The following is a 71,329-nucleotide window of genomic DNA, read 5'->3' on the forward strand; positions in this document are numbered from 1 at the left end:
AGACAAAAGGTTACAGGGAAACAAACAGTTCCAGGTGCAGGGGCTCTAAATCTATCATAAGGCGTTAGGTATGGGAGTTCTGCCAGACGCAAACTCAAGGCTTTATGGTGTTATCTCTTGAGTGAAATCCTGGGAACTTCGTACATTGTTTGCTTCAGTACCTTATCAGTTAATTGGACTCTGATATGTTGAGAGTCAGCTTACACAAGTTAACTGCTTGAGGAAGGGGGTGGGTAAGGAGTACTTGATGTTTTGTAAATGAAGGAGCCAAATGGAGTTCGTCCAGCTTTCTCAGCTAAGGGAGAGCCTATTCATGTGGAAATAAGGCTAGGTGATTAACGGAGAGTCTAAAAACAACGTTAGGTATTACATTCCCCACTTGTGTTTTTGGGGAATCAAATCGTTGATTCCTCAGTTATAATAAGGGGGTCATATTGAGTTCAAAGATACATAAATTTGACAGAAGCTATGCGTTGTTTTACAAAGTTAAGAAACTAATTTAATATACACGGCCTGAAAATTAAGCTTAATAGTAGGATGAGGAGGGGTCCAACTAACCTAGTGACTAGAGTAGTTAGCCATGGATTCCAGTTAAACATGCTTTGATACCAGGGGATGTTATTTTCTCTTTCTTGTTGGCGTCTATCTAGATTTTCTCAAACCTTTTGGAGAGTATCTTTTATGACTCCAGACTGGCATAGAAGCAACAACTTTCTCCTAGAGCTGCGCATAAACCTCCTTGAGAGAGGAATAGTAGATCTAAGCCTCAGCGGTTTTGAAGAACTACTTCAGCTAGAGACTCTACCTGGGAATGTAACAAATCTACGACAGACTGGAGGTTACTTAAATCAGCATCTACCCGTTGAGATAGGGCCATTAGTCCAGTTTCTCCTTGAACTAGGGCCGCTGATTTGGCTATGCTAAGGCTGGCCAAGAAGGGAACTAGGAGCAGGGCAGCTCAGCGAAACCTGGGATCTAACTCAGGGGGGAGAAATGAGAAGTTGTCCTTCTGGTCCACTGTACATGTATACCCGGGGAAGTACATGAACTTACACGCACAGGAGAGGTCCTGGTTCAGTTCCATTAATGCAGCGAGTGAGACTTGAAGTGCAGGCCAACCAGGTATTGTTAGGCGCTTGGTAAGAGACTGAGGTGCTTATGGAAGTAAGCAGGGACTGATTACAAGTAGCCTGAAAGGGAGAAGCAGATAAGTTATACCCGGTACTAATTAGACAAGAAGCGTTTCCAGACACATCCCTTAGTGTGAGGGCACAGGGTCGTGCACGACAAGATAGAGGGCCACTTTTAAGTGTGGCCTCTACTCCTAAGCCTACGTAATAAGGGGGTTTTGCTTTTAGACATAGCCAACAATCTTGGGCTAGTTTAGGCTGGGTGAGGTTAAGAAGGTGATGTACCCTGCCTAGTATGGACATCAGGCTGGGTTGAAGATATTGTCGCTGCAGCTGGGGTTTAGGAACTAGGAATGGTGGCGGAACAGTTAAATCGACCTTGTCAGGGTGTTTTTGGAACATAGGGTTGCCTAGATCAGTTAAAGGCCTGATTGGCTTGGGTGGGCTCCATGAGACCAGGATTTTCTTCTGGATGGTGAACATAGTCCTAACATCAAATCCTGGGATATAAAGCCTTAATCCTTATGACATGCCATAATACCATTGAGCTGAATTAGGGTCATGGACAGTTATAGTAAGAGGATTACAATTTTTTCTAGTACACAATCTAGGATGGGAAGCACGACTTATGGAAAGAGTTGAAGATTGGGTTGATCTCCCAGAGTAAGTGTCTAAAGTTACACACGTCCAATCAGGGCAGAAAAACTGGTAAATATCTCAACAGCTAGAGTCAGGGTGATTTCCAGGACAGAGGTAAAAGTCAACATTCTGGAGTCCTTTTTCCGCACCTTTGGAGCTCCCACATCCAGTCTGGCTCCCGGAGTGTCCAAATCCTGCCAAAAGGTCAACACTTCCTGCCCCCTTGACTGGCAGATTGTGTTGCTCTTTGTGGGTACAGGCTGGTTCTGGGAACAGTGCACATAAATCAACTGCAAAGGAGACTTCCTTGGAGGTTCCTGCCCTCCAAGTACTGTTTGCGAATATACGTCCTGTCATGAAATAGGTGAGAAGAAGGGAATAGGAAGGTGCAGAGGACATGACAGGCAAAAACCAAAAGGAGAAGTAAATAAAAAGAATTAATCTAATGGCTTCACCCGACTTAGGCGCAGTTTTAAGGGGCCTGACCCAGGCTTGGGGACCTATGTTTCTTGCTGGGCTTTGTTGGCCTTTTTGATGCGGGAGTGACGAATCCAAGCAGGAATGCCATCCACCTTCAGAGCTGTTGGCATGGTGAGGATGACAGTATGAGGTCCTATGCAAGCAGGAGTGAGTCCTTCTCTCTGGAACTTTTTAACAAATACCAGGTCACCTGGCTGGAACGAGTGGCAGGGCCCCGTCTGGTCAGGAACTGGATTGGGATGGGCTCCTCAGAAAAGTGGCTGGATGATATCTTGTACCTGTTGGAGAGACTTTAGGTACTGTAATAAATTAGCTTGTGATATTTCTGCCAAATTGGTATCCCTTAGCTTAGGCAAGATAGGTGGAGCCTTCCTATACATGATTTCAAAATGTGAAAACCTAGCCCAGTAAGGAGTGCACCTTACTCTAAGAAAGGCTAAAGGAAGGAGTCTTACTCAGTTCTCACCGGTCTCTAAGATTAACTTTGTAAGAGTGCTTTTTAGGGTGCGGTTGATGCGTTCTACCTGCCCAGAGCTCTGGGGTCGATAGGCACAATGGAGCTTCCATTGAATGTGTAATGCCTTACTGACTGACTGAGCTATGGACGAGGTGAAGGCCGGTCCGTTATCAGACCCTATGGCAGCAGGCAGCCCATGTCGAGGGATGATTTCATTGAGTAAAAACCTAACTACCAAGGTGGCAGTCTCATTCTTGGTGGCAAATGCCTCAGTCCATACGGAGAAGATGTCTACTAGTACTAGAAGGTATTTGTACCTAGCCTGGTAAGGTTTTATTTCTGTAAATTCAACTTGCCACCTTTCTCCTGGCGAGTTTCCTCAAAGACGGTGGCCTGGGTTGGGTTTAGGACCTTGCTTGGCGTTTACCTGGGCACAAGTTGTACACCGGAGAGCTGCTTGATCTGCTAAGCTTTGAAGATAGGGAATCTTAAAATGTCTCTAGAGGAGATGGGCCAGTTTTGCTCCTCCTAAATGGGTGGTAGAATGATTAAAGTTTCCCCGAGAGCTCGGGGTATGAAGATTCTGGAGTCAGGAAGAATCCACCAACCTTCCTGATTTTTATTGGCCCTGAGATCTGAAGCTAGTTTTTTTTCTTCCGTTGAGTACGCGGGATTGTCGGGCAGATCTGGCTGTGGAAAGGAGACTGTGGGTAATAAGTTTAGAGGCATGACTGGAAGTCTGGCTGCATCCCGGGCCGCTGAGTCAGCTTTCTGGTTACCACGGGCAATGGCCGTGTCTTCTCCTGGATGTCCTTTGCAGTGGATTACAGCCACCTGCTGAGGGAGCCATACGGCTTCAAGCAGGGCTAGAATTTCTTCTTTGTTTTTGATAGTCTTTCCTGCTAAGGTGCCCACGCTCCTGATAGATGGCTCCATGTACATGTACAGTAGCAAAAGCATACCTGCTGTCAGTGTAAATGTTAATAAGTTTATCCTTACCCCATCGGAGAGCCTGAGTGAGGGCGATCAATTCAGCTTTTTGTGCCGAGGTATTTGCCGGTAAAGCCTGGGCCCATAGCACATCTGTCTCTGTAGTAATGGCTGCACCAGCCTTTCGTACTCCCTGTTTTGAGAAAGCTGCTACCGCCTGTAAACATGGCGGCGTCCACCTTCTTTAGGGGCACATCTTGGAGATCAGGTGGGCCAGTTTCTGTAGTTTCTAACAGTTCCTGGCAGTCATGGACAGATGTAGTGAAGTCTGGATCAGGGAGTAAAGTAGCTGGATTTAATCACCTTCTGGGAGAGAAAGTCAAACGAGGCTGATCTAACAGTAAACTCTGATACTGCAGGATGCAAGCATTTGACATCCATTTACCAGAAGCACTTCATAATAAAGTCTCTAAGGCATGAGGAGCCATAAAGGTTAAATTTTGGCCTAGAGTTAACTTATCAGCCTCTTGGACTAGGCTTGCTGTTGCCATTATGACTCGCAGACAAGTTGGCCATCCAGAGGCCACAGGATCCAGCCTCTTAGACAAATAGGCCACTGGGCATCTCCAGGGTCCTAAAGTCTGAGTAAGCACCCCCTTAGCAACTCCCTGGCTTTCGTGGACAAACAGGTGAAACGGCTTTGGGATATTTGGGAGGGCTGGAGCAGGGGCTTCAGTTAATGCCTTTTTCAGATTTTGAAAAGCCTGTTCTTCTGTGTCCATCTAAACTAGCGGGCTATTCCCTCCTGTAGCAGTGTACAGGGGCTTGGCAATCTCCGCGAACCCCGACATCCATAGGCGACAGTATCCTACGGCCCCCAGGAATTCACGAACCTGTCTCTTGGTGGTGGGAGTGGGGATTCGTAGGATGGCTTCTTTCCGGGCACTGGTGAGTGCCCTTTTTCCTTGGCTTATGTCGTATCCTAGGTAGGACACTCTGGGAAGACAAAGCTGGATCTTCTTGGCTGAGACTCGATACCCGAGCTCCTGAAGGAGGTAAAGTAGGTCCCTAGTATGTTGTAGGCAACTGTCTTTAGTTTCAGTAGCTAATAAAAGGTTGTCCACCTACTGAAGAAGAGTACAGTTAAGGTGACTAGCTTGGAATGGTATAGGATCCTGCTGGAGAGCCTCTCCAAAAAGGGTGGGGGAATTTTTAAAACCTTGAGGTAACTGAGTCCAAGTCAATTGGGTAGTGTCTCCTGAGCTAGGATCTGTCCATTCAAAAGCAAAGATCAGTTGGCTCTTGGGGGCCAGAGGAATAGCAAGGAAGGCATCCTTTAGGTCAAGGACAGTGTATATACTGTATGTTCTGGCGGGAGCAGGTTGAGTAGAGTATAAGGATTGGGGACAGTTGGATGGACAGTAACGTTCTGTTTGTTAACTTCCCTTAAGTCCTGTACCGGCTGGTAATCATTCGTTCCGGGTTTCTGGACCGGCAATAATGGAGTATTCCAGGCGGACTGAAACGGTGTGAGTATGCCACCTTGTAACAGTCGTTGAATATGGGGATTAATCTCCTGTCTAGCCTGCTGACTCATAGGATATTGCTTTACCTGGACAGGCAAGGCAGTGGCCAGGAGTTCTACAACCACTGGTGGATGGTGTTTAGCCAGTCCTGGGGGGTTTGACTGGCCCAAACTCGGGGAAAGAGTGTCTGTAAGTCCAACAGGAGAGGATTAGTATTATTTTCCAGTGGTTGTGATGGTGAAACTAAAAGATTTTCCTCCGACAGAGGGGTAGTTAGCAGGAGTTGGGCAGTGGGGGGCACTGTATTTCCTAGCAAGACGTTAGCCTGCTGGGCTGAGAAGGAGATAGAGGCCTGTAACTTATAGAGCAGGTCTCCTCCGAGGAGAGGAAAAGGACACTCTGGAACCACAAGAAATGACTGTCTCACTCTTTTCTGTCCCAAGCTCACTTCTCGTGAGTGTGTGACAGGATATTCCTGAATAGCTCCAGTAGACCTTTGTACAGCCACTCTTTTATTAGAGACACTGCCCAAGGGGGTCTGCAGTACCGAGTGCTCCGCCCCGGTGGCTACTAGGAAGCGTACAGGCTGGCCCCTCACTGTAGAGGTCACCGTGGGCTCCTGGGGGCCAAGAGAGAGGGAGTCCTGGCTCCATCAGTCATCAGACTCTTCCGTCGCGGGGAGGGTGAGGACCTTTTTCTTTTCTGATTTCTCCTCTGGCCGTAGTGGGCATTCCTTTTTCCAGTGCCCAGTCTGCTTGCAATAAGCACATTTGTCCTTTTCTAGGGGAGCCTGTTCACCTCTTTTGCCCTTCTGGTGGGGACCTGAGGTTCCCTGGCTATTCCTCTGTGATGGGGGCCTTCCCTTCTTGACCTCTCGGATGGCCGCAGCTAAGATTTTTGCTTGTCTTTTGTATGCTTTATCAGCTGCTGCCTGTGCTGTTTGTTTTCGTTTTTCAAACTCTGGATTGTCAAAAACTTTTTGGGCTATCTCTAAAAGCTGAGTGATATTCATCCCAGCAAATCCCTCCAGTTTTTGGAGTTTTCTTTTAATATCAGGGGCTGCCTGAGCCACAAATGCCAAATTAAGAGCACGGCTATTTTCGGGAGCCGCCGGGTCAAAAGAGGTGTAAGTCCGATAGGCCTCCTGGAGGCGTTCTAAAAACGCTCCCGGTGACTCATCAGGCCCTGTACGACTTCAGTCATCTTAGACAAGTTTATGGGTTTCTGAGCAGCTCCTTTGGTACCTGGAAGGAGATACCGGTGAAAATCGTCCAAAGCTCTCTTCCTACCCGAGGAATTCGGGTGCCAGTTAGGCCGGGTAGAGGGAAAGACCTCCTCAAGAAAGTCTCTAGCTTCCTCCTCTGGCCTATTGGCTGATGTGAGGAAATACTTTCTGGCCTCTCTTCGGATATGTTCCCTCTCTTCAGAGGTAAAAAGGGTCAAAAGGAGCTGCTGACAGTCATCCCAGGTGGGCCGATGGGTCCGGAGCACAGACTCCATCAGTGAGATCAAGACCTGGGGCTTTTCAGAGAAGGGAGGATTATGAGCCTTCCAGTTACAGAGGTCAGAAGGAGAAAAAGGGACATAAACCAAGAATGGGGCTGAGCGCTTATCACCCGGAGGGACTTGTGCTTCTTTCAGCGGTAGAAGGGGAGCTACTTCCTCCTGCCGCGGCCGCAATCGAGAGGCAATAGGCGGCGAGCCTACAGGGGATGTAGTCGAGGAGACAAGGGAAGATTCTAAGGGAGCAGGACGGTTATAAGGCGGCGGAACTGGGTGGGGGAGACTCTCCTCTTCTTCAGAGGGAGGCAGTAGAGGGGGAGCCGAACCGACTGAGGGTCCAGGCGAAAGTGCGGTCTGGCTCAAAACGACCTTGGAGGCAGAATTATGAATGGCGCATGAGCGGAGCCATGGTGGGGGGCTTCTGACCAAACTCAGCCATTGATCAATGTGGGGAAACTGATCGGGGTGGCAGGGAGTTCCAGCAACAACCTGCCACACAGCTTGAACAATTGCTAGGTTCAGTGACCCTACTGGGGGCCAGCCGACTCCAAACTTTGGCCATTCTACTTCGCAGAGTGTCCGGAGTTTGCCTTTTTAAAGGCGGACCCCATAATCCTCTGAGAAGCCTGGAGAAAAATTCTGCAGCATACATTGGAGGGGGCTCCAATCCTTACAGGGCCGGGAAGAGGAGTTTCCCATTTTTGGAGGCAGTTTGACAAGGTTTGAGCAGGGATATCAAACCCAGCACGGACAGAAAAACTCATTCCCTAGGGCGCTGGAGTATCGGAAGAACAGAATTAACATAACCAGAAGGAGCCGAAAGACAACAATAGCTCACACTACTTGCCACATGACGGTTAACTAGCTTTAAGATTGAGGGAGGGCCGGGCCCAGTGGCTCACACCTGTAATCCCAGCACTTTGGGAGGCTGAGGCGGGCGGATCACGAGGTCAGGAGATCGAGACCATCCTGGCTAACACGGTGAAACCCAGTCTCTACTAAAAATACAAAAAATTAGCCGGGTGTGGCGACGGGTGCCTGTAGTCCCAGCTATTTGGGAAGCTGAGGCAGAAGAATGGCCTGAACCTGGGAGGCGGAGCTTGCAGTGAGCTGAGATCGCGCCACTGCACTCCAGCCTGGGCGACAGAGAAGACTGTCTCAAAAAAAAAAAAAAAAAAAAAAAAGAAAAGAATAATTATCCAAGATTGAGGGAGGAGGATTGGAGGCCAAGCTGAGGTCTCCTTGGCCGGATGGACCTAGGCGTCCTCCCTCTTTCCCTGGACCTGTAGCCTAAATACTTTTGGTGTCTCCACGACTCAAAGGCAAATAGCTCAAATTCGGCCTTTTCTTTTAAGAGTTTGAGGAGTGAGAGCAGAGCCAAGTCCTGGAGACGCTGAACTTGCTGTGACACTGGAAAACGAGATGTACGGGGTAAGGGGTAGGGATGAGGAGGAAAAAGGGCCACTCGGATCTTTCCTAGGGTAGGAGAGTAGCCACAGAGGAATAGAATAAGAGTTTAAACGAAGTAAAGTGGTACTGGCGTAGGTTTCTCTGCACAGTGCCGTATTTAAGGGCACGGGAAAAGTTACGGGATGACAAAAGAGGTGAGCAAGGTTGTCTGCAGGGTGGCTATTTTGAACCTACCACCGGTTTAGTCTGGAGGTGGCCCAGTCACTTGGACATGGGGTATGACAATCTAAATGCCAGCAATCTTCATGGTGCCAGAAATCCCAAACAGGCGAATGTTCCTCACGCTCGTTCCCGTAACAACACCTGATTTGTTTCTGACAGAAAAGGCAGGACTGGGATGGCCAGCCTAAGCGATTGATGAGAAATTTAACCTCCTGTGATAAAAAATCAACACTAACGACCTTGAAGAAGTTCTTGCCCAGACGTCTTGGGCAGTATCGATGACCTGACATACGAAACTTTGACAACCACTAAACAGGACAATAGACACCGAGCAGGACAACAAACACAAAACAAACAATAGACCCTTGGGTATATAAACAATTATGGTAGGTTTTTATTAGACAGACAAGGGGAGGGGGTCCCATGATGGGATCAGTCAGATGCCTGCCTGGCCGCTCCCCCGAGGGGACTTGGGCTTCTCTTAGCATTGGCAGGCAGGTATAAACCCCCGGCTCGGATGGAGCTATGCCCGATGCTGCCTTAAGCCTTATGAGGTCGCCACGGAACGGCAGGTGAGGGCCCACTCGAACTCCGTAGCTTTCCCCGTGGAGCTACAAACTGGGGATCCAGAGGCAGGCCCCTGGACTCCTCAGTCGTGCACACATTCACAAAGAGTTTATAACAATTTTTCTTATTTCCCGTTCTAAACAAAGGTCCCAGAAGACCTGAACGAGAGGAGGAGAAGAGATAGAGCAAGGGGGAGAGAAAGAAAGAGAGGAGGAGAGAGTGAGAGACTACTCTTAATGGAGAGGCCGGCCTGCCAGAAACCAGGGCTCTATCCTCCAGCGTCCTGGAGTATGGATAGAGTCAAAGAGAGGGACACCGTCGTCAGGGCTGCCTCCCTCTCACCAAACCAGAACCAAAAGACGCCTAACAGAAAAACCAGGGCTCTGTCCTCCAGCGTCCTGGAAAAGCGGGCAGTGTCAAAGATAGGGATTCCCTCGTCAGGGCTGCCTCCCTCTCACCAAACAGAAGTCAAATCTAACTTACCTGACCCCGGAGTCAGAAGCTGAGGACTCAGAGGTTGAATTTTGTGGGCACACACACACGGTAGTCGATCCGCTGTCCTCCGCAAGACGGTCGCCTTTCGGGGACCTGGAAAAAATTTTTTCAGGTGGCTCCTCGCCTATAAGCCGGCCGTCCCTCCGGGGGAGCCCGGAGCGAGCCCGGCTCTCGCCCAGTGGCGAATATATCTCGCTGGGGCTTCCAAATGTTGTACCCGAGCGAGTTAGAGAAACGCCACACTTCAAGACGAATTTAAGAGTCCTTCATTAGCCGGCGACCGAGAGACGACTAACGCTCGAAATTCTCTCGGCTCCGAGGAAGGGGCTTGATTTTCCTTCATACTTTGGTTTAGAAAGGGGAGGGGGAGCTTAGTTGCAGCAATTCTACAGAAGTAAAAGCATGCAAAAAAATTAAAAAGACAAATGGTTACAGGGAAACAAACAGTTCCAGGTGCAGGGGCTCTAAATCTATCATAAGGCGTTAGGTATGGGGGCTCTGCCGGACACAAACTCAAGGCTTTATGGTGTTATCTCTTGAGCGAAATCCTGGTAACTTCGTAAATTGCTTGCTTCAGTACCTTATCAGTTAATTGGACTCTTTGATATGTTGAGAGTCAGCTTACACAAGTTAACTGCTTGAGGAAGGGGGTGGGTAAGGAGTCCTTGACGTTTTGTAAATGAAGGAGCCAGAAGGAGTACTTCTGGCTTTCTCAGCTAAGGAAGAGCCTATTCATGTGGAAACAAGGCTAGGCGATTAAGGGAGAGTCTAAAAACAAGGTTAGTTACTACAAAGTCGCGGTACAATCGGTGTTAACTACGTGTGCAGCCACCTTTTCCTTAGTGCTATTCCTGAAGGAAATAATGTATACAGTGGTCTATTTCCAAGACAAAGTGCCTTAATTGGCTTAGGTCAGCAAAGTACAGAAGAAACAGGGTATACTAGGTCCCTGCTTGGATAGCGGATGCCTGCTTGTCGCCCCCCTCTTTCCTCCCCCTTCCCATCCCCCATCCTTAGTTGCCTTCACCCAAACAAAAACAGTTTAGTCTAAGATATAAGTTTACTAGTCTGCAAAATAGCTCACTTTGTCTGTTCTTATCAGCCTGCCTAGCTACTTAGGTCATAAGTCAAACACTTAAAGAGCCCTTGAGCTAACCAGGATTGCAATGCATTGTGGGCTGCAACAAAATGCAGCAAGACAACCCTAAAAAATAGACACCTAAAGCCTTTGCCTAACAATCAGTAGGCAAACGCCGAGAAAATTGTAACCTCATAGCACTCAGCCTATGAGGAACCTGGGGAGGGACTTGCGCACTAGGGGACAAATTGCTTGTTGAAACTGTTCTGGGTGTGCCTGCACGCCAGACACCCGATCTTGATCTCTCAGGACCGTCATTAAAAGTCTCACTTTCGCTGTTCTCCGGGTCTCTTGAGTCCATTCTTTGGGTTTAGATGGATGAGTTTATTTCTCACATTACAGCTGCAGAGGTGGTACAGGTGAATCCCTCTCAAGTCAGGTGGGTTAACCTCAAAATTGACTTAAGGGGTGGTTTGTGATCGCCTGGTAGATGGTGGACGGTTACAGGCTTTAGAAAGTGAGTAAAAGAGATGATGCATACAGAAGCCCCACTGGGTTGTTTGGCTTCTGCACATGGAGAAAGAGGCTGTTTTCTGCCTTCTAGGTGTTTAGTAACTTAATTTTTAATCCTTTGATGAAATAGAGCGGAAAATAAAAGGAGATTTTCTTTTAACAAAATAGTGTGAAGATGCTTGCCAAGTATCCCTCTGTGAATTTCTGCTTAGCACTGTGATATCAGAATTAGAAATTGTGCAGAGTTCTAATCTGGAGATATGGGATGTTCAGTAGCTAAGAAGGAAGTTATTCCTTGAAAGTAAGTACAGTGAGGTAGAAAAGGATCCATTGGGATTGGGAGAATAAAAGTTCATTATTTTTACTTATTAAAAAAACAAAACAAAACAAAGAAATGAGGTTTTGGCTGGGCGCAGTGGCTCACGTCTGTAATCCCGGCACTTTGGGAGGCCAAGGTGGGCAGATCCCGAGGTCAGGAGATTGAGACCAGCCTGGCAAACATAGTGAAACCCCATCTCTACTAAAAATACAAAAAATTAGCCAGACGTGGTGGCAAGTGCCTGTATTTCCAGCTATTCGGGAGGCTGAGGCAGGAGAATTGCTTGAACCCAGAAGGCGGAGCTTGCAGTGAGCCAAGATCGCTCCACTGCAGTCCAGCCTGGGCAACAGAGTGAGGCTTCATCTCAAGAAAGAAAAAAAAGAAAAAAAATGAAGAAAGGAGCTTTTACCCTAGATGGATCTTGGACTCTGGAGTTCAGAGAGCTTGGCATTTCAGACCAGAAACTTCCTTAAAGAACCAAGAGAAGTAATTTTCTCCCTGCTAAATTTCAGCCGAGGTGATTGAGATATTTTCCTCATTTGTCATTATATTTGTCATTTGTCGTTATGTTTGTAGTTAAATAGCTTGGATTCAGTTTCAGAATTTGTGGGTCTCTAACGGAAAAAGTGATCACCAGCACATCACCAGCAATCATCAGCCACTTGTAGTGGAATCTTTTAGTGAAAGCTGGCAGGACTTTTGCAACCTAGGTGAGGAAGCAGTTAGAAGAAAGTAAGAAACACAAAAGAACTTGAGCCTTAACCTTCTGATCTGAAATCAGACTTAGGTCACAGAATTCAATGGTTTCTGACTATTTTATTTAAACTGGAAATTGGCGGGTTGGCAAGGAATACTACTTGCTTCTATCGTGTGTGATCCACATTAGTGATTTGTGGAACTAATTAGGACAGGGGGATAATTCTAAGCAACAAAGAACTGTAAGTGAATGAACACGAATTAGCTCCCTGTATGAGAGAAATGCAGAGGCCAACACAATCCCCTTGAATAGGTGGGGAATATCATGGAGAACTTCCTAAGGTGGCTCATAGGAAAAAAAAAGAGTGGAAATACTGGAAGTTGAACGCAGGACCTCATGCATGCTAACCACGTGCTCTATCCCTGAGCTATACCCCCTCAGGAGATCAGGAGCTTGGGAAAATGCTTTGGTGATCTCCGTTGCCTGAGTCTGTGCTCTATGTCACCAAGACAATCAATGTATGTTTCCAATTCCACTGTTTATGAATTCCCGACACTAAGCGCCCTCTCTCTCTCTCTCTCTCTCTCTCTCTCTCTCTCTCTCTCTCTCTCTCTCTCTCGGGCATGGGTACACCAGGAGAAAGATATCTTGTGGTAAAAAGAAAGGCATTGTTCCTGATGTTCCTGATTTGTGGTCAGTCCAAGATCAACTCACCCCAAAGTGGTCTCCCCATCATATTAGACTTTCTGGAGCATAATTCCACTCTATCCCTTGAGTGACCCGTGGCATACAACATTCTCTTGCAAATTTTCTGATTATAACTTTTTTCTGCTCTCCCTCTCCCTCTCCCTCTCCCTCTCCCTCTCCTTCTCCCTCTCCCTCTCCCCACGGTCTCCCTCTCCCGCTCTTTCCACGGTCTCCCTCTGATGCCGAACCGAAGCTGGACGGTACTGCTGCCATCTCAGCTCACTACAACCTCCCTGCCTGATTCTCCTGCCTCAGCCTGCCGAGTGCCTGCGATTGCAGGCGCGCGCCGCCACGCCTGACTGGTTTTCGTATTTTTTTGGTGGAGACGGGGTTTCGCTGTGTTGGCCGGGCTGGTCTCCAGCTCCTAACCGCGAGTGATCTGCCAGCCTCGGCCTCCCGAGGTGCCGGGATTGCAGACGGAGTCTCGTTCACTCGGTGCTCAATGGTGCCCAGGCTGGAGTGCAGTGGCGTGATCTCGGCCCGCTACAACCACCTCCCAGCCGCCTGCCTTGGCCTCCCAAAGTGCCGAGATTGCAGCCTCTGCCCGGCTGCCGCCCCGTCTGGGAAGTGAGGAGCGTCTCCGCTTGGCCGCCCATCGTCCGAGATGTGAGGAGCCCCTCTGCCTGGCTGCCCAGTCTGGAAAGTGAGGAGCGTCTCTGCCCGGCCGCCATCCCATCTAGGAAACGAGGAGCGCCTCTTCCCAGCCGCCATCACATCTGGGAAGTGAGGAGCGTCTCTGCCCGGCTGCCCATCGTCTGAGATATGGGGAGCACCTCTGCCCTGCCGCCCCGTCCAGGATGTGAGGAGCGTCTCTGCCCGGCCGCCCCGTCTGAGAAGTGAGGAGACCCTCTGCCTGGCAACCGCCCCATCTGAGAAGTGAGGAGCCCCTCCGCCCGGCAGCCGCCCCGCCCGAGAAGTGAGGAGCCCCTCCGCCCAGCAGCCACCCCGTCTGGGAAGTCATGAGCGTCTCCGCCCGGCAGCCACCTCGTCCGGGATGGAGGTGGGGGGTCAGCCCCCCGCCTGGCCAGCCGCCCCGTCCGGGAGGGAGGTGGGGGGGTTAGCCCCCCGCCTGGCCGGCCACCCGGTCCGAGAGGTGAGGGGCGCCTCTGCCCAGCCGCCCCTACTGGGAAGTGAGGAGCCCCTCTGCCCGGCCAGCCGCTCCGTCCGGGAGGGAGGTGGGGGGGTCAACCCCCCCGCCCGGCCAGCCGCCCCGTCCGGGAGGGAGGTGGGGGGGTCAGCCCCCCGCCCGGCCAGCCGCCCCATCCGGGAGGGAGGTGGGGGGGTTAGCCCCCCGCCTGGCCAGCCGCCCCGTCCGGGAGGTGAGGGGCGCCTCTGCCCGGCCGCCCCTACTGGGAAGTGAGGAGCCCCTCTGCCCGGCCAGCCGCTCCCTCCGGGAGGGAGGTGGGGGGGTCAGCCCACCGCCCAGCCTGCCGCCCTGTCCGGGAGGGAGGTGGGGGTTCAGCCCCCCGCCTGGCCAGCCGCCCCGTCCGGGAGGGAGGTGGGGGTTCAGCCCCCCACCTGGCCAGCCACCCCATCCCGGAGGTGAGGGGCGCCTCTGCCCGGCCGCCCCTACTGGGAAGTGAGGAGCCCCTCTGCCCGGCCACCACCCCGTCTGGGAGGTGTACCCAACAGCTCATTGAGAACGGGCCATGATGACAATGGCGGTTTTGTGGAATGGAAAGGGGGGAAAGGTGGGGAAAAGATTGAGAAATCGGATGGTTGCCGTGTCTGTGTAGAAAGAGGTAGACATGGGAGACTTTTCACTTTGTTCTGTACTAAGAAAAAATTCTTCTGCCTTGGGATCCTGTTGATCTGTGACCCTACCCCCAACCCTGTGCTCTCTGAAACATGTGCTGTATCCACTCAGGGTTGAATGGATTAAGGGCGGTGCAAGATGTGCTTTGTTAAACAGATGCTTGAAGGCAGCATGCTCCTTAAGAGCCATCACCACTCCCTAATCTCAAGTACCCAGGGACACAAACACTGCGGAAGGCCGCAGGGTCCTCTGCCTAGGAAAACCAGAGACCTTTGTTCACTTGTTTATCACTGACCTTCCCTCCACTATTGTCCTGTAACCCTGCCAAATCCCCCTCTGCGAGAAACACCCAAGAATGATCAATAAAAAATAAAAAAAATAAAAATAAAAAGTAAAAAAAAAAAAAAACAAAAAACACTTTTTTCTTTTGACTCTTGGAGGCATCTTAGAGTTTCCCATAGTCAAAAAATAAAACTCAGGTATGTGTGAAAATACCCTAAAATTCAGTACAAATAGAGGCAAATTAACTGCATTTCAAAAGAATAACATAACCACATTGAAGGGGAAATAACTGATATAAGAAAATGGTTTACACAGATTGTTGTTCTAATTGTGAGATCAAAAAGAACATCGAACAAATCTTAAACTCTATGTATCAGGATTATTTTTTGTAGAATGAGGGCTGTAGCAATTCTGATATTTTGTGTGAATTTTAGGATTGGGAAATCGAGTGTCTGTTGTTGGAACCAGACTCTCACTGTGGGAGAAGAAGGAAGGTAAAGAATAGTCCTGTTGATACTGATGGGAATTAGAGGCATCAGTATGAAATTGTACATATGAAATTGTAAAATTTCCCCACAGATCTATCTGCTAACTGGGCCTAGAAGAAATGATACCTCAGAAGCAATGAGCAAAGATAACTCTGTATCCTGATTTTCAAATATGATTCCCCACTAAAAGGAACCGGAGATACTAATAGAAAGTAGCTATTAGTGTCAACTACACAGACTCCAGGACTGTGCCAGGGAAACTGCAAGATGAACCTAAGATATCTTGCCGTGCCAGAATGTAAGTGCTCAGAAATGACGGGGGTGATTTAAAAGGACACAGAAGCCAGCTTGAAGGGAATCTCACTGGCCAAATCTGACACACTTTTAGCATCAGTGATGACAATAACTGATTATCATTCTTGGGAACTTAAACAAATAAATATGGAGGACGGGACGATTTTCCTTACAGTGGTTTGCCAAATGATAAATGTGAAAGTGAGGGCCCGGCGCAGTGGCTCACACCTTTAATCCCAGCACTTTGGGAGGCCGAGGCGGGTGGATCACGAGGTCAGGAGATCGACACTATCCTGGCTAACACGGTGAAGCCCCCTCTCCACTAAAAATACAAAAAATTGGCCGGGCGTGGTGGCGGGTGCCTGTAGTCCCAGCTACTCCGGAGGATGAGGCAGGAGAATGGCGTGAACCCGGGAGGCGGAGCTTGCAGTGAGCCAAGATTGCGCCACTGCACTCCAGCCTGGGTGACAGAGCGAGACTCCGTCTCAAAAAAACAAACAAACAAACAAACAAAGTGAGGATAAAATTTAAAAATCCCCATTTAAACAATACCATCAGAATGATGATAGATGCAGGCAAAATTTGTAAGTCAATGTTAAAGTATAGGTAAAAATTTGATGAGGATCAGGATATTTACGTAGTCTCAGAGTATTTCCCTGTAGATTATTTATTAATTACAATGAGGAAAATGATAATTTTTCAGGGAAGAAACAGTAATTACAAACTTAAAATCAAGTGATCAAGCTAACTTCAGTCAGCTCATGCTTCTTGGTGTGAGAGAGGGTAATAACGTGATTTCTGTGACATTTCTCCCAAATTCCATAACCCGATGTAATCTTATCATGGCTAACACAGATTAAGAAACGTTGCACAAAACCACTGGAAAAACTCTTCAAAAACATGTCGGTGTTGTGAAAGACAAGAAGATTAAGAAACTGTTCCAAATTAAAGGGCAATAAAGAGTCAAGACAACTAGATTCATATGTGATTCTGAAATGGATCCTAGCTTGGGAGAGAAATTTCTATAAAAGTTTTTATTGGTACAATTACACAATTTTTAATAGACTTTATATTAGACTATATTCACATTTATCAATGTTAAATTTACTGAACTTGATAATTGTGCTGTGTTAAGGAATTGACCTTGTTCGTAAGAAATACACATTGAAGTATTTAAGAATAAAAAGATATGATGTCTGAAAATCATTATCAAATAGTTTAGAGAAATAATCTTTGTCTGATATATATATATAATACATAATACATATATATGATATGTATTCCAGTATTGTTGATTCGTCATTGAGGAAAAGATGTTTTGAAATTATCCCAAGATTTGAACAATATATGCTTCTCAGATGGTCCCATTTCATTTTAAATGTTGCAAGGCAGAGACAAAGATACAATTTTCTCAATTTGTATTAGAATTTAGAAGGTGTTTTATTCTATTTTCCTTGTCACACTCCTTGCTTGTGAGTCAATCAACTAAGGACATCTGAAAGAGACAGAATTTCTTTCTCGGAGTCAGGAGGTAATGAGGGGCTGCTCTGGTAGGTAAAGAAATAGTGAAGTTGTTCTTTTTTGGAGAAAAGCAGCAAAAAAAAGAGAGTGACAGGAGAAAAAGAAAGAATGGAAGGAAGGGAAGGAGGAAAAGAAACAGTAAAGTTGACAAACAGAACTCCCTTCCCTCTTTATTAGTCTTCAGGAAGTATAGGGTTTGAAACTATCATAGCCCTGCAAACCCTTTAAATAGGGCCATCAGTAGGCCAGAAATTTTGATTAGTGCCTTGAAAATAAAAGCATAGCCGGGCGCGGTGGCTCATGCCTGTAGTCCCAGCACTTTGGGAGGCCGAGGCGGGCGGATCACGAGGTCAGGAGATCGAGACCATCCTGGCTAACACAGTGAAACCCCGTCTCTGCTAGAAATGCAAAAAATTAGCCTGGTGTGGTGGCGGGCGCCTGTGGTCCCAGCTGCTCGAGGAGGCTGAGGCAGAGAATGGCGTGAACCCGAGAGGCGGAGCTTGCAGTGAGCTGAGATCGCGCCACTGCGCTCCAGCCTGGGAGACAGAGCGAGACTCCGTCTTAAAAAAAAAAAAAAAAAAAGAAAAGAAAAAAGAAAGAAAGAAAATAAAAGCAGAAGTGATTAGACGCACAGGAAACAGCAGAGGAAATGGCTGCTGTTTCACTACAGTTAAAATGTCTTAGACATCTGTGAACTATTTGTCCTCTTCTCAGAGGAGGGACACTTTTTTAGGTACTAAAAAAGAATTGTCTGGCACTTCATGGCAGCAACATGTTTCATGTTAACTGACATTTCCAGACATCCAGGTATGATTTTTATTTAGCGACTTTAAAAGAAGGATGAGAAAAAAAACAAAAAACCCCAAAACAAACCATGAGCCAGACGTGCTGGCCTGCATCTATAGTCCCAGCTACACCTACTCAGGAGGCTGAAGAGGAGGCAGGAAAACAGCTTGAGGTCAGGAGTTGGAAGCCCCAGTGCTCTACGATTGCCCTGGTGAATAGCCACTGCACTCCAGTCTGGTCAACAAAACAAGATCCCGTCTATTAAAAATAGAAAGAAAATAAAGGAAGAAAGAAAAGAAAGGAAGGAAGAAAGAAGGAAGGAGCGAGAGAGAAAGAAAGGAAGGAAAGAGAGAGGGCAAAAGGAAGAAAGGAATGGAGGGAGGGAGAGATTGACAGAACAGATTAGAAAACATAATCCAACTATACACTGTCTAAAAGAAACTCATTTCAAATATAATTATATAAGCAGGCTGAAATTAAGGGGATAAAATATATTACATGGAAAAGTTAATCAAAAGAAAGCCAAAGTGACTGTATTAATATAAACTTAAGAGCAAAGAAAATCCACCAAGAAGACATAACAATCCTAAATATGTATACACCAAACAGCAGAGCTGCAACATGTAAAGAAAAAAAAAAAAACAGGACCGGGTGCGCTGGCTCACGACTGTAATCCCACCACTTTGGGAGGCCGAGGCGGGCGGATCACAAGGTCAGGAGATTGAGACCATCCTCACCAACATGGTGAAACCCCGTCTCTACTAAAAATAAAAAAATAATAAAAAAATAAAAAGCTGGGCGTGGTGGTGCGCCCTGTAGTCCCAGCTACTCGGGAGGCTGAGGCAGGAGAATTGCTTGAACCTGGGAGGCGGAGGTTGCAGTGAGCCAAGATCGTGCCACTGCACTCCAGCCTGGGCAACAAAGTAAGGCTCCGTCTCAAAAAAAACAAAACAAAACAAAACAAAACAAAACAAAAAACCCAGACAGGGCGCAGTGGCTCACGCCTGTAATCCCAGCACTTTGGGAGGCCGAGGTGGGCGGATCACCTGAGGCCAGGAGTTGGAAACCAGCCTGGCCAACATGGTGAAACCCGTCTCTACTAAAAATACATACATTAGCCGGTCATGGTGGTGCAGTGGCGTGCACCTGCAATCCCAGCTACTAGGAAGGCTGAGGCTCGAGAATTGCTTGAACCCGGGAGGTGGAGGTTGCAGTGAGCCGAGATGGTGGCACTACACTCCAGCCTGGGTGACAGAGCGAGACTCTGACTCATAAATAAATAAATAAATGTAATACATAAATAAATATTTTAAAAAACAAAAAAGATAGAATTAAAAAAATCGACAAATGCAGTTACATTGGAGACTTCACTTCTCTCTCTCTCTTTTTTGTGAATTTGTTTTTATTGGGGAACACGGCACAGGGTGGGAAATGTCACCTTGGGCTATGGTATGCCCCACCTCCCAGAGAATGTCCATTTGCATTCTAATCTTCCTGGGATGCTTTATGGAACTTTTTCTTCTTGGAGGTTCTCTTGCCAGCCGCCTCTTCAGGCCCACTGCTGACCAGCTCCTCTTTGGAGAATTTCCTCTTTTTCTTCTGTGGCCTGACTCTTCGGTGTCATTAACTGTTTCCTCCTTGGGTGAAGACTTCTTCCTCTTGGGAAGACTGGTGCTGCCAGCGGTCTCTTCAAGATCGCTACTCATCAACTCCTCCTTGGAAAAAGACTTCTTTTTCTTGGGTTTGGAGAAAGAGATAGATGGGTCTTCCATTCCATTCTCCTGATGAACCTCCTGGGGCTTTTGCTTTTTCTTCTTTTTGGGTTTTTCACTCTTCTCCTCACACGCTCTGTCGCCCAGGCTGGAGTGCAGTGGGGCAATCTTGGCTCACTGCAAGCTCCGCCTCCCGGGTTCACGCCATTCTCCTGCCTCAGCCTCTGCGTAACTGGGACTACAGGCGCCCGCCACCACGCCCGGCTAATTTTTTGTATTTTTAGTAGAGACGGCGTTTCACCATGTTAGGCAGGATGGTGTCCATCTCCTGACCTCATGATCCACCCGCCTCGGCCTCCCAAAGTGCTGGGATTACAGACGTGACCCACCACGCCCGCCCCATTTCTCTCATAATAACAGAACAACTACACAGAAAATCTGCAAGGATATTGAAGAACCCCAAATCATCTTCAGCCAACAGAATTCAGTCAACATGTATAGAACAGTCCACACAAGAAAAGCAGAACACGCATTCGTTTCAAATTCATACGTAACGTAGATCAAGATAGAACATACCTCATACCTTGGGCCTCAACAAATTTAAAAGAATTGACTGACATGGTATGATCCCTAACCACAATGAAATCAAACTAAAAATCAGTCACAGAAAGACAACAAAGATATCCAAACACTTGGAAAATGAACAACACACTACTAAATATTCCATAGGACAAAGAGAAAGCCTTAGTAGAGATCAAAAAAATAAATTAACCTGAATAAAAATGAAAACACAATATATCAAAACTTCCAAGACAACTTAATCTCTGAGAGACAAATTTACAGCACTAAGTGCATACATTAGAAAAGAAAAAAGTCAGCCAGGTGCGTGGCTCACGCCTGTAATCCCAGCACTTTGGGAGGCCGAGGTGCGTGGATTACGAGGTCAGGAGTTGGAGACCAGCCCGTCCAAAAAAAAAAAAAAAAAGAAAGAAAGAAAAGAAAAAATTCTCATATCAGTCCTTTAAGCTCTTACTTGAAGAACTCAGGTGGGGAAAAGGGCAAAATAACCCAAAGCAAATAGAAGAAAGGAAATGAGCAAAAATAAATGGAACTAAACACACACGCACAAAATAGAAAAACAAACAAGAAGCTAGTTCCTTTAAAAGGTCAATAAAAGAAGACCTCTAGGAGGACTGATAATTTTTTAAGAAGAGAGATGACACAAATTACCAATATCAAGAATAAAAAGAAGAGTATATCACTATAGACTCTGCTGACATCAAAAGGGTAAATGAATACTATGAACAACACTTTACACACAAATTTGAAAACTTAGATGAGATGGACTAATTCCTTGATGATCACAAACTACCACAACTCACTCAATATGAAATATATTTTTCTATAACCTTGTAACTACTAAGGAAATTAAATTTGTGATATAAAAACTTAAAAAAAAAAACAGACTCTTCAGGTTCAAGAAAGTTTCCTGTATAATTCGTCGCCCCCGCCCTCCACCCCCTCCCTCAGAAGGAGTCTTGCTCTGTTGCCCAGGCTGGAGTGCAGTAGCGCAATCTCGGCTCACTGCAACTTCCACCTCCCAGGTTCAAGCGATTCTCCTGCCTCAGCCTCCCAAGTAGCTAGGATTACAGGCACGTGACATCACGCCCGGCTAATTTTTGTATTTTTAGTAGAGATGGGGTTTCACCATGTTGGCCAGGCTGGTTTCCAACTCCTGGCCTCAGGTGATCCGCCTGCCTCGGCCTCTCAAAGTGCTGGGATTGCAGGCATGAGCCACCGCCTGTGCCGATGTAGGCATATCTTAAAAGGATACATGACCTGGGGATACTTTGAGTATTCAGATTAATTAATTTTTAAAGTGTTTTTTAAATTCTCCCTTCTTACATCTTCTTTTCCTTCTGCCTTCAAGGGCTGTCACACGAAGAGTAGCGTACGTGGATAAAAAAACAGAATGGTCAGTACCGCCTGGGGGGATTTAGGTCCAGGTGAGGAGGTGAGAAGGTGGAATTCCCAGCTCTTAGAAATGAAGACCCAGGAAGTGGGTCGCTGCCTGTCCTTACCTTCGCCAGCCCCTGGGCCGGCACCGTGGCTGAAACCCAGCATGCATTTCATCTTGGGGACGTTGTGGCTCCAGTTTTGAGACTCAAGAAACGATGGATGGAGAGGAGAACAAGGACCACCTGAGCTCGACCACAAGAGCTCGAGGAGGGAAGCAGGGACGCGGTGGGGTGCGCACCTGCGGCTGCGGCAGCAAAGGCGGAGGAGGAGCAAAGTGGACGAGCACCCGAGGCTGCCAGAGGATCTGGGCAGCCCGGGTGCCCATCTTTGCTGCGTTTCCTCGGTGTCCGCGATAGGCGAGAGGGCTCATTCCCTGTAGGAGAAGTGAGCTGAAAACACTTTCCCCGCAAGATCTCCCTCGTTTTACTCAAGGTAGTCGCGGCGTTGAGAACGCCTCGCAGCTCCTTTACTGGCTGGGGTACTGGGGAGCAGGGGTACCCTTGAGTTTTGGTACAGGCGGGTGGTATTTGTGGCTTCCGAGGAAAGGACAGAGAAGCCGCCTATTTCCAATCCCTACTGTTCGTGAGGGGGAGAGTGTTGAACCAGGTCTCTCTAGACCCTCCTGCTTAAGCCCCTTTGTTATAGGTAGGAGAGTGTGTTCTGTTTTGGTATTTGAGTGTGTGTGTGTGTGTGTGTGTGTGTGTGTTTAGCTTCTTGAGCTTGGAATATGTCACGAAATACAAGAAAGATCAGGGAGTCTCAGTATATTTTAAACTTAAATTGGTTTTCAGAAGTACTTATACCTTGTTCCTAAGGAATTCAGGGTGTCCAGATTTCAACCTGCCTAGCAGTGCGAAGCTCTATGAGTCGAATATCCTAGGCTTTCTTCCATATCAGCAAGCCTCTGAAATTTAGGTTTGTTTCTGGAGAATATCACCCACACTTTGGCAGTGGGCTCCTACATTGCCTACATCCAACTCTTGGAAGCAAGAAGAGTGGGCAAAACCAAGGTCACCACACAAAAGTATATCCCTACACGAGATAAGTGGAAATAAAGCACTGGCTTAGGTGTGGAGAGGAAGAGACAAATGTGAAAACGCAGAAGGTAGACAGACAGAGAACATCTTCCAAGGAGGAAGAGTCTCCTAACAACAAGGAACTCTCTACTTAATGCTGCGAAGATATTTTGATTACATTTTATGCATTAGGTTGCTTTTTTTGTTTGTTTTTGTTTTTTGTTTTTGATGGAGTCTCGCTGTGTCACCAAGCTTGAGTGCAGTGGTGCCATCTCGGCTCACTGCAATCTCTGCTTCCCAGGTTCAAGGGATTCTCCTGCCTCAGCCTCCCCGTAGCTGGGACTACAGGCATGGCCACCATGCCCAGCTAATTTTTTATTCTCCTGCCTCAGCCTCCCCGGCCACCATGCCCAGCTAATTTTTGTATTTTTGGTAGAGACGGGTTTCACCATATTGGCCAGGATGGTCTCGATCTCTTGACCTCGTGATTCACCCGACTTGGCCTCCCAAAGTGCTGGGATAACAAGCATGAGCCACCGCCCCCAGCCACATACACTGGGTTTTTAACAACTTGATCTTAGACCAGAACATTGGCAGAATTGGTGGGGGCTTGAGAGAGAGCAGGGTGAATTCCAACCCTGAGGGTGGAGCAAGAATGACTACAGTGTCTTCCTCAGAGCTTAGAAACTTCCAAGCTCTAAGGAAAGGCCTTAGGTTTCAAATTGAAAGGCCAAAATAGCTTGAGATGGCTCCAGGTATTTTGGCTGGAAAGAGTCTCCTGGCTCTAAAGAACCCTTGTGAGTTCTTCTACAGGAAAATCAGAGGCTCTTGTGTGTGATCTCTAGTCATCTAAAATATTGAACGTCTCAAAGAGGTAATAAATCCACTCTCATCCTGATGTAATGCAAATACGTCACTGGCTTTCCTACGTGGTTTGAGTTTTTTATTGAAAATAGGCAGGGAACCCCGGGAGCAACTCTTTCTCCTTAGCAAGCATCTGGCCCTGGGACCTCCTTCTGAAACTTCTAGAGCAGTGCTTCTCAAACTTTAGCATCAGAGTCACTTGAGGGCTTATTCAACACAGGCGGCTGGGCCCCACTCTCATCAATTCTGATTCTGTAGATCTGAGGTTGGGCCTGGAATTTGACATTCCATTAGCAGCACCCTAATCCCTCACCCCTTGCTCTCCTGTGCAGCATCCTTTGTGGCAAACATGACACTATTTCCTTAAAGTGCCTGGAGAGAACCAGTAGATAGTAGGGGGAAAAAAATTAAGAAATGAAAAGAAAATATATGGCATCTCTTCGTTACCTGTCTCCAAAAAATGCACCTTAAAACAAACATATGATTGGCCTGGGGGCACACAGCCAATCCTCAGCTAAGCAGGTTTCACGAGACAGTATCCCTCCTGGATACTGGTTACGGATATTTTCACCGGATAAAAGAATCAAGAAATAAGGACATCCCAGCCTGATAGAGTGTTAGACTGGTGGATGGTGACAAACATCATACTCTGTTGCCTCTCAAAGATGCTTTGATTCAACAGCAAACATGTACAGAGGACAGCAATTTTGAAACATACAACATTGGAAACCCCTAAAAGGTATCATCAGTGAATAGGATTTCCTGGGAGTTCCCTGGTCATGCAATGCAATTGTGATGGGATTGACAGAGAAAGAACAAAAAAAATTTGTTTTCTTTCGTTTTTACCTGAGGAAGTGCTCAACACACCTGCGATCCACTCATCTTTTACTTTGCTTCTATTTTCCATTGTGACAGAAAAACTTTTCCTACTTTTTCATATGAGTCCTCCGTTGGCTGTTAACAGAGGTTTCCAGGCAATGTTTTATTTTAAGAAGGAAAATGGAATGGCTGAGGAAATACAGGAAAATTAATCAATTGTATCAGTAGGGAATGTTGATCCGTATTGGTTTCTGCTCCTCGCATGTTGAAGGTCTCTTATTCCCTGACAGTCTTTGTTCGGTCATCCAGCGTCCTTCCACTCCCATCTCAAGCGTCTGGAGAGCCACAGCAGTCCTTGTCTCAGTATTGGATTACACTTGTGGCTGTGCTTTCTGCGCAGGTTGACAGGGAGAGACTGGAGGAGAAATCAGTGGACAGATGCTTTCGCTCTGTTCTTTGGCCCAGAACACAAAACTAACGTAAAAAAAACAAAAAACAAACAAACAAAAAAGATGATGCTGGGAGCGGTGGCTCACGCCTGTAATCCCAGCACTTTGGGAAACTGTGGCGGGTGGATCACCTGAGGTCTGGGGTTCGAGACCAGTGTGGCCAACATGGTGAAACCCGTCTCTACTAAAAATACAAAAATTACCTGGGCCTGATGACACGCACCTGTAAATCCAGCTGCCGAGACAGAAGAATCGCTTGAACCTGGGAGGCAGCGGTTGCAATGAGCCAAGATTAAGCCACTGCACTCCAGCCTGGGCTACAGAGCGAGACTCTGTCTCCAAAAAAAAAAAAAAAAAAAAAAAAAAGAATGGCCGCGGGGCGCTTTTCTCCCTTCTTCTTTGTCTTTCCTTCTCTTTAATCATAGCACAAAATGAGAGCAAATGTGAACCGCCCGTGGATGTGCACAATTTTGTTTGGGTTCAAGAGACCCTGTTGGGATCCCATTCTTCTTTCTTCCTCATTTCTTTCTCACCTTCCTTCTGCCGTCGCAATAGCCTTCAGTGATGTCGAAGCTCACGGCATAGAAATGGGTTATAAATGCAGGCAACCCATTGGGTTACGTCTTTACTCTCTATATGTTCAGAAATAGGACAGAAAAAGGTGCGGAGGCAGAAGTAAGTCTATGTTGCTTGAGAATTAGGTTTGAGCACTATCAGAGCAAAAAAAACAAACAAACAAACAAACAAAAAAGACACCGTTTGGAGGTGCCGGGGATCGAACCCGGGGCCTCATACATGCAAAGCATGCGCTCTACCACTGAGCTACACCCCCTTTCTGAAAAAAAAATCCTTCTTGTAATAATTTCCAGGAGGTAACTTTCTTTTTCTGAGTATTGTGGAGCGTCTGCAGCTGCTGTGAGTAGAAGATACTAGGTACTAATGGGGGATACAAATTATTTAGAATACAGTATACGACTTGAAATGGAAGGCGCCTGTAATCCCAGCTACTGGGGAGGCTGAGCCAGGAGAATCCTTGAACCCGGGAGGCGGAGATTGCACTGAGCCGACATCGCGCTACTGCACTCCAGCCTGGGCATAGGAGCGAAACTCAATCTCAAAAAAAAAAAAAAAAATCACTTCCTAGGTTTCAGACTTTAAAGAATTTATTTAATGTCAGCGCTTCATGGAAGACTTCACTGGAATATGCAACTAAAGGAGAGAGTGATGCATATATATATATGCGTGTGTGTGTGTGTGTGTGTATTACCTTTATCGGATTTTCAACAGCAAAAAAATGGAGTTCTATACACCTTTCTGGGATTGGCATGCAAGTGTTGTATAAGGGTTGTATTAGCCGGGCGCTGTATCTTACGCCTGTAATCCCAGCACTTTGGGAGGCCGAGGCGGGCCGATCACCTGAGGTCGGGAGTTCCAGACCAGCCTGACCAACATGGAGAAACTCCGTCTCTTCTAAAAATACAAAATTAGCCAGGCGTGGTGGCGCATGCCTGTAATCCCAGCTACTCGGGAGGCTGAGGCAGGAGAATCGCTTGAACTCAGGAGGCGGAGGTTGCGGTGAGCCGAGTTCGCTCCATTGCACTCAGCCTGGGCAACAAGAGTGAAACTCCGTCAAAAAAATAAATAAATAAACAAAATAAGGGTTCTATTAGGCAAAACTGAAAGAAAGAAAAAAAAAAAAAGCCTGCCGAAACCAGGGACCTTTAGATCTTCAGTCTAACGCTCTCCCAGCTGAGCTATTTCGGCTTCCCGAACTTGTTGTTTTAGGTGTTTCTTCAAAATATAAAAACTCATTTGTAGGGTCAGTATATCTTCCAATTCTGTTGTCTTCAATATCACCTGTCATTCACTCACCCCTTCACCCCCAAAATATAGATTCTTCCCCAATTTATGTCTGAAAACAGGACCCAATTTTAAGGACAATGAATGGGTCAGCAAAAGCCAGGGAAAGAAAAGGCAAAGGTGAAGAATAGAGCAAAGCAAGAACATGCTCCCCTACATGGTCACTGCTCAGAATACCAAGGGAATTCAAAAGAAAATTTTCTAGGCTTTTCCTTTTCTCTGGGCTCTTGTTTTTCTGTCTTGCTCTTCAACGATATGGCAAAAAGGAACAGAGGATTATTGGGCACGTTAATGTGGTGGCAGGTTTATAGCTTCTGACTAAAGAAATCCTGAGCGAGACGGTTCATTTTCGCTATTCCCTTCCTTTCACTCGTCTTGTGCTGACACATCCACCTTGGGTGGTACAGAGACCCAGGGAGTGGAAATGGAAAGTATAATATGTTTATTTTAGTGTGACCACGCAAGGCGTGTTTTTAAAAGGAGAAAAGTACAGAGTGGCGAGAATTGTGAAAAACAGATGAACATGTATGCTTTTGAACTCTGTGCAAGGCAAGGACACACTACCACTGAGCCTCACCTCTCTCGCTACAGAAACATCGTGAAGATCTTTTTTGACGCGTTAGTCATATTTCTGAGAGGTCTTCAAAAATATGGTAAGTTGACCGGATAGAAAATCCACTATCTCATATCTCACTATTTCTTACCTCTAAACTATATCCCCTGAAGCTGCTAGGAGAAATGTAAGAGAATCACAGACCAGAACACAGTTTCTGCTTTTGGAACATTTCATCCCATCAGTTTATTCTGAGGTTTCCTCTCCAGCAAACTGCCTGGGGTAATTTTCTCCCACAGCCAACAGGTAAGATATCCAGATGGAACTTCCTCTGGGGTCTTCAACCTGTCTGTCTCCATTTCTTCTCTTTCATCTCCTTACAAAGTTTTTCAAGCCCCGTCCTCCTTAAGAAAACATGATGAGCCACAGTCTAGGAGAAGATATTCCAATGCTTATATTTTACTAAGGATCTTTATCTGGAATATGTTAAGAACTTCTACAAAGCACTAAGAAAAAGACTAAAACTTCAATAAGAAAGAGCAAATTAATATGCACTTCACAAAAAATCGCTATTGAGTAAAATAAAATATGCTCGACATCTTTTGCTATAAAGGAAATGCAAATTAAAAACACAACAATGCTGGACACAGTGGCTCACGCCTATACTCCCAGCAGTTTGGGAGGTCGAGGCGGGTGGATCACCTGAGGTTAGGAGTTCAAGACCAGCTGGCCAACATGGCGAAACCCGGTCTCTACTACAAATACAAAAATTTAGACGGCCACATGCCCCTGTAGTCCCAACTACTCAGGAGGCTGAGGCATGAGAATCTCTTGATCCTGGGAGGCAAAGGCTACAGTGAGCCAAGATTGTGCCGCTGCACTCCAGCCTGGGCAGCACAGCAAGACACTGTCAAAAAAAAAAACAAAAAACCACACACAAAATAATGTTGCTCTTCATCGGAATCATTTAACCTAAAAAGTGGATAATATCAAGTGTTGCTGAGTATGTGAAGCAATTGGAACGTGCATACATGGCTGATGAGACTGTAAACTGCTATATCTACACTGGGAAACTATCTGAAAATATCAACTAAATATATATATATATATATATATATATATATATATATATATATGCTGTGACCCCAAAACTAGACGGTTACATTTATACCCAAGAGAAGTGCATGAACATTTCCCTTGAAGGACATGTATCAGAACGTTTACAGCAGCATTAGACATTTCAACCAAAAACGAGGGGTGCTGCAAATGTACTTGGACAGTAAAATGAATTAATAAATCATGATGTACAGTATTCAGACAATAGAATACTCGAGAGCAATAGAAAATAACTACTGTTACTAGCAACAATATATAGAAAATGAAGGCTGGGCGCGGAGGCTCACGCCTGTAATCCCAGCACTTTGGAAAGCCTAGGCGGGCAGATCACGAAGTCAGGAGATCGAGACCATCCTGGCTAAAACAGTGAAACCCTGTCTCTACTAAAAATACAAAAAATTAGCTGGGAGTGGTGGACGGCACCTCTAGTCCCAGCTGCTCGGGAGGCTGAGGCAGGAGAATGGCGTGAACCCGGGAGGCAGAGCTTGCAGTAAGCCAACATCGCGCCACTGCATTCCAGCCTGGGCGACAGAGCAAGTCTCCACCTCGAAAAAAAAACGGAAAGAAAAAAGAAAAGAAAATGAATCTAATTTTATTTTTTTAACAAAAATTGAGTGAAAGAATCCATACTCAAATGAGTACAGATCTGCTATGGTTTGAAAGTGTCCCCTCCAAAGCTTAGGTGTCACCATGTGATAATTATCAAGAGATAGGGCCTTTAAGAAGATTAAGCCATGAGGGTTCCTTCCTCATGAATAATATTAGGTACCCTTATAATAAGAGTTGACAAAGGAAGTTCATCTCTCTATTGCCCTCAGTTTTATGCCGTGTGAGGACACAACAAAAAGGCCATCACCAGACATGAGAGCCAGTGCCTTGATCTTGAACTTCCCAGCCTGCAGAACTGTGAGAAAATAAGTTTCTGGGCCTGGCGCAGTGGCTGTCTCCTGTAATCCCAGGGTTTTGGGAGGCCAAGGTGGATGGATCACCTGAGGTCCGGAGTTCAAGACCAGCCTAGCAAACATGGTGAAACCTCATCTCTACTAAAAATACAGAAAAATTAGCTGGGCGTGGTGGCATTCGCCTGTAATCCCAGCTACCCAGGAAGCTGAGACAGGAAAATTGCTTGAATCCGGGAGGCAGAGGTTGCAGTGAGCCAAGACTGAGCCACTGCACTCCAACCTGGGCAACAAGAGTGAAACTCTGTCAGGAAGGGAAGGGAAGGGAAGGGAAGAGAAGAAGGGAAGGGAAGGGAAGGGAAGGGAAGGGAAGGGAAGGGAAGGGAAGGGAAGGGAAGGGAAGAAGGGAAGGGAAGAGTTCTGGTCGTTACAAATTACCAGTCTTGAGTGATTTTGTAGCAGCCCAAAATAGACTACGATGATATTATATGATCTCATTTATATTATTTAAAACATAAGAAAAATAATCTATGGAGGTGGAGGTCAGAGAGTTAGGATAATTGAAAAGAGGCAAAAGGCAGCTGTTGGTTGCTGAAAAATTCAGTATCTTGGCCTGAATTTTGGTTATATATAATAAGCCGTAAGCTGAATAGGTTTCATGTGTTTTATTTTATATAAATGAAGGCTTAAATTTAAATACAAGAAAAAAAAGGATTTCCTAAGTACTTCCTATCCTCCAGTACATTCTCTCTCTTCCTTAGGGTTGTTTTGTTTTGTTCAGACGGAGTCTCGCTCTGTCGCATCCTCATGATTATTAGGACTTGGATGGACGGGATGGTAGAGTGAGTCTAAGCGCCACATCCCCCCGTCGCTTCCTCTGGATATGAGGGAAGAGAGGTACTTTTTTTGTCCCTAGGGAGGAAGACTCGACCAGGAAGGGGACCTGGTTCGTTTCGGCTTTAAGAGCGCCTCTCCGCTATTTCCGTCGCTCAGCAGACCGGCTGAGCTCTTTGAAGGAGAGAGTGATGTTGGGTTTTGGTTTGCGCTTCAGGAACGGCTGATACTGTAGCTTCTGAGGGAGCTGCAGGGATTTCCCGATTTCCTGCGTGCCTGTGTTAAAGTTAGAAGCGGGATCTGCTGGCAGCTTCGAAACTGAGCATGACGGTGGAAACATCTAATTTTATTAGTTTTTGCTTGAAATGCAAAAGATGAGAAAGAAAGTTTCCGTTTGTTTGCTCCACATATTTCTCTTAGAATGAAGCCGATTGAAAGTTAACTTCACTCTGAAGAAACTCCTCCTGGCGTTTGCAAAGATCTCCTGTATGTCTCACGTCCAGCTTGACTCAAAAGGACTCTAAAGAGCTGGAGAGCGGCTGGGGAAAGACGGAGTCACGGTACAATCGGTGTTAACTACTTGTGCAGCCACCGCCTCCTTAGTCCTATTACAGGCGCAGAGGCAGTATAGCTGAATCCCTCACAAGTCGAGTGGGTTGACCTCAGATTGACTTTAGCGATGGCTTGTGACCACCTGATAGATAGTGGCCGTTACAGCGTTTAGAAAGTGAGTAAAAGAAAGGATGCATAGGGAAGCCCACAAGTTTGCTTGGCTTCTGCAGATGGAGAGAGGTCGCTTTTCTGCCTTCTGGGTGTTTAGTAACTTATTTTTTGTTTCCTTTGTTGGCATGAAATAGAGCTGAAAATAAAAGCAGATTTTCTTTTAACAAGATAGTATTAAGATGCTTGGAGAGTATTTCCCTGTGGATTTCTGCTTGGCACGGTGATACCACAAAGAGCTCTAATCTGGAGGTATGGGTTGTTCTCTAGCTTAGAAGGAGGTCAATCCTGGAGAGTAAGTACTGTGAGGTACAAAAGGATCCTTTGGGATTGGAAAAATAAACGTTCATTACTTTTATTTATGTAAAACAACAAAATGAGCTTTCTCCTATACTGATCTTGGTCCCTGGAGTCCAGAGTGTTTGCATCTCAGACCAGAAGCTTCCTCAGAGGACCCAGAGAAGTGCTTTTTACTTCCACCAAATTTCAGCTGAGGTGAATGCTGTCTTTTCGTCATTTGTTGTGTGTTTGTAGTTAAGTAGTTTAAGTTTCAGAGTTTGTGGGTCTCCAATGGAAAAAGTTACCACCACACATCAAATCATCAACCCCTGGCAGTGTAATCTTTTAGTGAAAGCTTGTAGGGCTTCTGCAACCTGGTTAGGAGGAGTTAGAAAAAGAAACAGAAAAAGACTTGAGCCTTTTAGCTTCTGACCTGAAATCAGACTTGGGCCACACAGTTCTATGGTTTCTGATGATTTCATTTACAGCTAGAAATCGGCTGGATGGCCAGGAATACTACTTGCTTCCCCCGTGCGTGGTCCATGTTAATGATTGATGGGACTGCTTAGAAAGAATAGGCGGATAATCCTAGGCAGCAAATAACCTCAAGTGAATGAACACGAATCACCCTCCGTATGAGAGAGAAATGCAGAGGCCAACATGATTCACCTTGACAGACAGAAAAATTTAAAGTTGGGGAATATCATGGACCGCTTCTTACTGGTGTCCCGGGGAAGAAAACGAGGACTGGAGGTACTAGGGATCGAACCCAGGGCCTCGTGCATGCTAAGCACGCGCTCTACCACTGAGCTATACCCCCTCCAGATTCAGGCCCCTCAGAAAACGCTTTGGCGATGGCCAATATGTGAGCCTGCCCTCTGTGTCAGGATAATCACTATATGTTTCCAATTCCATTGTTAATTCCCTACATGAAGCGCTTCCTCTTTTAGGCACGGCTATACCAAAAGAAGGCTAGCTTAGCCGGGTGCGGTGGCTTACGCCTGTAATCCCAGCACTTTGGGAGGCTGAGGCAGGTGGATCGCGAGGTCAGGAGTTCAAGACCAGCCTGGGCAAGATGGTGAAACCCTGTCTCTACTAAAAATACAAAAATTAGCCTGGCGTGATGACAGGCTCCTGTAATCCCAGCTACTCTGAAGTAGAGAATTGCTTGAACCCGGGAGGCGGAGGTTGCAGTGAGCTGAGATCGGGCCACTGCACTCCAGCTTGAGCGACAGAGCGAGACTCCATCTCAAAAAAAAGAAAGAAAGAAAGAAGAAAGAAAGAGAGGAGAGAGAGAAAGAAAGAAAGAAAGAAAGAAAGAAAGAAAGAAAGAAAGAAAGAAAGAGAAAAGAAAGGAAAGTAGCTTAGTGGTAAAAATAAAGGCACTGTTCCTGATTTGTGGTCAGCCCAAGATCAACTCACCCCAAGGTGGACTCTCCATCACGTTAGACTTCCTGGAGCATACTTGCATTCTATCATTTGAGTGTGTCCCAGTATACAACATTCTCTTGCAAATTTTGTGATTATAACTTTCTGTATTCTTTTGACTCTTGGAAGCATGTTGGTGTTTCACATAGTCAAAAAATAAAACTGACTCAAGAGCGTGTGAAAACACGTTAAAATTCAATACGAATAGAGTCAAATTCAAATGGCGTTGTCTATCGCTTCTCGGCCTTTTGGCTAAGATCAAGTGTAAAATTGCATTGTGAAACAATAACATACTCCTACTTGAAAAGGAAAGAACTGATCTATGAAAATGGTTTATACAGTTTGTTGTTCTAATTTTAAGATTAAAAAGAATTGCAAACAAATCTTGAACTCTGTATCAGGGTTATTTTTGTAGAGCTAGGGCTGTAAGAATTCTGAGATTTTGTGTGAATTTTAGGATTGGGAAAATGAGTGTGTGTGAGCGGGTGTGTTGGAACCAGGCTGTCACTGTAAGAGAAAGAAGGTAAAGAATAGTCCTGTTGGTGTTGATGGGAATTGGAGGCATCAGTATGAAATTATGCATATGTAATTTTATAGGCTGGGCGCAGTGGCTCACGTTTGTAATCCCAACACTTTGGGAGGCCGAGAAGGGCAGCTCACTTGAGGTCAGGAGTTCGAGAACAGCCCGGCCAACATGGTGAAACCCCCGTCTCTGCTAAAAATTCAAAAATTAGCCGGATGTGGTTGTGCGTGCCTGTAGTCCCAGCTACTCGGAAGTCTGAGGCAGGAGAATCGCTTGAACTCAGGAGGCAGACGTTGCAGTGAGCCAAGATCCTGCCACCGCACTCTGGCCTGGGTGACTTAGACTTTGTCTCAAAAAAAAAAAAAAAGTAAAATTTCCCTGCAGATCTGTCTGCTAACTGGGCCTGGAAGAAATACCTCAGAAACAATAAGCAAAGATAACAATATTTTGATTTACAAATACCATTCCCTACTAAAAGGCACCAGAGATACTAATAGAAAGTAGCTACTAGTGTCAACTACACTGACTCCAGGACTGTGCCAGGGAAACTGCAAGGTGAACCTAAGATATCTTGCTGCGCCAGAATGACGGGGATGACTTAAAAGCATACAGAAGTGGGCGTGAAGGGAATCTCCTTGACCAAATCTGACACACTTTGAGCATTAATTATGACAATAAATGATTATCAATCTTGGTAACTTAAACAAATAAATATCTTTGGCCAGGCGCAGTGGCTCACGCCTGTAATCCCAGCACTTTGGGAGGCAGAGGCGGCTGGATCACGAGGTCAGGAGTTCGAGACCATCCTGGCTAACACAGTGAAACCCCGTCTCTACTGAAAATACAAAAAAAATTGGCTGAGCGTGGTGGCGGGCGCCTGTAGTCCCAGCTATTCGGGAGGCTGAGGCAGGAGAATGGCGTGAACCCGGCAGACGGAGCTTGCAGTGAGCTGATATCATGCCACTGCACTCCAGCCTGGGCAACAAAGCGAGACTCTGTCTCAAATAAATAAATAAATATGGAAGATGGGAAGATTTTCTTTACAGTGGTATGCCAGCTAATAAATGTGGAAGGAAGGATAAAATTTGCAAATCCCCATTAGAAAATTAGAAAATCTGGACACCATCAGAATGCTGATAGGTGCAGGCAAAATTATAAGTCAATGCTAAAAGCATAGGTAAAATTTTGATGAGGATCAGGATATTTATATAGTCTCAGAGTATTTCTCTAGAGCTTACTTATTGATTACAATGAGGAAGATGATACTTTTGCAGGGAAGAACTAGTAGTTACAAACTTAACCAAATGATGAAAGCTAACTTCACTAATAATGGGGAAAATTGGCATCACATGCTTCTTGGTGTGATAGAGGATAATATGATTTTTTGTGACATTTCTTCCAATTTCCATAAACTTAATCTTACCATGAGTAGGACAAATTAAGAAATATTCCACAAACCAGTGGCATATACTCTTCAAAAACATTATCAAAGTTGTGAAAGATACAATTGAGCAACTGTTCTAAATTAAAGGAGACTAAAGAGTCAAGACAATTAGATTCATATGTGTCTGTGAAATGGATCCTAGCTTGGGAGAGAAATTTCTATAAAAGATTGTATTGGTACAATTAGTTAAATTTTTATAGATTGTATATTAGATAGTGCTATTTTATCAATGTTAAGTTTACTGAATTTGATAATTGTGCTGTGTTAAGGAATTGATCTTGTTTTAAGAAATACACATTGATGAATTCAGGGATTAAAAAGATATAATGTCTGAAAATCATTATCAAATAGTTTAGAGAAATAATCTTTGAGATCTCTCTCTGTCTCTCTCTCCATATATATATATATATATATATATATATATATATATATATATATTCCATTGTTGCTGATAGTTTGGTTGAAGAGGCAAGATGGTCTGAAATGATCCCAAGATGTGGACAATATTTGCTTCTCATGTGGTTCCTATTCCATTTTAAATGTTTCCAGGCAGAAACAAAGATACACATTTCTCAATTTGTATTCAAATCTAACAGGTGTTTTATTCTATTTTCCTGCTCACACTCCCTGTTTGGGAGTCAATCAACTAAGGACATCTGAAGGAAACAGAATTTAATTCTCAGAGTCAGGAGGTGATGAGAGACTGCTTTGGTAGGGAAAGTAATAGTAAATTTGTTCTTTCTTGGTTAAATAAAGAAGAAAAAGAAAGAAGAGAGGGAGGCAGGGAAAGAAATAGAAGGCATAACAATCCTAAATATGTATCCACCAAACAGCAGAGCTGCAACATATGTAAAGAGAAAAAAACAGAACTTTAAAAAAAAATAGACAAATCCACAATTACTTTGCAGACTTCAAAACTTCTCTCATAATGATTGATAGAACAACTAAACAGAAAATCAGCAAGAATGTTGAAGAACTAGGCCGGGCGTGGTGGCTCACACCTGTAATCCCAGCACTTTGGGAGGCCGAGGCGGGCGAATCATGAGGTCAGGAGATCAAGACCATCCTGGCTAACACGATGAAACCCCATCTCTACTAAAAAATACAGAAAAATTAGCCGGGCGTGGTGGCGGGTGCCTGTAGTCCCAGCTACTCGGGAGGCTGAGGCAGGAGAATGGCGTGAACCCGGGAGGCTGAGCTTGCAGTGAGCTGAGATCTCGCCACTGCACTCCAGCCTAGGCAACAGAGCAAGACTCTGTTTCAAAAAAAAAAAAGAATGTTGAAGAACTCAAAACATCTTCAGCCACCAGAATTCAGTTAACATTTATAAAACAGTCCACACAGGAAGAGCAGAACACACAAGTCAAATCCACACGGAATATAGGTAAAGGTAAAACACATCCTGGGTCATAAAACAAACCTCAACAAATTTAAAAGAATTAACTAATATGGTATAATCCCTGACCAAAATGAAATTAAAGTAAAAATCAGTCACAAAAAGACAGAAAAATGTCCAAACGCTTGGAAAATGAACAACACACTACTAAACAGTTCATAGGACAAAGAGAAAACCTTAGTAGATATCAAAAAATAAGTTAGCATGAATAAAAATGAAAATACAATATATTAAAAATTCCAAGATATCCTAAAGGAGTGCTGAGAGAGAAATATACAGCACTAAGTGCATACATTAGAAAAGAAAAAAGTCCCAAATCAGTCCTCTAAGCTCTTACTTGAAGAAACCAGGTAGGAAAAAGAGCAAAATAACCCAAAGCAAATAGAAGAAAGGAAATAATAAAAAATAAAAGTAGAAATCAATGAAATGGAACACACGCACACACACACACACAAATAGAAAAACAAACAAAAAGCTAGTTCCTTTCAAGGATCAATAAAAGAAGAACTCTAGCAAGATAGAAATTTTCAGCAGAGAGATGACACAGTTTACCAACATCAGGAATAAAAAGAGGACATCACTGTAGACTCAGCTGACATCAAAATGATGAAGGAGGCTGGGAATGGTGGCCCACGCCTGTAATCCCAGCACTTTGGGAGGCCGAGGTGGGCAGATCACTTGAGGTCAGGAGTTTGAGACCAGCCTGACCAATATGTCAAAACCCCGTCTCTACTAAAAAACAAAAATTAGCTGGGCATGGTGGGAGGCGCCTGTGATCCCAGCTACTCAGGAGACTGAGGCAGGAGAATCGCTTGAACTCAGTAGGCGGAGGTTGCAGTGAGCCAAGATTGCACCACTGCACTCCAGCCTGGGTGACAGAGCAAGGCTCCTTCTCACAAAAACAGAACAAAACAAAACAAAAACAAACGAAAAAGAGATGGTAAATCCAACCCCACCCCTGACATAATGCAACTACAAACCCCACTGGCTTTCCTACGTGGTTTAAGTTTTTGATTGAGAATAGGCAAGGAACCCCAGGAACAAATCTTCCCCCTCAGCAGCCGCCTGATCCTGGGACCTCCTTCTTAAACTTCTAGAAGAGTGCTTCTCAAACTTTAGCATCAGAGTCACTTGAGGGCTTATTCAAACACAAGAGGCTGAGCCCCATGTTCAGCAGTTCTGATTCAATAGATCTGAGGTTAGGCCTGGAATTTAGCATTCTGCTTGCAGCACCCTAATTCCCCACCCCTTGCTCTCCTGTACAGTGTCCGCTGCGGCTGACATGCCACTGTTTGCCTGGAGAGAACCAATAGATGCCAGGAAATTAAAAAAGAAAAAGTATGAAACAAAAAGAAAATACATGGCACGTGTGTATTACCTTCCTCCAAAAAATGTATCTCAAAACAAACATGTGATTGGCCTGGGGGCACACACACAGCCAGTCCTCAGCTAAGCAGGTTTCACTAGACCGTATCCCTCCTGGATGCTAGTTATAGATACTTTCACTGGACAAAAGAATCAAGAAGTAAAGACATGCCAGCCTGATAGAGTGTTAGGCTGGTGGACTGGGAATAAACATTGTAGTTTCTCGCCTCTCAAAGACACTTTAATTCAACAATAAACAAATATGTACAGAGAGAACAGCAGTTTTGAAACTGTATACCATTGGAAACCTTTAACAGGTACCATGAGTGCATAGAATTTCTTGGGAGTTCCCTTTTCAAAAAAAGCAGTTGTAATCAGATGGATCGAGAAAGAACATGAAATGTCTGTTTGGTTTTTTCCAAGGCAGAAAGTGCCCACACAATTGCGATCTACTTACCTTTTACTCTGCATGTATTTTCCATTGTGACAGAAAACCTTTCCCTGTTTTTTTCTTATGGACCTCTGTTTGCTGTTACCAGAAGTTCCCAGGCAATATTACAGTGACTGAGGAAATGCAGGAATATGAATATGAATCAGTCTTATGGAATATCAGTAGGGAATGTTGATCCCTATTAGTTTCTGCTTCTTGCATGTTGAAGACCTCTAATTCCCGGACAGTCTTCGTTTGGCCGTCCAGCGTCCTGCCACTCCCATCTCAAGTGGCTAGAGAGCCACAGCAGTCCTTGTCTCAGTATTGGATCGCACTTGTGTCCCTATGCAGGTCGACAGGGAGAGACTGGTGTAGAAATGAGTGGACAGATGCTTTCGCTCTGTTCTTTGGCCCAGAAAACAAAAATAACTTAAAAAAAAAAAAAGATGCCCACTGGCATTTTTCTCTCTTCTTGGTCTTTGCGTCTCTTTAATCATAGTACAAAATGGAAGGCCGGGCGCGGTGGCTCACGCCTGTAATCCCAGCACTTTGGGAGGCCGAGGCGGGTGGATCACGAGGTCGGCAGTTCAAGACCAGCCTGACCAACATGGTGAAACCCCGTCTCTACTAAAAATACAAAAAAATTAGCTGGGCGAGGTGGTGGGCGCCTGTAATCCCAGCTACTTGGGAGGCTGAGGCAGGAGAATTGCTTGAAACCGGAAGGCGGAGGTTGCAGTGAGCCGAGGTGGTGCGACTGCACTCTAGCCTGGGCAACGAGAGCAAAACTCCGTCTCAAAAAACAAAACAAACAAACAAAAACAAAACAAAACAAAATGGGAGCGAACGCAAGCCGCCTGTGAATGTTCATGCTTTTGTTTGGGTTCAAGAGACCACTGTTGCGATCCTGTTCTTTCCCCCTCGTTGCTTTTTTGTCTTCCTTCTGCTGTCGCAATCGCCTTATGTGATGTTGAGGCCCACAGCATAACGTTTGGAAATAGTTCAAGGCAATGCATTGGAGTACATTTTTACTTACTATATGTGCAGAAATAGGATAGAAAAACGTGAGGAGGCAGAAGTCTGTCACTTCAGAACTGCCAGAGGGAAACCATCACTTGGAGGTGTCGGGGATCGAACCCGAGGCCTCATACATGCAAAGCATGCGCTCTACCACTGAGCTACACCCCCTTACTATAACACCCATTGGTAATCATTTTCAGGAGGTAACTTTCATTTCCTGAGACTCCGTGAGCATGCTGGTAGTAGTGGTCAGTACTATAGACCGTGGAGAGCTACTCTGAGCAGGAGATACTTGGTAATAACGGGGGATACAGATTCTTTAGAATACTGTGTAGGACTTGAAACGAAAAACGAAAGATTAGAGAAGTGTCAGATAATAACCGCAAGAAGTTTCCTTTGTGGCCTGAAGACGTTGAGTTCTTAGGGTCTCCTTCTATTATGCTTGGCAAGAATCAAGTTCTGATTTTCGTTTCTTTTGATTTCTTCCATATATAACACAAAGCCATTGAAATTCAGCCTTTTCCTGCCTAAAACGCTTCATAATTGTTGTTTGCTCAATCGGAATATCAAAGGTAAGATTTGATAGAGGAAAGCCATAATCAGAAGAAAACCTGAGAGCGGTACACTCAACATTTTTTCATAGGGGTCCTTAGTTGGCGTGGTGTGTTACTCCTGTACTCACAGCTACTCCAGAGGCTGAGGCACGAGGATCGCTTGAACTCAGGAGTTGGCGATTGTAGGGAGCTATGATTGCGCCACTACCCTCGAGCCCGGACAATGGAGTGAGAAAAGCAAGCAAGCAAGCAAGAGAAAGTGGGAGTGAGGGAGGGAGGGAGGGAAAGAGGGAAGGAAGGGGGGAAGGAAGGGAGAAAGGAAGGAAGGAAGGAGAAAGAGCAAGGGAAGGAAGGAAAGGAGAGAGAGAGAGGAGACGGGAGGTGAGGGGAGGGAATTCATAAGGCATAAATGAAAAGCAGCTTTGGGGGTGGAGATGAGGGTTGAATTATGAGAGTAAGATGAAAGATAAATAGAAACAGGATTGAAGAGTAGTTCAGAAAAACAAACATGCTATTGCCAAAGACAAGCAGGCGCAGAAAAGGGGAGGTTTTAACAACTCTTTCAGGAATGGGAGAAAGATTGAAAGATGGAGAAGATGAGTTAGTTTGGCTCATGCTAAATTTAAAATATCTGTGGGGCACGCCTGTGAGGATATTACACAGAGAACTCAGGCAATTAACTCCGTCTCCAGCCTGGGGTTTGTAAACATTAGTAGTAGTGGACACATTACATGGAGGTGGATAAAGACTAAAAAGTGTACTTTGAGATATGGGAATTACAAACCTATTCGTGATATTTGTAGGCAACAAACAAGTTTTCTTCTAACTAGTTCTCGAATCTTGGGACTTATCATGGTGAGACTGGATTCTTTGAACTATATAAGAAGATGAGAAGAAAACCCATTTATCGGAACCAAATTTCTAGTGACGATTAACTCCTTCTCATTCTGGTTTGCCCATATATGAGCCTTTGCCAATGTTAATAAAATAACATTGATCCATTTTAAAATTGGCAGATTCAGTCCCCCGCCCGGCCAGCCGCCCCGTCCGGGAGGTGAGGGGCGCCTCTGCCCGGCCGCCCCTACTGGGAAGTGAGGAGCCCCTCTGCCCGGCCAGCCGCCCAGTCTGGGAGGGAGGTGGAGGGGTCAGCTCCCTGCCCGGCCAGCCGCCCCGTCCGGGAGGTGAAGGGCGCCTCTGCCCGGCCGCCCCTACTGGGAAGTGAGGAGCCCCTCTGCCCGGCCACCACCCCGTCTGGGAGGTGTACCCAACAGCTCATTGAGAACGGGCCGGGATGACAATGGCGGTTTTGTGGAATAGAAAGGGGGGAAAGGTGGGGAAAACATTGAGAGATCGGATGGTTGCCGTGTCTGTGTAGAAAGAAGTAGACATGGGAGACTTTTCACTTTGTTCTGTACTAAGAAAAATTCTTCTGCCTTGGGATCCTGTTGATCGGTGACCTTGCCCCCAACCCTGTGCTCTCTGAAACATGTGCTGTGTCCACTCAGGGTTAAATGGATTAAGGGCGGTGCAAGATGTGCTTTGTTAAACAGATGCTTGAAGGCAGCATGCTCGTTAAGAATCATCACCACTCCCTAATCTCAAGTACCCAGGGACACAAACACTGCGGAAGGCCGCAGGGTCCTCTGCCTAGGAAAACCAGAGACCTTTGTTCACTTGTTTATCTGCTGACCTTCCCTCCACTATTGTCCTATGACCCTGCCAAATCCTCCTCTGCGAGAAACACCCAAGAATGATCAATAAAAAAAAAAAAAGAAAAAAAAACTTATCTTTTTGTAGTGAGAACACAAAACATAAAAAAAAAATAAAATTGGCAGATTGCAAGTTGTATGGCAGACTTGGCTTTTCAGGTGGCTGACGGGATTTCTAGAATAAAAATGGGAAACACTGAGTAATAGGTTTCACTGAATGAGAGACTAGAGAAGCGTTACACACAAAATTCATGTGTATTCATGTGTGTGTGTGTCTGCCAGTCTGTGTCTGTGAGTGTGTGCATGTAAATGCTTGGGAGGATTATCTTGACTCTTTGATGCCGTAAAAGCAATATTAGGACAGTTTGCAGAAACACTCCTTCATCCTTATGTTATGTCACAGCCAGAGAAACCTGGCTGTCTATCAGATTCTTGGGAATTCATAATAAGAAGATACGCTTTTTTGTTTGCCACATGAAAGGGGGAATTTAAAGTAATTAAATATCCGTATCTATCTTCAGGCTATCTACCAACAACATGATTGAAACTCTTTTTTTTTTTTTTTTTTTTTTTTGCGTATAATCTGTAGGATGAGCTTATTTATCACAGCATTCTTCTGAGGAATTAAACATTTAATTTTGAAGACAGAACACCCTCACGTCATACATACTCAGTTTTGAAAACCTAAAAATGTATAAAGTACCTGTTTAAATCTGCACTGTCCAATATGGTTACCATTAGCCACATTGGCTATTGAATGCTTGAAATTGCCCAGTCCAAGGTAAGATGTGTTGTAAGTATAAAATATATACCAGATTTCAAAGATGCAATATCATTTTTAATATAAAATAACTCACTTATAATTTTAAGATGGATTACTTAAAATAATGTTATACAAGGCGATTTACATATATTATTAAAACTGGACATAAAAGACGGAAACAGTAAACATCGGGGACTACTAGGGAGTAGCTGGGAAGGGGAAAGGCTTGAAAAGCTAACTATTGGATACTATGCTCACTACCCGGGTGATAGGATTAATCCCACCCCAACCCCAGCATCATGCAATATACCCATGTAACAATCCTGCACACGTACCCCCTGAATCTAACATAAAAGTTGAAATTATTTTTAATAATATAGAGGCCGGGCGCTGTGGCTCACGCCTGTAATACCAGCACTTTGGGAGACCGAAGTGGGCGGATCACCTGAGATCGGGAGTTCAAGACCAGCCTGACCAACATGGAGAAACCTCGTATCTACTAAAAATACAGAATTGGGGCCGGGAGCGGGGTCTCACGCCTGTAATCCCAGCACTTTGGGAGGCCGAGGCGGGCGTATCACGAGGTCAGGAGATCGAGACCATCCTGGTTAACACGGTGAAACCCCGATTCTACTAAAAAATACAAAAAGTTAGCCGGGCGTGGTGGCAGGCACCTGTAGTCCCAGCTACTCGGGAGGCTGAGGCAGGAGAATGGCGTGAACACGGGAGGCGGAGCTTGCAGCGCGCGCCACTGCACTCCAGCCTGGGCGACAGAGCGAGACTCCGTCACAAAAAAAGTAATAATAATAATAATAATAATTAGCCGGGGTGATGGCGCGTGCCTGTAATCCCAGCTACTCGGGAAGGTGAGGCGGCAGGAGAATCGCTTGAACCCTGGAGGCAGAGGTTGCGGTAAGCCGAGATCGCGCCATTGCACTTCAGCCTGGGCAACAAGAGCGAAACTCCATCTCAAAAAAAAAAAAAAAAAAAAAAAGATATAGAATAAATATTGCCTGTTTTTTTAATATGACTACTAGAAAATTTAAAACTACAAAAGTGACTCGCATTTATGACTTGTATTTTTTTAATTATTTTTATTCCAGAAGATAAAGTAGAAGACTTGTATTATCTTTTAATTGGACAGCATTGTCTAGAGATGATGTTATCTCTTTAAATGCTGTTCTGGGAGATTCCCAGAGCCAGAGAACATGGAGCATGGTCTCCCAGTAATTAAGTTTCATGCCTTGAGTGTTCTCGACAGAATGCATTTCTATGCATAATCTCCTTCGATCTTTACAGCATCCCATTTAACATAGTTATTATTAGCTGCATTTTTAAGCTATTGAATAGAAGACAAAGCATGCTTGGAATTACCCTAGACCTTCCCTTTCAACAGAATGGAAAGGAATCATTACTGTCTTAGGCAAGAAAACATTCAGTGCTACCATTTGTCTAATCAAATATTTCTTAATGAAATGAAACACAAGCTTCTGAGTTGAGAAAGCCTCAGTGACCTAAAGGATAAAGTATCTTATTCCCAGTTTCTGTACAGTCAGTGTCCTCACCCTGAGGTTTCTTCTTATTTGGTACTAATTTTCCTTTTTCAACTTGCTGCAGTTCTGATGTTGAAGTACTTTAGATTGTTTAGTCTCCTCACACAGTATGCAGGAGTTAGGGGAAAATAACTCTCAAAATGAAACAGCAATTTGAAACAAAAAAGGAGGAAAAAAAAAAGACCCATTATCCCCAACACAGTATTTCAACAGAGAAATTGAAGTGGAAAAGGGAAAATGAGGCACATGCGCCTGAGTCTTGATGACTTTGCTGCCCATTTGCTTTCATTTTCAGTATTCTAGGACCCCTCATGAATGTCTGACAGAATAATTCACATACAAGTACTTATTTTTGTTCTTTCCTGGATACCAACACAGAAATTAGTTAAGATTTGGAAATTCTGGAAAAGGGTGCCAGGCTTCCTGTCAGTAAGAAAACTTAGAATATTCCTGTAATTAGGCCTGGTGTGGTGGCTCAAGCCTGTAATCCCAGCATGGTGAGAGGCAGAGGTGAGCCAGGATTTCCAGAAGAGCCAGGGCAACATGGTGAAACCCAGTCTCTACCAAAAAAATTCAAAAAAAAAAAAAACAAAACCAAAGAACAAACAAACAAACAAAAAGCCAGGCTTGTTGTTGCATTTCTGTAGTCTCAGCTACTCAGGAGGCTGACATAGGAGGATCGCTTGAGTCCAGGGATGCTGAGGCTGCAGTGAGCTGTGATCATACCACTGCACTCCAGCATGGGTGACAGAGTGAGACCCTGCCTCAGAAAAACAAAACAAAGCAAAAGTTATTTTTCCAGCAGTTTAACTGCGGAGCTATGGAGTTGACTCAAGGTACAAACTGTTTTTTTTAATTGCAAACTGTTTCTTGAATATACCGCCACCACATATATACACTCATACAGTATAATAGTTCTTCTACAGGTTTCTTGACATTTCTTGTGATTTAAAAACACCCCCGCCCAACACACATAAATAACATCAAATCAGAAATGAATTGTAAGTGCCGCAGCATATAGCATATTGGAATTTCTTAGGTTTTAAAAGTAATAACTTGCTAGGTTTAAGACTTTAAATAATTTACGTCCTATGAGTTAACACTTCATGGAAGTCTTCAGTGGAGAGAGTGGTACAAATATATATATATATATATATATATATATATATATATATATATATATATATATATGTGTGTGTTTGTGTGTTTGTGTGTGTATATATATAGATAGATAGATAGATAGATATGTGTGTGTGTGTGTGTGTGTGTGTGTATACATTACCTTTATGGAATTTTCAGAAAACAGCCAAAAAACAAAAAAGAAAAAAGAAACAAAGGAAACACAAAGACCTGGAGTTACATATGGACCTCTGGGATTGGTGCGCAAGTGCTGTGTTGAAGGAGTGATAACTATGCTAAAACCAACGTGCATCTGCCGAAACCCGGGATTGAACCAGGGACCTTTAGATCTTCAGTCTAACGCTCTCCCATCTGAGCTATTTCGGCCACTGTGATCTTACTTCTTTTGTCATTCCTTCAAAATACAGAAACTGCCATTTGTGGGGTCAGTGTATCTTCCAATGCCTAATTCTGTTGTCTTCAATATCACCCGTCATTCACTCACCTCCCCTCCACCCAAGAAATATAAGTTCTGCTGCAATTTATGTGTGAAATAGGATCCAATTTTCCCCAGCAAAAGATGGGAAAGAAAAGGCGAGGAATAGGTCAAATCAGGAAGATACTCCCATGCTTGGTCACCGTATAAAACACTGCTCAGAAAACTAAGGAATTCAAAATGAAATTATCTAGGCCTTTCCTTTTCTCTTTTTTCGGATTTTCTTTTTCTGGCTTGCTCTTCAATGGCATGTCATAAAGGAACAGAAGATTAGTGGACACTTTAACACGGTAGTGGGCTTATAGCTTCCGAAAAAAGACATCCTGAGCGAGTTAGTTCTTTTTTTCTATTTTCTTCCTTTTACCAATCTTGTGCTCACACATCCACCTTGGGTGGTACGGAGACCCAGGGAGTGAAAATGGAAAGTATAATATGTTTGTTTGCTTCTTTCTTTCTTTGTTTTGAGATGGAGTCCCGCTCTGTCTCCGAGGCTGGAGTGCAGTGGCACGATCTGGACTCAGTGCAACCTCCGTCTTTCAGGTTCAAGCGATTCTCCTGACTCAGTCTCTTCCAGTAGGTGGGATTACAGGCGCGCGCCACCACGCCCAGCTAATTTTTTTGTATTATTAGTAGAGACGAAGTTTCATCATGTTGATCAGTCTGGTCTCGCCTCGGCCTCCCAAAGTGCTAGGATTACAGGCTTGAGCCACCGTTCCCGGCCTATTCCTTGGGATTCAGAGAATTGTGGTCTGCACATTGATGCATAAGAATTGTTTTTTTTTTTTTCCAGCTGGGTGCAGTGGCTCACGCCTGTAATCCCAGCACTTTGGGAGGCCAAGGCGAGCAGATCGCCTGAGGTCAGGAGTTCGAGACCAGCCTGTCCAACATAGTGAAACCCCATGTTGTCTCTACTGAAAACACAAAAATTAGCCCCGCGTCGAGGCGCGCCCCTGTAGTCCCAGCTACAGAATCGCTTGAACCCAGGAGGCAGAGGTTGCAGTGAGCCGAGATCACACCACTACACTCCAGCCTGGGTGACAGAGCAAGACTCCATCTCACACACACACACACACACACACACACACACACACACACACAAAATCGCTTTTTACGTACACATCTGTAATCATGAGATTGTATTTATTTATTTTATTTTGACAGTGTCCCACTCTGCTAGACTGGAGTGCAGTGGCAACCTCCTCTCACTGCAACTTTCACCTCCTGGCTCAATCAGTTCTTCCACCTCAGCCTAGAAGTTTTATATCAATTCAAAAGTGTCAAGACATTGGACTCCTCTTGATAAATAACTTAAAAACAATTTAAGACATTTACAGAATTTCAGAAACAGTTCTCTCTGGAATGAGGGAATTGCTATGGCCAATAATTACTTGCAAACTGAATTTTAATAAAACCCTCTCTATGTCTGGACAGTTTTCAAACTGAGTCTCCTATTCTGAAAGAGTCAAGGCTTTCAGTTTTAGCCAAAATTTGATGGAAGGATCGATAAGAAATTGTTCTTGAAGCCAGGAGTGGTGGCTCACGCCTGTAATCCCAGCACTTTGGGAGGCCGAGGCGGGTGGATCACCTGAGGTCAGAAGTTCAAGACCAGCCTAGTCAACATGGTGAAACCCCCGTCTCTACTAAATGCACATAAATTAGCCAGGCGTGGTGGCGGGCGCCTATAATCCCAGCTACTCAGGAGGCTGAGGCAGGAGAATCACTTGAACTCGGGAGGCTGAGGTTGCAGTGACCCGAGATCGCACCACTGCGCTCCAGCCTGGGCAACAAGAGCGAAACTTCGTTCCCCCCCCCCCCCAAAAAAAATTGTTTATGGATAATTAGATGATTTCCTAAAAAATAAATAAATAAAATTTATAAAATTATGTTCGCTTGCAGTCTTTGTTTTGTCCTCCCGCTTGTAAGGTCCGAGCCTTCTCAGACAGGAAACAACATTCCTCTGGGTTTATCCCCTCCGCCTCACGTCTCTCCCCAGCTGGGCGCAGCCTCAGCCTATGCTGCAGAAATGTTAAAAGTTGAACATACAGAGAGGAAAAAAAATGGAACGTGATGCGGAAATTAAAACAGCAGCTACATATAAATCTCAACACAGTGCTTAAAATGTGTGTAAATGGTTCTAGGACTGCGCTGCACTATTGTGAAAAGTTCATTCAGAAGTAAATGGGAGGGAAGGTGGAGAGGAGCTGAGCGCCAGCTGGCGGAGAGAGGGAAAAGGAGGGGTGCCGTGAAGTGGAGGAAGAAAAACACAAATGGGAGAGAAATAGAGGGCAAGGAAAAGCATCCTTAAGATGATTCGGACTTGGATGGACGGGACCGTAGAGTGAATCTAAGAGCCACATCTCTCCGTCGCTTCCTCTGGCCGTGAGGGAAGAGAGGTGTCCCTAGGGAGGTAGGCTGGACCAGGAAGGAGACCTGGTTCGTTTCGCCCAGGCTGTCACGGCTTCAAGAGGGCCTCTCCGCTGTTTCCGTCGCTCGACAGACGGGCTGAGCTCTTTGGAGTGATGTTGGGTTTTGGTTTGCGCCTCAGGAACCGCTGATACCGTAGCTTCTGAGGGAGCTTCAGGGATTTCCTGGCTTCCTAAGTGCCTGTGTTGAGAGTTAGAAGCGGGATCTGCCGGCAGCTAAGAGACTGAGCATGACGGTGGAAACATCTAATTTTATTAGTTTTTGCTTAAAATGCAAAAGATGAGAAAAAGTTCCCGTTTCTTTGCTCCATATATATCTCCTAGAATAAAGCCAATCGAAAGCCAACTTCACCCTAAAGAAACTCTTCCTGGCGTTTGCAACGAGCTCCTTTACTCCTAAAGTCCAGCTCTTGGCTCAGGACCTGCAGAGCGGCACAGCTGTTGCAGAAAGGCGAAGTCGAGGTACAATCGGTGTTAACTACGTGTGCAGCCACCGTCTTCTTAGTCCTGTTACAGGTGCAGAGGCAATATAAGTGAACCACTCACAAGTCGAGTGGGCTGACCTCAGATTGAGTTTAGCGATGACTTGTGACCACCTGGTAGATGGTGGACCGTTACAGCATTTAGAAAGTGAGTAAAAGAAAGGATGCGTACCTAAGCCCACACGCTTGCTTGGCTCCTGCAGATGGAGAGAGGTCACTTTTCTGCCTTCTGGGTGTTTAGTAACTTATTTTTTTTTTTTTTGGTTTGTTGGCATGAAGTAAAGATGAAAATAAAAGCAGATTTTCTTTTAACAAGTTAGTATTAACATGCTTGCAGAGTATTTCCCTGTGGATTTCTGCTTAGTACTGTAATACCAGAATCAGAAACTCTACAAAGAGCTCTAATCTGGAGGTATGGGTTGTTCCCTAGCTTAGAAGGAGGTTATTTCTGGAGAGTAAGTACAATGAGGTAGAAAAGGATCCGTTGGGCTTGGGAGAATAAACGTTCATTACTTTTATTTATGAAAAACAACAAAATGAGCTTTCTCCTATACTGATCTTGTTTCCTGGAGTTCAGAGTATTTGCATCTCAGACCAGAAACTTCCTTGAGGACCCAGAGAAGTACTTTTTACTTCCACCAAATTTCAGCTGAGGTGACTGCTATCTTTTCATCATTTGCAGTGTGTTTGTAGTTAAATAGTTTAAGTTTCAAACTATGTGGGTCTCTAATGGAAAAAGTGACCACCAGCACATCAAATCGTCAACCACCGGCAGTGTAATCTTTTAGTGAAAGCTTGTAGGGCTTCTCAACCTGCTTAGAGGGAGTTAGAAGAAGAAACAGAAAAGGACGTGAGCCTTTTTAGCTTCCGATCTGAATCAGACTTGGGCCACACAGTTCTATGGTTTCTGATGATTTCATTTACAACTAGAAATTGGTTGCATGGCCAGGAATACTACTTGCTTCCCTCGTGCGTGGTTCATGTTAGTGATTGGTGGACTGCTTAGAAAATATAAGTGGATAATCCTAAGCAGCAAATAGATTCAAAGGAATAAACACGAGTCACCTCTGTGTATGAGAGAGAAATGCAGAGGCCAACACAATTCACCTTGACACACAGAAAAATTTAAAGTTGAGGAATGTCATGGACTGCTTCTTACTTGTGCCCGGGGAAGAAAACAAAACCTGGAGGTACTGGGGATTGAACCCAGGACCTCGTGCATGCTAAGCACGCGCTCTACCGCTGAGCTATACCCCCTCTGGAGAACTTGTCTTTCAGAGAATATTTTGATGACTATTATTGTCTGAGTCTGGGCTCTGTGTCATGACAATCTTTATGTTTTCAATTCCACTCTCAATTTCCTACAGGAAGTGTTTCCTCTCTTAGACCCTGCTACACCAAAAGAAAGGTAGCTTAATAGTACAAATAAAGGCACTGTTCCTGATTTGTGGTCAGTCCAAGATCAACTCACCCCAAGGTGGGCTCCCCATTGCGTTAGATTTCCTGGAGCATACTTGCATTCAATCATTTGAGTGTGTCCTGGCATACAACATTCTCTTGCAAATTTTCTGATTATAATGTTCTGTATTCTTTTGACTCTTGGAAGCGTGTTAGTCTCACGTGGTCAAAAAATAAAACTGACTCGTGTGTGTGAAAATACCCTAAAATTCAACACAAATAGAGGCAAATTAAACCTGCATTGTGAAAGAATAACATAACCCCATTGAAATAACTGATTTAAGAAAATGCTTGACAAAGTTCGTTGTTCTAATTGTAAGTACAAAAAGAAGAGGAAACAAATCTTAAACTCTATGTATGAGGGGTTTTTTTTTAGAGCTAAGGCTGCAGGAATTCTGAGATTTTGTGTGAATTTTAGGATTGGGAAAATGAGTGTGTGTGAGCGCGTGTGTTGTTGGAAACAGGTTGTCACTGTAAGAGAAAGAAGGTAAAGAATAGTCCTGTTGGTGTTAATGGGAATTGGAGGCATCAGTATGAAATTATACGTATGTAATTGTATAGGCCGGGCGCGGTGGCTCACGCTTGTAGTCTCAGTACTTTGGGAGGTTGAGACGTGTGGGTCGCTTCAGGTCAGAAATCGAGAACAGCCCGGCCAACATGGCAAAACGCCGTTTCTGCTAAAAATACAAAAATTTGACGGGTGTGGTGGCCGCGCCTGTAGTCCCAGCTATTCGGGTGGCTGAGGCAGGATAATCGCTTGAATTCGGGAGGCGGACGTTGCAGCGAGCCAAGATCGTACCACCGCACTCCAGCCTGGGCGACTAAGACTCTGTCTCAAAAAATAAAAATAGTACATTTTCCCTACAGATCTGTCTGCTAACTGAGCCTGGAAGAAATACCTTAGAAACAATGAGCAAGATGAGTCTATATTTTGATTTTCAAATACCATTCTCTACTAAAAGGAACCAGAGATATTAATAGAAAGCAGCTACTAGTGTCAACTACACTGACTCCAGGACTGTGCCAGGGAAACTACAAGATGAACCTAAAATATCTTGCTGTGCCAGAATGATGGGGATGATTTAAAAGAACACAGAAGCTCCGGGGTGGCTCACGCCTGTAAACCCAGCACTTTGGGAGACCGAGGCGGACGGATCACCAGAGTTTAGGAGTTCCAGACCCGCCTGGCCAACATGGTGAAGTCCCGTCTCTACTAAAAATACAAAAACTGGCCTGGCATGGTGGCTCATGCCTCTAATCCCAACTACTCGGGAAGCAGAGGTAGGAGAATCGCTTGAACCCGGGAGGCGGAGGTTGCAGTGAGCCGAGATCGCACCACTGCACTCCAGCCTGGACGACAGGGCAAGACCTGTCTCAATAAATAAATAAATAACAAAGTACATGAGAAAAATAATAGTGTGTGTGTGTGTGTTTAGCCGTAAAGAGAGAGGAGAATCATTGTGGCAAAATATCGGGAATTGCTAAATATGAGTAACTTGTGTGTGGCAGTTCTTTGTATCATTTTTGCAACTTTTCTGTAGGTTTGAAATAATTTCAAACTAAAAAGGTTTTTCTAAATTCTCCCTTCTCAAATTTCTTTTCCCTCTTCCTTCAAGGGCTGTACTCTTCTATCGAGAGTAACGTAGATGGATGCTAAAACAGAAGGGTCAGTACCGTCTCGGGGGATTTAGGTGCAGGTGAGGAGGTGAGAAAGTGGAATTCCCAGCTCTTAGAAACGAAGACCCAGGAGCGTGGGTCGCTGCCCGTCCTTACCCTACCAGCGCCTGGGCCAGCACCATGGTCGCGAAACCTAGCATGGATTTCGTCTTGGGGACGCTATGGCTCCAGTTCTGACACTCAAGAAACGACGGATGGAGAGGAGAACGAGGACCACCTGCGAAAAGAGTTTGAGAGGGAAGCAGGGACGCGGTGGGGTGCACACCTGCGGCGGCGGCGGCAAAGGCGGAGAAGAGAAGTGGGCGAGCGCCCGAGGCTGCCAGAGGATCTGGGTGGGCCGGAAGGCGGAGTGCAGCCCGGAAGCCCATCTCCGCTGCTTTTCCTCGCTGTCAGCGATAAGCGAGAGGGCTCATTCCCTGTTGGAGAAGAGCTGAAAACACTTTCCCCGCAAGATCTCCCTCGTTTTGCTCAAGGCAGTCGCGGCGTTGAGAACGCCTCGCAGCTCCTTTACTGGCTGGGGCACTGGGGAGCACGGGTACCCTTGAGTTTTGGTACAGGCGGGTGGCATTAGTGGCTTCCAAGGAAACGACAGAGAAGCCGCCTATTTTCAATCCCTACTGTTAGCGAGGGGGAGAGTGTTTAACCGGGAAGAGAGACCTCCTGCTGAAGCATAGGGTCCTTTGTCATAGATAGGAAGAGTGTTCTTTGCTTTTGTTTTTGTTTTAGCTTGTCAAGCTTGGAATATAAGGCATGAAAAACAAGAAAGGTAAGGCAGTCCCAGTATATTTTAAACTTAAGAGGGTTTTCAGAAGGAGTACTACGTTGTTTTTATGGAATTCAGGGTGTCCAGATTTCAACCTACCTAGCAGAGTGAAGCTCTATGAGTCTAATATCTTGGCTTTCTTCCACATCAGCAAGCCTCTGAAATTCGGGTTTCTTTCTGGACAATATCACCTACACTTTTGCAGTCGGCTCCTATATTGCCTGCATCCAACTCGTGGAAGCAAGAACAGTGGGAAAAGCCAAGGTTACCACATAAAAGAAGATCCTTACATGAGACAAGTGTAAATAAAGCAGCAGCTGAGGTGTGTGTAGAGGAAGAGACAAACGTGAAAATGTAGAAAGTGGATACAGAATTTTTTCCAAGGAGGAAGAGGAATGGTCTGCTCACAACAAGGAACTCTCTACTTACTGCTGCAAAGATACTTTTATTACATTTCATGCATATGCTGGATTTTAACAACCAGAACATTGGTAGAATTGGTGGGGGCTGGAGAGTCAGCAGTCACTCCCAACCATGAGGATGAGTCCTCACCCTGAGGGTGGAGAGAAAATGATTGCTCTCTGCCACAGGGCTTAGAATCGTCCAAGCCTGGGTTTCAAATTGCAAGGCCCAAATAGCTTGAGAAAGCTCCAGGTATTTCAGCTCAAAAGAGTTTCCTGGTTCAAGAGAATTCCTGTGAGTTCCTCCACAGGAAAATCAGTCTGTTGTGTGTGACCTGAAAAGTTGCATAAATATTCAAAGGGTCAAAGAAATGGTAAATTCAAACCCATCCCTGACATAAGATGAATACAAACCTCACTGGCTTTCCTAGGTTTGTGTTTTTGATTGAGAATAGGCAGGGAACCCCAGGACCAACTCTTCCTCCTCAGCAGGTGCCTGACCCTGGGACTTCCTGAAACTTCTAGAGAAGTGCTTCACAAACTTTAGCATCAGAGTCACTTGAAGGCTTATTCAAACACAGGAGGCTGAGCCCCATCCATACTCAGCAGTTCTGATTCAATAGACCTAAGGTTGGGCCTGAAATTTATTATTCTGATTGCAGCACCCTAATCCTCCACCCCTTGCTCTCCTGTGCAGTGTCCACTGTGGCTAACATGCCACTGTTTGCCTGGAGAGAACCAATGGATACCAGGAAATTAAAGAAGAAAAAGTATGAAACAAAAGGAAAATACATGGCATGTGTGTATTACCTTCCTTCAAAAAATGTGTCTCAAAACAATATGATTGGTCTGGAGGCACACACACAGCCAGTCCTCAGCTAAGCAGGTTTCATCAGACAGTATCCGTCCTGGATGCTGGTTATAGATATTCTCACTGGACAAAAGAATCAAGTAAGGTCATGTCAGCCTCATAGAGTGTATCTACCATGCCAGCCTGATAGGCTGGTGGACTAGGAACAAACATCATACTCTCTTGCCTCTCAAAGACACTTTAATTCAACAGGAAATATGTACAGAGAGAACAGCAGTTTTGAAACCATACACCGTTGGAAACCATAAAAGGTTTCATGAGTGCATAGGATTTCTTGGGAGTTCCCTCTCCAAAAAAAGCGATGTAATCAGGTGGATCGAGAAAGAACATGAAATGTTTGTTTGTTTTTTCCCAAGGCAGGAAGTGCCCAACACACCTGCGATCTACTTATCTTTTAGTCTGCATGTATTTTGCATTATGACGGAAAAACTTTTCCTAGTTTTTCATATGGGGCCTCCGTTTGCTCTTACCAGAAGTTCCCAGGCAATATTTTATTGTAAAGAGGAAAATGGAGTGACTGAGGAAATACAGGAATACAAATCAGTCTTATGGAATATCAGTAGGGAAAGTTGATCCGTATTGGTTTCTGCTTCTCGCACGTTGAAGGCCTCTAATTCTCCGACAGTCTTCGTGTGGTTGTCCAGCGCCCTGCCACTCCCATCTCAAGCGACTGGAGAGCCACAGCCCTTGTCTCAGTACTGGATCACACTGGTAGCTGTGTTCTCTGCGCAGGTAGACAGGGAGAGACTGGTGGAGAAATCAGTGAACAGAGGCTTTCGCTCTGTTCTTTGGCCCAGAAAACAAAAATAACTTAAAAAAAAATAGATGCCTTCAGGGGGCTTTTCTCCCTTCCCCTTCGTCTTTGCGTCTCATTAATCATAGTACAAAATAGGAGTGAATGCGAGCCGCCTGTGAATGTGCACGCTTTTGTTTGGGTTCAAGAGACCGTGTTGCGATCCCGTTCTTCTTTCCCCCTCATTTCTTGTTTGTCTCCCTTCTGCTGTGGCAATCGCCTTTGGTGATGTCGAGGTTCATAGCATAACCAGTGGAGATAGTTCAAGGCTGAACATTGGGCCACACTTTTACTGTCTATATGTGCAGAAATAGGATAGAAAAACGTGAGGAGGCAGAAGTCTGTTGCTTGAAAACTACCAGAGCAAAACCACCACTTGGAGGTGTCGGGGATCGAACCCGAGGCCTCATACATGCAAAGCATGCGCTCTACCGCTGAGCTACACCCCCTTAGTGTAAGGTCTCCTTGTAATAATTTTCAGGAGGTAGCTTTCATTTCCTGAGACTCCGTGAGCATGCTGGTAGTAGTGGTCAGTATTATGGAGTGTGGAGAGCTGTTCTGAGCAGGAGATACTTGGTACTAATGGGGGATACAGATTCTTTAGAATACTGTGTAGGACTTGAAATGAAAAACGAAAGATTAGAAAAGTGTCAGATAATAACCACAAGAAGTTTCCATTGTGGCCTCAAGACGTTGAGTTCTTAGGGTCTCCTTCTATTATGCTTGGCAAGAATCAAGTTCTGGTTTTCGTTTCCTTTAATTTCTCCCAGATACGACACAAAGCCATTGAAATTCAGCCTTTTCCTGCCTAAAACGCTTCATAATTGTTGTTTGCTCAATCGGAATATTAAAGATAAGATTTGATGGAGGAAAGCCACAATCAGAAGAAAACCTGACAGCGATGCACTCAGCATTTTTTCATAAGGGTCCTTAGCTGGCGTGGTGTCTTACGCCTGTACTCCCAGCTACTCTAGAGGCTGAGGCACGAGGACCGCTTGACTTCGGGAGTTAGTTGTTGTAGGGAGCTATGACTGTGCCACTGTCCTCCAGCCTGGGCAACAGAGAGAGAAGAGAAGTGAAGGGAAGGGAAGGGGAGGGGAGGGGAGGGGAGGGAAGTGGAGGGGAGGGAAAGGGGGAGAAGAGGGGAGACGAGGGGAGAAGAGGGGAGGGGAGGGGAAGGGATTCATAAGGCGTGAATGAAAAACAGCTATGGGGATGGAGAGAAGGGTTGAATTATGAGAATAAGACCGAAGATAAATACAAACAGGGTTGAAGAATGCTTTAGAAAAACAAACACAAGCAGGTGCAGAAAAGGGGAGAGGTTTTAACAGCTCTTTTAGGAATGAGAGATAGATTGGAAGATGGAGAAGATGAGTTAGTTTGGCTCACACTCAATTTAAAGTATCTGTGGGGCACACTTGTGAGGATGTTACTCAGAGAATTCAGACAATTAACTCTGTCTCTAGCCTGGGATTTGTAAGCATTAATAGTAGTAGACTCATTACATGGAGGATGGATAAAGACTAAAAGGTGTACTTTGAGATATGGAAATTACAAACATATTCGTGATATTTGTAGTCAACAAACAAGTTTGTTCCTAAAAAGTTCTTGAATCTTGGGACTTATCGTGTGTCCTTTGAATTATATAAGAAGATGAGAAGAAAATCTATTTCTCAGCGCCAAATTTCTAGTGACTATTAACTCTTTCTCATTCTGGTTTGCCTATATAAGAGCCTTTGCCAATGTTAATAAAGTAACATTGATGCCTTTCAAAATTGCCAAATTGCAAGTTGTATGTCAGACTTGGCTTTTCAGTTGGCTGATGGGATTTCTAGAATAAAAATAGGAAACACTGAGTGATAGATTTCACTGAAGGAGAAACTAGAGAATTGTTATATACAAAATTGATGTGTATTCGTGTGTGTTTGCCTGCCTGACTGTGTCTGTGTGTGTGCATGTAAATGATGGGAAGGATTATCTTGGCTCTTTGATGCTGTAAAAGCAATATTAGGACAGTTTGCAGAAACTCTCCTTCATCTTTATGTTGTGTTACACCCAGAGAAACTTGGCTGTCTATTGGATTCTTGGGAATTCATAAGAAGGTTGCCTCATAAAAATGGGAGAATTTTAAATAATTAAATATCTGTAGCTATCTTCAGACTATCTACCAGCAACACGATTGAAACATGTTTTTTGTGTGAAATCTGTAGGATGAGCTCATTTAACATAGCATTCTTCTGAGAAATTAAACATTTAATTTTGAAGACAGAACACCCTGTCATACACACTCAATTTCGAAAACCTAAAAATATGTAAAGTATATGTTTAAATCTGCACCGTCCAATATGGTTACCATTAGCCACATTGGGTATTGAGTACTGAAAATTGCCTAGTCTAAGTTAAGATGTGTTGAAAGTGAGAAATATATACCAGATTTCAAAGATGTAATTTTTTTTTTCATGGAGTCTCGCTCTGTCACCTAACCTGGAGTGCAGTGGTGCAAACTTGGCTCACAGCAACCTCCACCTGTCGGGTTCCATCCATTCTCCTGCTTCAGCCTCCTGAGTAACTGGGACTACAGGCGCGCGCCACCATGCCCGGCAATTTTTTTTTTTTTTTTTTTTAGTAGAGACAGGGTTTCACCATGCTGGCCAGGCTGGTCCCAAACTCCTGACCTTGTCATCTGCCCTCCTCGGCCTCCCAAAGTGCTGGGATTACAGGCATGGGCCGCCGCACCTGGTCAGATGTAATATCATTTTTTAAACATAAAATATCTCACTGATAATTTTAAGATTGATTACTTGTTAAAATAATATTTTGGACATGCAAGGTGATTTACATATATTAGTAAAACTGGACATAAAAGATGGAAACAATAGACACTGGGGACTACTAGAGGGGGAGGCGAGAAGGGGAAAGGCTTGAAAAGCTAACTATTGGATACTATGCTCACCACCCAGGTGATGGGATTAATCTCACCCCAACCCCAGCATCATGCACTATACCCATGTAACAAACCTGGACATGCACCCCCTGAATCTAAAATAAAAGTTGAAATTATTATTATTAGTATTATTATTTTGAGACAGAGTCTTGCTCTGTCTCTCAGGCTAGAGTGCAGTGGCGCTATCTGGGCTCACTGCAAACTCCTCCTCCAGGTTTCAAGTGATTCTCCTATCTCAGACTCCCAAGTAGCTGAAATTACAGGCATGCACCACCACACCCAGCTAATTTTTGTATTTTTATTAGAGGCAGGGTTTCACCATGTTGGTCAGGTTGGTCTTGAACCCCTGACCTCAGGTGATCCGCCCACCTCGGCCTCCCAAAGGGCTGGGATTACAGGTATGACCCACCTTGCCTGTCTAAAAGTTGAAATTGTTAAAAAATTATATAAAATAAGTATTGCCTGTTTATTTTTTAAATGTGACTACTAGAAAATTTAAAACTACAGAAGTGGCTCTCATTTAAGATTTGTATTACCTTTTTTAAAAATTCTTTTTATCCCAGAAGCTAAAGCCGAAGACTTGTAGTATCTTTTGATTCGACAGCATTGTCTAGAGACGATGTTATCTATTTAGGTGCTGTTCTGGGAGAATCCCAGAGCCAAAGGACATGGAGCATGGTCTGCCAGTAATTAGGTTTCATGCCGCGAGTGGACTTGGCTAAATGCATTTCTATGCATGATCTCCTTAGACCTTTGCAACATCCCATTTTACATAATCATTATTAGCCTCATTTTTAAGGTATTGAATGAGAGACGAATCATGCTTAGAATTACCCTAGGCGTTTCATTTCAACAAAATGTAAAGGAATCACTACTGTGCTAGGCAAGAAAACATTCAATGCTGCCATTTGTCTAATCAAATATTTCCTTTTTTTTTTTTCTTTTTTAAGACAGAGTCTTGCTCTTGTTGCCTAGGGTGGAGTGCAATGTTGCGATCTCGGCTCACTGCAACCTCCGCTTCCCGGGTTCAAGGGATTCTCCTGCCTCAGCCTCTCGAGTAGCTGGGATTACAGGCATCCACCACCACACCCAGCTAATTTATTATTATTATTATTATTATTTTGTATTTTTAGTAGTGACAGTGTATCACCATGTTGGCCAGGCAGGTCTTAAACTTCTGATCTCAGGTGATCTACCCGCCTCGGCCTCCCAAAGTGCTGAGATTACAGGCGTGAGCCACCACGCCCAGCCTATCAAATATTTCTTAATGAAATAAAACACAGGCTTCTGAGTTGAGAAAGCCTCAGTGACTTAAAGGGTAATGTGTCTGATTCCTAGTTCTTGTACAGTCAATGTCCCCACCCTGAGGTTGGTCTCTCATTTGGTACCAATTTTCCTTTCACAATTTGATGCAGTTCTGATGTTGGAGTACTGTAGTTTATTGTCTCCTCACACAGTATGCAGGTGTTAGGGGAAAATAACACTGAAAATGAAACACCAATTTGAAAGAAGAAAAGATATTAAAAATGACCAAAAAAAAAAAAAAAACAGACAAAAAAAAAAAAAAACAGGACAAAAAAGGCCTATTATCCAAACACAAAATTTCAAGAGAGGAGTTGAAGTAAAAAAAAAGGAAAATGGGGCACATCCACCTGAGTCTTGACAGAATAATTAATTTAGAAATACTTATTTTTGACCGGACGCAGTGGCTCACATCTATAATCCCAGCACTTTGGGAGGCCGAGGCAGGTGAATCACGAGGTCAAGAGTTGGAGACCAGGCTGGCCAACATGGTGAAACCCCGTCTTTACTAAAAATACAAAAATTAGTCAGGCATGGTGGTGGACGCCTGTGATCCCAGCTGCTTGGGAGGCTGCAGCAGGAGAATTGCTAGTGCCGGGGAGGCGGAGGTTGCAGTGAGCTGAGATCGTTCCACTGCACTCTAGCATGGGAAACATAGCAAGATTCTGTCTCAAAAAAAAAAAAAAAAAAAAAAAAAAAAGAAAAGAAAAGAAAAAAGAAAACAAAAAAGAAAGAAAGACTTATTTTTGTTCTTTCCTGGATACCAATGAGGAAATAACTTAAGATTTGGAAATTCTAGACAAGGTTTCCAGGCTAAAGAAAAGTCCTGTCAGTAAGAAACTTAAAAATATTCCTGTAATTACGCCTGGTGCAGTGGTTCCCACCTGTAATCCCAGCACGTTGGGAGGCAGAAGCGGGCAGGTTGCTTGAGCCCAGGATTTCAAGAACAGCTGGGGGAACATGGTGAAACCCAGTTTCTACCAAAAACAGTACAAAAGAGAGAGAGAGAGAAAGCCAGGCTTGTTGTTGCATTTCTGTAGTCTCAGCTACCCAGGAGGCTGACATGGGAGGATCGCTTGAGTCCAGGGAGGCTGAGGCTGCAGTGAGCTGTGATCATACCACTGCACTCCAGCATGGGTGACAGAGTGAGACCCTGCCTCAAAAAAACAAAACAGGGCCGGGCGCGGTGGTTCACACTGTAATCCCAGCACTTTGGGAGGCCGAGGTGGGTGGATCACGAGGTCAGTAGATCGAGACCATCCCGGCTAACATGGTGAAACCCCGTCTCTACTAAAAATACAAAAAATTAGCTGGGCGTGGTGGCGGACGCCTGTAGTCCCAGCTACTCGGGATCCTGAGGCAGGAGAATGGCGTGGACCCGGGAGGCGGAGCTTGCAGTGAGCCGAGATCGCGCCACTGCACTACAGCCTGGGCGACAGAGCGAGACTCCGTCTCAAAAAAAAGAAAGTTATTTTCCCAGCAGTTGAACTGCAGAGCTATGGAGTTGACTCAAGATACAAACCGAGGTGTTTCTTTGTTTTTTTTTTTTTTTTTTTTTTTTGAGACGGAGTCTCGCTCTGTCACCCAGGCTGAATTGCAGTGGTGCGATCTCAGCTCACTGCAAGCTCCGCCTCCCGGGTTCACGCCATTCTCCTGCCTCAGCCTCCTGAGTAGCTGAGACTACAGGCGCCCGCCACCGCGCCCGACTAATTTTTTTGTATTTTTAGTAGAGACGGGGGTTTCACCGTGGTCTCGATCTCCTGACCTCGTGGTCCACCCGCCTCGGCCTCCCAAAGTGCTGGGATTACAGGCCTGAGCCACTGCGCCCGGCCAAACCGAGGTTTTTCGAATTGCAAAATATTTCTTGAATATACCACTACCACATATATACACTCATACAGCATAATAGTTCTTCTACAGGTTTCTTCATAGTTCTTGTGATTTAAAACACCCCTGCCCAACACACATAAATAACATCAAATCAGAAATGAATTGTAATTGCCACAGTCTATAGCATATTGGAATTTCTTAGGTTTTAAAATTAGTAACTTTCTAGATTTAAGATTTTTAATAATTTACATACCGTCAGTTAACACTTCATGGAAGACTTCAGTGGAGAGAGTGATACAAATATACATACATATATATATATACATTACCTTTATGGAATTTTTAAAAAGCAAAAAATGGGAGTTATATATAGACCTCTGGGATTGGTGTGCAAGTGTTGTATAAAGGAAAGACAATTATGCAACAACCAAAAGGTGTCTGCCGAAACCCGGGATTGAACCAGGGACCTTTAGATCTTCAGTCTAACGCTCTCCCAACTGAGCTATTTCGGCTACTCTGGAGCTGTCCCCTTGGTCATTTCTTCAAAATATAAAAACTGCAATTTGTAAGGTCAGTGTATCTTCCAACGTCTAATTCGGTTGTCTTCAATATCACCCGTCATTCACTCACCTCCCCCCAATCCAAAAATATAAATTCTGCTGTAATTTATGTGTGAAAATAGGATCCAATTTTCCCCGGCAAAAGACGGGAAAGAAAAGACGAGACGGCCGGGCACGGTGGCTCACGCCTGTAATCTCAGCATTTTGCGAGACCGTGGAGCGTGGATCACTTGAGGTCAGGAGTTCAAGACCAGCCTGGCCAACATGGTGAAACCCCTTCTTTACAAGAAATATAAAAATTAGCTAGGAGTGGTGGCGCACGCCTGTAGTTCCAGCTACTTCGGAGGCTGAGGCAGGAGAATCGCTTGAACCAGGGAGTTCGAGGCTGCAGTGAGCCGAGATCGCGCCACTGCACTCCAGCCTGGGCGACAGCGAGACTCTGTCTCTAAAAAAAAAAAAAAAGAAAAAAGAAAAGGCGAGGAATAGGTCAAATCAGGAAGATGCTCTCATGCTTGGTCACCTTGGAAACACCGCTCAGAAAACTAAAGGAAATTATCTAAAACTAAAATGAAATTATCTAGACTTTTCCTTTTCTCTCCTTTTGGCTCTTTTTTGTTTTGTTTTCTGTCTTGCTCTTCAATGACATGGCAAAAAGGAACAGAAGATTATTGAACACGTTAACCTGGTAGTAGGTTTATAGCTTCCGACTGAAGAAATCCTGAGCGAGCCAATTCTTTTTCTCTGTTTCCTTCCTTTTACTGGTCTAGTGCTAACACATCCACCTTAGGTGTTACAGAGAGCCAGGGGTGGAAAAGGCAAGCATATGTTTATTTTAGTGTGACCGCGCAATGTATATATATATACACACACATACACATATACATATGAAATATAAAATATATAAATTAAAAATGTAAATATATTATGTTGATATAGATATTATATATAATATAAAATATACATGTATCTCTCTCTCTCTCTCTCTCTATATATATATATAGAGAGAGAGAGAGAGAGAGAGAGAGAGAAAATTCCAGCGAATGAGAGAGAGAGAGAGAGAGAGAGAGAGACAGGGTCCCACTCTGCCAGGCTGGAGTGCAGTGGCAATCTCCTCTCATTGCAACTTTCGCCTCCCGGCTCAATCCGTTCTCCCACCTCAGCCTAGAAATTCTTATATCACTTCAAAAGTGTGAAAACACTGGACTCCTCTTGTTAAATAACTTAGAAACAATTTCAGAGTTTACCGAATTTCAGCAACAATCCTCTCTGGAATGAGGAAATAGCTACAGCGAACAACGACTTGCAAATTGAATTTTAATAAAACCGTCCCTATGTGTGGACAGTTTTCAAATTCAGTCTCCTATTCCGAGAGAGTCCAGGCTTTCTGCTTTTAGCCAAAATTTGTTGGGAGGGTCAATTAAAATATTTTTTGAATTATTTCCTCAAAAAAATTTAGATTCTCTTACAGGCTTTTTTCTTTTTTTCTCTCCCTCTTGTAAGGCCCGAACCTCCCCAGACAGGAAACAACATTCCTCCAGGTTTATCCCCGCCGCCTGACGTCTCTCCCCATCTGGACGCAGCCTCAGCCTATGCTGCAGAAAACGTTTGAAGTTGAGCATATAGAGAAGGAAAAAAAAAAAAAAAAGGAAAGTGATGTGGAAATTAAAACAGTGGCTACATATAAATCTCAGCACAGTGCTTAAAATGTGTGTAAATGGTTCTAGGAGTGCACTGCACTATTGTGAAAAGTTCATTCAGAAGTAAACGGGAGGGAAGGTGGAGAGGAGCCGAGGGCCAGCTGGCGGAGAGAGGGAAGAGGCGGGGTGCGGTGAAGTGGAGAAAGAAACATAAAAAGGGAGAGGGGTAGAGGACAAGGAAAACATCCTCAAGATTATTAGGATTTGGATGGACAGGATGGTAGAGTGAGTCTAAGCACTCACCTCTCCGTCGCTTCTTCTGGATATGAGGGAAGAGAGGTAGGGAGGTAGGCTAGACCAGGAAAGGGACCTGGTTCGTTTCGTCCAGACTGCCACGGCTGCGGCTGCGAGAGCGCCTCGCCACTCTTTCCATCGCTCGATAGACAGGCTAGGCTCTTTGGGGGAGCACGTGATGTTGCGTTTTTTGTTTGCGGGTTCGGGAACCGCTGATACTGATAGCTTCTGAGGGAGCTGCAGGGATTTCCCGATTTCCTGAGTGTCTGTGTTGAGAGTTAAAAGCGGAATCTGCCGACAGCTTCGAGACTGAGCAGGACAGTGGAAACGTCTAATTTTATTAGGCTTGAAATGCAAAAGATGAGAAAGAAAGTTCCCGTTTGTTTGCTCCACATGTTTCCTTTAGAATGAAGCCGATTGAAAGTCAACTTCACCCTGAAGAAATTCCTCCTGGCGTTTGCAATGAGCTTCTTTACTCCTCAAGTCCAGCTCTTGGCTCAAAAGGGCTCTGCAGGTTGGTACAAAGGCTGCGGAAAGGCGAAGTCGCGGTACAATCGGTGTTAACCACATGTGCAGCCACTGTCTTCTTAGTCTTATTACAGGTGCAGAGGTAATATAGGTGAATCCCTCACAAGTTGAGTGGGTTGACCTCAAAATTGACTTTAGCGATGGCTTGTGACCACCTGGTAGGTGGTGGACCATTACAGCGTTTGGAAAATGAGTAAAAGAAAGGATGCATACGGAAGCCCCACTCGCTTGCTTGGCTTCCGCAGATGTAGAGAGAGGTCGCTTTTCTGCCTTCTGGGTGTTGAGTAACTTAATTTTTTATCTTTTGTTTAAATGAAATAGAGCTGAAAATAGAAGGCGATTTCCTTTTAACGAGATAGTATTGAGATGCTTGCAGAGTATCCCCGCGTGGATTCTGCTTAGCTCTGTGATACCAGCATCAGAAACTGTGCAAAGAGCTCTAATCTGGAGGTGTGGGTTGTTCAGTAGTTTAGAAAGAGGTTATTCCTGGAGAATAAGTGCAGCAGGTAGAAAAGGATCCATTGGGATTGGGAGAATAAAAGTTCATTCATTATTTTTATTGATGGAAAACAAAGAAATGAGCTTTACCCTATACTGATCTTGGTTCCTGGAGTTCCGAATGCTTGCATCTCAGGGCAGAAACTTCCTTAGAGGACCCAGAGAAGTATGTTCCCCCTACCAAATGTCAACTGAAGTGACTGTGATCTTTTTCTCATTTGTCATTATATTTGCCATTTATTGTATTCTTGTAGTTAAACAGTTTACATTAAGTTTTAGAGTTTGTGGGTTTCTAACGGAAAAAGTGACCACCAGCACATCAGGTCCTCAGCCACTGGCAGTGAAATCTTTTAGTGAAAGCTTGTAGGGCTTCTGCAACCTGGGTTAGAAGAAGAAACACAAGGCCAAGCATGGTAGCACACGCCTGTAATCCCAGTACTTTGGAAGGCTGAGGTGGGCAGATCACCTGAGGTAGGGAGTTCTAGACTAGCCTGACCAACAGGGAGAAACCCCCATCTCTACTAAAAATACAAAATTAGCCAGGCATGGTGGTGCATGCTTGTAATCCCAGCTACTCAGGAGGCTGAGGCAGGAGAATCACTTGAATCCGGGAGGCAGAGGTTGTGGTGAGCCAAGATTGTGCTATTGCACTCCAGCCTCGGCAACAAGAGTGAAACTCTGTCTCAAACTAACAAACAAACAAACACCACACACAGGAAAGGACTTGCGCCACGTGGTTCTATGGTTTCTGATTATTTCATTTACAACTAGAAATAGGCTGGATGGCCAGGAGTAGTACTTGCTTCCATAGTGCGTGGTTCACCTTAGTGACTGCTGGGACTGCTTAGAAAGAATAGGTGGATAATCGTAAGCAGCAAATAATCTTAAGTGAATGAACACGAATTACCTCTCTGTATGAGAGAGAGATGTAGAGGTCAACCCAAATATCTTGACAAGGCAGGACATTTTGGACAGCTGGGGAAGGTCATGGAGCTCTTCTTACAGTGCCACGGGGAAGAAAATGGACCTCTGGAGGTACTGGGGAATCAGCCCAAGACCTCGTGCATGATAAGTACACGCTCTACCACTGAGCTATACCCCCTCATACCTCCTGTGTATTTGGAAAACTGGTGACCACCATTATCTGAGTATGTGCTCTATGTCATAAAGACAATTACCATGTGTTTCCAATTCCACTGTTTATGATTTCCCTATATCTAAGTGCCCCCTCTCTTAGGCACGGTTACATCACGAAAAGGTACCTTAACAGTAAAAAGAAAAACACTGTTCCTGATTTGGGATCAGCAAATCTACTTCCAAATAGAGCATTTCAAAAGTATAACATAACCACACTGAAAATTCAGGAAAGAATTGACCTAAGAAAATGGTTTATACATTGTTCTCATTGTAAAAAGAAAAAGAACAGCAAGCATATCTTAAACTCTATGTATCAGGAATATTTTCTATAATGCTAAGGCATAGAAATTCTGATATTTTGTGTGAATTTTAGGATTGGAAAAATGAGCGTGTGTGCGCCTGTATGTTGTTGGAACCAGGCTCTCACTGTGGGAAAGGAGGAAGGTAAAGAATAGTCCTATTGGTGATGATGGGAATTAGAGGCATCAGTATGAAATTATACACTTAATTGTAAAATTTCTCCACAGATCTCTCTGCTAATTGGGCCTAGAAGAAATGATACCTCAGATGCAATGAGCAAAGATAATTCTATATATTGATTTTCAAATACCACTCCCTACTAAAAGGAACCAGCGATACTGATAGAAAGTAGCTACTGGTGTCAACTACACTGACTCCAGGACTGTGCCAGGGAAACTACAAGATGAACCTAAGATATCTTGCTGTGCCAGAATGTAGGTGCTCAGAATTGATGGGTATGATTTAAAAGGACACAGAAGCCAGCTTGAAAGGGATCTCAATGGCCAAATCTGACACATTTTGAGCATTAATGATGACGATAAGTGATTATCAATCTTGGGAACTTAAACACATAAATATGGAAGATGGGAAGATTTTCCTTACAGTTGTATGCCAAGTGATAAATGTGGAAGTAAGGATAAAATTAGAAAATCCTCATTTGGGCTGGGCATGGTGGCTCACGTCTGTAATTCCAGCACTTTAGGGGGATCACCTGAGGTTGGGAGTTCGAGACCAGCCTGACCAACATGGAGAAACCCCGTCCCTACTAAAAATACAAAATTGTGGTGAGCTGAGATCACACCATTGCACTCCAGCCTGGGCAAGAAGAGCGAAATTCTATCTCAAAAAAAAATAATAATAATAAATAATGAGAAAAACTGACATCACATGCCTCTTGGTGTGATAGAGGGTAACATGATTTCTGTGACATTTCCATGACCTGAATGTAACCATGACTACACAAATTAAGAAACATTCCACAAAACCACTGGCATATGCTATTCAAAAACATATTCATGAAAGACAAGAAGATTAAGAATCTGTTCCAAAGTGAAGGAGACTGAAAAGTCAAGACAACTAGATTCATATGTGATTCTGAAATGGCACCTAGTTTGGGAGAGAAATTTCTATAAAAGATTTTATTGATACAATTAAAATTTTTATAGACTGTATATTAGAGAATACTATTTTATCAACGTTAAGTTCTCTAAATTTGATAATTGTGCTGTGGTAAGAAATTGACCTTGTTCTTAGGAAATACACATTGAAGTATTTAGGAATAAAAAGATATAATGTCTGAAAATCATTATCAAATAGTTTAGAGAAATAATTTTTGTCATATGTACATATACATATATATACACACACACATACACACACACACATATATATTCCACTGTTGCGGATTGGTTGTTGAGGTGAGGAAGAGGTAAGACCGTGTTCTGAAATAATGTCAAGATTTGGACGATATGTGTTTCTCAAATGGTTCCCATTCCATTTTAAATGTTGTTAGGCTGAGACAAAGATACAAATTCCCCAATTTATATTAGAATTTAGCAGGTAGTTTATTTTGTTTTGTTTTGAGACAGAGTTTTGCTCTTGTTGCCCAGGCTGGAGTGCGATGGGAGGATCTTGGCTCACTGCAAACTCTGCCACCTGGGTTCAAGCAATTCTCCTGCCTCAGACTCCCAAGTACCTGGGATTACAGGTGTGTGCCACCACGCCCGACTAATTTTGTATTTTTAGTAGAGATGGGGGTTTCACCATGTTGGTCACGATGGTCTCAAACCCCCAACCTGAGGTGATCTGCCCGCCTCGGCCTCCCAAAGTGTTGGGATTGCAGGCGTGAGCCACTGTGCGCAGCCAACTCGTTTATAATCTTATAAGACCACCGTAGGATATGTGGTCTGTGGTTTACTAAAATGTCAACATGTAGCACATTACTGCACTCATATCAGATTTTTGGCCTCCAGAAGTGTGAAAGAATAAATTTCTGTTGTTATAAGCCATCTAATTTGAGATAATTTGTTACAGCAGCCATAGGAAACTAATCAATGACAAGCTTATTCTACTCTGCCAACTGCCTTGAGTGGTTTTGAAGCTCATGAAGTCTAAATAATGTAACATTGAAATTAACATCTTGGCAAAATTCAACAGTCCTTCATGCTAAAAACTCTCAATAAACTAGGTATTGATGTGATGTATCTCAAAATAATAAGAGCTATTTATGAAAAACCCACAGCCAATAAAATATTGAATGGGCAAAAACTGGAAGCATTCCCTTTGAAAACTGGCACAAGACAGGGATGCCCTCTCTCATCACTCCTATTCAACATAGTGTTGGAAGTTCCGGCCAGGGCAATCAGGCAAGAGAAACAAATAAAGGGTATTCAGTTAGGAAAAGAGGAAGTCAAATTGTCCCTGTTTGCAGATGACATGATTGTATATTTAGAAAACCCCATCATCTCAGCCCAAAATCTCCTTAAGCTGATAAGCAACTTCAACAAAGTCTCAGGATACAAAATCAATGTGCAAAATCACAAGCATTCCTATACACCAGTAACAGACAGAGAGCCAAATCATGAGGGAACTCACATTCACAATTGCTACAAAGAGAATAAAATACCTGGGAATCCAACTTACAAGGGATGTGAAGGACCTCCTCAAGGAGAATTACAAACCACTGCTCAACAAAATAAATGAGGACACAAACAAATGGAAGAACATTCCATGCTCATGGATAGGAAGAATCAATATCATGAAAATGGCCATACTGCCCAAGGTAATTTATAGATTCAGCGCAATCCCCATCAAGTTACCAATGACTTTCTTCACAGAATTGGAGAAAAACTATTTTAAAGTTCATATGGAACCAAAAAAGAGCCTGCATTGCCAAGACAATCCTAAGCCAAAAGAACAAAGCTGGAGGTATCATGCTACCTGACTTCAAACTATACTATGTGGCTACAGTAACCGAAACAGCATGGTACTGATACCAAAACAGAGATCTAGACCCATGGAATAGAATAGAGCCCTCAGAAATAATACCACACGTCTACAACCATTTGATCTTTGACAAACCTGACAAAAACAAGCAATGGGGAAAGGATTCCCTATTTAATAAATGGTGCTGAGAAAACTGGCTAGCCGTATGTAGAAAGCTGAAACTGGATCCCTTCCTTACACCTTATACAAAAATCAATTCAAGATGGATTAAAGACTTCAATGTTAGACCTAAAACCAGAAAAACCCTAGAACAAAACCTAGGCAATACCATTCAGGACATAGGCATGGGCAAGGACTTCATGTCTAAAACACCAAAAGCAATGGCAACAAAAGCCAAAATAGACAAATGGGATCTAATTAAACCAAAGAGCTTCTGCACAGCAAAAGAAACCACCATCAGAGCGAACAGGCAAACTACAGAATGGGAGAAAATTTTTGCAACCTACCTATCTGACAAAGGGCTAATATCTAGAATCTACAAAGAACTTAAACAAATTTACAAGAAAAAAATCAAACAACCCCATCAAACCCCATCAAAAAGTGGGCAAAGGATATGAACAGACACTTCTCAAAAGAAGACATTTATGCAGCCAACAGACACATGAAAAAATGCTCATCATCACTGGCCATCAGAGAAATGCAAATCAAAACCACAATGAGATACCATCTCACACCAGTTAGGATGGCAATCATTAAAAAGTCAGGAAACAACAGGTGCTGGAGAGGATGTGGAGAAATAGGAACACTTTTACACTGTTGGTGGGACTGTAAACTAGTTCAACCATTGTGGAAGACAGTGTGGTGATTCCTCAAGGATCTAGAACTAGAAATACCATTTGACCCAGTGATCCCATTGCTGGGTATATACCCAAAGGATTATAAATCATGCTGCTATAAAGACACATGCACATGTATGTTTATTGTGGCACTATTCACAATAGCAAAGACTTGGAACCAACCCAAATGTGCCTTCTATATGTAAGGCACATGTCCATCAATGATAGACTGAATTTAGAAAACGTGACACATATACACCATGGAATACTATGCAGCCATAAAAAAGGATGAGTTCATGTCCTTTGTAGGGACATGGATGAAGCTGGGAACCATCATTCTGAACAAACTATCACAAGGACAGAAAACCAAACACTGCACGTTCTCACTCATAGGTGGGAATTGAACAATGAGAACACTTGGACACAGGGTGGGGAACATCACACACCGGGACCTGTCGTGGGGTGGGGTGATAGGGGAGGGATAGCATTAGGAGAAATACCTAATGTAAATGAGGAGTTAATGGGTGCAGCACACCAACATGGCACATGTATACATATGTAACAGACCTGCACGTTGTGCACAGGTACCCTAGAACTTAAAGTATAATAATTAAAAAAAAAATCTTAAAAAAAAAAGAGGCCGGGCGCGGTGGCTCACGCCTGTAATCCCAGCACTTTGGGAGGTCAAGACAGGCGGATCACGAGGTCAGGAGATCGAGACCATCCTGGCTAACACGGTGAAACCCGGTCTCTACTAAAAATACAAAAAAAAAAAAAAAAAAAATTAGCCAGGCGTAGTGGCGGGTGCCTGTAGTCCCAGCTAGGAGGCTGAGGCCGGAGAATGGTGTGAACCCAGGAGGCGGAGCTTGCAGTGAGCCGAGATCACGCCACTGCACTCCAGCCTGGGCGACTGAGTGAGACTCCATCTCCAAAAAAAAAAAAAAAAAAACAACAAAAAAAAACCCCCAGAAATTAACGTCTTGGGGTGGGGTCACGTGTTTACTTCTCATGTGACAGGCAACGAAAAGAGAGTAGGACACCTGAATGTGCTTTGTACTAAGGAGTGGTATTAAGAACTCGGAAACTGACCGTTGGAGGTGCTCGGGAGCTGAACCTGAGGCCTCCTATATGTAAGGCACACGTTCTATCACTGAACTACATCTCCTCATGCCAAGAGATATTTGTGTCGTCCTCCAAGTACTATTGCAGTATATGAAAACAATAAAAATATGGAAATAAAAAATAACTTAAAAATTAAAAAGGTGGCCGGGCACGGTAGCTCACGCTTGTAATCGCAGCAGTTTGGAAGTTGGAGGCGGTCAGATCATTTAAGGTCAGAAGCTCGAGGCCAGCCGAGCCAACATGGTGAAACCCTGTCTCTACTAAAAATACAAAAATTAGCCGGGAGTGATGGCACGTGCCTGTAACCCCAGCTGCTCAGAGGTTGAGGCAGGAGAATCTCTTGAACCTGGGAGGTGGAAGCTGCAGTGAGCGGAGATGGCGCCACTGCACTCCAGCCTGGGGGATAGAGTGAGACTCTGTCTCAAAAAACAAACAAACAAAAACCCAAAAACCCTAAAAAGGTATTTCTCCAATCCAAAGATGTAAAAAATTAAATAAAATGAAAAATAAAGGAATATCTCGTTATATTCTGTGGGTCTCCATTCCTGTGTTCATTGTTTTAGCACTAAGTGTTGGGTTTGGAAGCAGGATTTGTGACCATTTTAAGTTGGAAGACCCCCAGCTGTGGGGGATACTGAAGTTTTGGCAAATAAAGCTTGAAATGGAACACAGAATACTGGAAACTTGCGTTAGAAAACTGACCAGCTTTTTCCTGAATCAAGCACTTCTGCTATTGCTGTTTGCTTCACAGGAATGGTAAGAGCAAAACTTTGATGAGAAAACCCCAGGTGAGAATAAAAACCACATGCAACCTGTTATTCATTGCCAAGGGGTTCTTGATTGTACTACAGCATGAAGGCAACTGAGGAGGTTCATGGAGTAGTCCAGAATAATGTTCAAGACATGAAATAAATAGCAGATTCAAGGATGGAGAAAAACTTTGAAATTTTGAAAGCACATTCATAGGTAGCTAGACACAGGATTCAAAGACTTATTGGATTTATAGAGCAAGCCAGAAAGTGGGAAATCCATAAAAGAGAGCCTCAACAAACAGGAGGAAAAAAAGCAGAATAGAGAGGCTTATTGTTCTTTGAAGGAATGGACAAGATATTAGGAGGAGGAGGTGAGTTTGTTTGGGAACGTGTTGAACTTACCATATTCTTCCGTAGGATCCTGCCCATTGGTGAAACACAGTGAACTTAGCCCAGTGCTCTGATCTGCATACGTGGAGGTGGGAGTGAGTAGAAGGCACCAATAGAGTGTGAGTACAATGAGAACTCAAAGTGTCCTTTGGGATATGAAGATCAGAAACTTACTTACTGATAGTTGTGAAAAGTAAAAAAATGAACTTCTTCCTAGCTGATCTTCAACCCTGGAATTCACACTGGTTGTCACCATGGCCTTGAAACTTTCACAAAAGACCCAGAAAGTCTCATTTCCTGGCTAGTTTCCCAGTAGGTGTTATCTTTTCTCATTCGTCTTCATTCTCATTCTCCTTATGTATGACTTTACCTATACTGGTAAGCATATTGCTGAGCCCCTTTCCAGGTTGGGAACACCTTATGGTTTGGCAGAATTTCTCTCTGTTGGCTCATAGGGATAGTGGAATAGGTAAGAGAAAACATAATGGCAGGTTTCACTGAAATTGGGTATTTAAGTGTCACCCACAAAACTCTACAAGCTCTGGTGTGTGTGTGTGTGCGCGCGCGCGCGCGCGTGAAAGTACTGGGAGGATGTGAGGAAAATTATC

At 44.3% G+C, this 71,329-nt stretch overlaps 8 non-coding genes and 1 pseudogene across 8 annotated transcripts; 1 reads left to right on the forward strand and 8 right to left on the reverse strand.

The window, feature by feature from the left end:
• Positions 1-19,224: 19,224 nt before the first annotated feature.
• LOC101152030 (nucleolar protein 56-like) lies at positions 19,225-21,941 on the reverse strand (annotated as a pseudogene).
• A 3,538-nt stretch (positions 21,942-25,479) lies between these two features.
• On the reverse strand, positions 25,480-25,551 carry TRNAA-UGC (transfer RNA alanine (anticodon UGC)). The gene has a single exon. It is a non-coding gene; the product is annotated as a tRNA-Ala (tRNA).
• A 6,177-nt stretch (positions 25,552-31,728) lies between these two features.
• TRNAA-AGC (transfer RNA alanine (anticodon AGC)) lies at positions 31,729-31,800 on the reverse strand. The gene has a single exon. It is a non-coding gene; the product is annotated as a tRNA-Ala (tRNA).
• An 840-nt stretch (positions 31,801-32,640) lies between these two features.
• On the forward strand, positions 32,641-32,828 carry LOC115935037 (U2 spliceosomal RNA). Its single transcript, XR_004070762.1, has one exon. It is a non-coding gene; the product is annotated as a U2 spliceosomal RNA (small nuclear RNA).
• Positions 32,829-38,679: 5,851 nt separating this feature from the next.
• Positions 38,680-38,751, reverse strand: TRNAA-UGC (transfer RNA alanine (anticodon UGC)). The gene has a single exon. It is a non-coding gene; the product is annotated as a tRNA-Ala (tRNA).
• Positions 38,752-44,595: 5,844 nt separating this feature from the next.
• On the reverse strand, positions 44,596-44,668 carry TRNAF-GAA (transfer RNA phenylalanine (anticodon GAA)). The gene has a single exon. It is a non-coding gene; the product is annotated as a tRNA-Phe (tRNA).
• A 4,199-nt stretch (positions 44,669-48,867) lies between these two features.
• On the reverse strand, positions 48,868-48,939 carry TRNAA-AGC (transfer RNA alanine (anticodon AGC)). The gene has a single exon. It is a non-coding gene; the product is annotated as a tRNA-Ala (tRNA).
• Positions 48,940-54,022: 5,083 nt separating this feature from the next.
• TRNAA-UGC (transfer RNA alanine (anticodon UGC)) lies at positions 54,023-54,094 on the reverse strand. The gene has a single exon. It is a non-coding gene; the product is annotated as a tRNA-Ala (tRNA).
• Positions 54,095-60,160: 6,066 nt separating this feature from the next.
• Positions 60,161-60,233, reverse strand: TRNAF-GAA (transfer RNA phenylalanine (anticodon GAA)). The gene has a single exon. It is a non-coding gene; the product is annotated as a tRNA-Phe (tRNA).
• Positions 60,234-71,329: the final 11,096 nt, after the last annotated feature.

This window comes from Gorilla gorilla, chromosome 5 (genome assembly GCF_029281585.2).
Source record: "Gorilla gorilla gorilla isolate KB3781 chromosome 5, NHGRI_mGorGor1-v2.1_pri, whole genome shotgun sequence".
Classification (NCBI taxonomy): Eukaryota; Metazoa; Chordata; class Mammalia; order Primates; family Hominidae; genus Gorilla; species Gorilla gorilla.